The sequence below is a fragment of the Carya illinoinensis genome, chromosome 14 (genome assembly GCF_018687715.1).
Source record: "Carya illinoinensis cultivar Pawnee chromosome 14, C.illinoinensisPawnee_v1, whole genome shotgun sequence".
Taxonomy (NCBI): domain Eukaryota; kingdom Viridiplantae; phylum Streptophyta; class Magnoliopsida; order Fagales; family Juglandaceae; genus Carya; species Carya illinoinensis.
This window is the reverse complement of record NC_056765.1, coordinates 9,022,049-9,073,248: the sequence shown is the minus strand read 5'-3', so window position 1 is coordinate 9,073,248 and position 51,200 is coordinate 9,022,049. Positions and strand designations below refer to the sequence as shown.

The 51,200-nt window shown below is 35.0% G+C and overlaps 3 protein-coding genes and 1 pseudogene across 4 annotated transcripts; 2 read left to right on the top strand and 2 right to left on the bottom strand.

Annotated features, from left to right (window-relative positions):
* Nucleotides 1–7,283: 7,283 nt before the first annotated feature.
* LOC122294707 (selT-like protein) lies at nt 7,284–9,407 on the top strand. The gene is made up of 4 exons (XM_043103628.1): nt 7,284–7,562; nt 7,638–7,711; nt 8,230–8,548; nt 9,034–9,407. The coding sequence occupies exons 1-4, from the start codon at nt 7,380–7,382 to the stop codon at nt 9,142–9,144; spliced, it is 687 nt and encodes a 228-aa protein (XP_042959562.1). The 5' UTR covers nt 7,284–7,379; the 3' UTR covers nt 9,145–9,407.
* A 114-nt stretch (nt 9,408–9,521) lies between these two features.
* LOC122294706 (disease resistance protein RPV1-like) lies at nt 9,522–15,221 on the bottom strand. 2 transcript variants are annotated; one of them, XM_043103625.1, is made up of 5 exons: nt 15,071–15,221; nt 13,780–14,308; nt 12,616–13,245; nt 11,539–12,081; nt 9,522–10,429 (listed from the first exon to the last, which is right to left on the bottom strand). In XM_043103625.1, the coding sequence occupies exons 1-5, from the start codon at nt 15,156–15,158 to the stop codon at nt 9,667–9,669; spliced, it is 2,553 nt and encodes an 850-aa protein (XP_042959559.1). In that variant the 5' UTR covers nt 15,159–15,221; the 3' UTR covers nt 9,522–9,666. The 2 variants fall into 2 exon arrangements, with proteins under 2 accessions (XP_042959559.1, XP_042959560.1); XM_043103626.1 differs by having other exon boundaries at nt 13,780–14,327; nt 15,071–15,192.
* Nucleotides 15,222–25,217: 9,996 nt separating this feature from the next.
* On the top strand, nt 25,218–32,318 carry LOC122293539 (annotated as a pseudogene).
* A 7,331-nt stretch (nt 32,319–39,649) lies between these two features.
* LOC122293538 (probable disease resistance protein RPP1) lies at nt 39,650–40,201 on the bottom strand. The gene has a single exon (XM_043102099.1). The coding sequence runs from the start codon at nt 40,199–40,201 to the stop codon at nt 39,650–39,652; it is 552 nt and encodes a 183-aa protein (XP_042958033.1).
* Nucleotides 40,202–51,200: the final 10,999 nt, after the last annotated feature.

Below are 51,200 nucleotides of genomic sequence, written 5' to 3'. Positions count from 1 at the left end.
CTCATGCATGTTTTAGCATGTGAATACATTCATGTTGGTGGTTTAAATATGTTTTTATCTCTTTGGTTGTTTAGTTAGTTACTTACTGATACTCATAATCTCATGTGGTATTCTTCACTACAGTTCCGTTTTATGGAATCATTCATTTTGATGCAGAGGAAGATGTTGAACCTGCGGGATCGGCTCCCCCGGTGAAGTGACATGTGGTTACTTTTGGATCATGGGATTTGTTTCCCTTTTTGACTATGTAATTTTGGCTTTTATTTTATTTTTGCTGGATAACTGTATAATTTTCTAAAATGCTTTTATTTTGGTAGTCATGTATTTAAAATTCTGATACTTAGTTGATTTCTTTTATTTATCCGCTTTGACTTTTATTGTATACTTTTTACATGTATACATACTTAGCACTTGTTGTTTGGGATGCGTGGCTCGTATTGTCATTATCCCGATGTCACGATTTCTGCATTTCCGTACGTGGGAGTCAAAAGCGTCACAAAAGATGAGCGTGTCAGGAGGAAAATGTGATAGTATCAGGAGAAAGCAGGAAATGGAGAGGTGGTCAGACATACAAAGGGAGGGGTGGCCATGTCTCACCACTGTAGATAGGCACACGGAAAGAGAAATCATATAATTAAAAGGGACTTTGACTTCTTATTCAGCAACTTCTTCAACCTCACGAAGGGAGCTCCAACGAGAACATCTTCTCCAGCAAGTAGATCCCTAATTTCCATTGTATAGTAAGGATAAAAGATTATAAGAGACTGTAAAACAATCATATTATAGTGAGTTTGCCTTTCCTAAACGCCATGTGGACGTATGCAATATGCTGAACCACGTAAATTTGTGTGTCTCTTCCTATTTATTTTCTCTACATTTATTTTTCTTTTATTATCATGAATGTATGTACCGACACCATACAACCGCACCAGACCACTATCAAGGACTCCAAACCACATCAATCTAGGCTTGAATCGTCATAGCAGGCCAGAAATGACTCTTTTTTCTCTTCCATCCTGTTGTGCAATTTTAAGACATCTCAATAGTTGCATTTTGTTTTGTTAGAAGGGTGCTCCTACTTAGCTTCATGGAATTGCGGCAATTGCCTTCTCAATCTTATCACTAGTGCAAATTGCATTTTTCTTTATTTTGTTTTCATTTTATTTCAAACATCCTTAACCATCCTTAACCATTAAGAAGAAAATTAAAAAAATATATATACAAATTTACTAATAATCATTAGCTTAATCATTATTACAGGGGCGAAACCAGAAAATCTGGTTTGGGGGGGCAAGTTATAAAAAAATAATTTTGAGGGGGTCAAATACTAATTTTCATATAATTTACTTTATAAAAACACATTTAAAATTGTAATTTTCATATGATTTTAAAAAAATTTTAGTAGTTCCGCCCTAATCATTAAGTAAAAAGAATTTAAAAAAATATATAAATAGTCAAAATGAAATGATGAACTCATGAGATCATTTAGCATCTTTCTTCTTAGAATGGCCGGTAGAGACCCGTTTTCTCCTCAAGATCTGTAGTTAAGGAAACCAGTAACATTATAGAGTAAGTTGCTCTAAGTACCTAGGTCGAGTTGACGACAGTACTTGGATTTATGCGTCTGTAATTGGGCCGAGGATTGAGGTTCATGCGCTGAGGGTTGGCATGGGGTGGGTTGTACTGCTATACCTAGGTATGGTTTTATGCACAACATTATCGAATAGAATAACAGTCCGATTGTATTAGTGTTTTCTTTTTTATTTTGAATTTCAAATTTGAACTTTTAAAATTTTTATTATTTTCAATAGCTAACATATCAGCGCATATAATTATGTAAGTACAAATAGTATTTTTTCATATCTAATATATCTAAAGATGTCAATTCCTCTAATGTGGTGCTATGACGGAGACACATATTTTAATACACGAAGGCATGTGAAACCCAAGCGCGTTCTAGATAGGGCATGTGCCTCATGCACTGATCTTTTCAATAAATTCTATCTCATACTTAGGGGTGAGCATGGTCCAATCCGGTCCCGGGTTGGGTTGGGGGGGGAGGGAGTGGTGATGGACCGAAAATTTCAGTCCATCACTTTCTACAAACTGGACATTCCTAGGGATCGGAATGAATTGAATAAAAAAATTGATAGCTATCAGCTCGATCCAATCCATTTGGTCTAACCTTTTTAATTAAGTAATTTATTAAATGAAAATTACATAATAAATTGTACAATTATTAATATATACTAGTAGTATATATTATAGCCATATATTAAAGAATATAATAATACATTGATCTAAATATATATAGTTATAGACTTAGTAATAGATCAGGCATTTGCCTCGTTACAATGTTGACATTGGCTTCATCAAAATCATTTCTAAAATTTAGCTAAAAATACATATTTTTTATGAATCCAAAACCATTTAAGATATAACTCCACGTTGGATTAGTCAAAATAATAATATAATATTATTTTTTTAATAATAATATTTTAAATATTTTTTTTTTCATATTTTGCAACTACACTAACCATATGTTAATTAATAATTTAATTTTTACTAAAATTATTATTTTCCAACTAATTTTTTCATCAACCTAATTATCCAATAAACATATTTTGCCAAACCTTCCACCCCACAATCACATATAAAATTTATGAAACCAACAATCCTAGTAACCAATCACATATAGCAGGAATAAGGCTTCACTTAATAATGCATGTGTTTAAGCTGATCAAGTCGTAATAAGGATTACAACAAATATACAACCAATTGAATTTTATCCCAAACAGTTGATGAAAGTGAAGCATCCAACCAAAAAAGAAAACGTAGAAAAGACTCCAACATCAAACTAAAGTGTTAATTTTAATTTCTTGAGCCCATGATTAGAAGCTGAAGCAAAGTCCAGCCCACAAAAATCTAATAGCAATGTTCAACCAAAAATCAATTCCAGCTGCCATACATTGAAAGATTTACTACTAAAAATCAATTCCAGCTGCCGGCAACATGAGTTGAGTGGTCAATGCCCGGACGGTTACCTTGTGGCCACCGTGAATAGAAGCAACCCAATGGAAAATAGAAGCAATCCAGTGAAGGAATCTCAGGACCATGGCCAAACATAAAAACCTCTTTGGAGTAAAACATCAACAAGAGAAAACCCATTCTTGCTAGTTTAGTTTGTTGTTTCATAAAGGTTGTCAAAGTCTTAAGCTATAACCAACCACAGAATATTGATCCTAACTGAGAATGAAAACAAGCTTCAGATTCTAGCTAGACCCTCTGCAAGCTTCCGATTTCTCCAGGTCTTTGAAGTTGAGCAAATTGTTTCTCATAGCCTTTTCATTTGTAATAACTTTAGTGACACGAAGTTGGTGCCACAAAGTGCAGGAGTACCTGGCAAGAAACACACCAAATAAAAATATAAAAAGTAATGACAAGACAATCAACAATTTCCAAATCACTAGCCATTTTATAATCATTAATCTTAAAAAACTATACTAAATTTTGAAACAAAAACAAGAACTTTAAATCCCCAATTGAAATGGGTTACCAGGGATCATAAATGGTTCATATATATTCTCGATTGAGAGAACCCAAACCAAACTTGTATTTAAAACTACAATATTAGAACAAAATGGAAAATCCGCCAATCTCCAAATCAGAAAGGATTTCTTTGATAACTGAATCTTGAAGAAATTTTCATATGGGTTTTCAAGAGATGATCACCTAATCAAGCAGGGAAGTTGAACAAGACATAGTAAGAGGTTGTGTAACTAAAAGACTCTAAGGACATCAAACAAGTGACATGTTACCTTGATGCAGGGTTAGAGCACGAAACCAGGAAAAAAAAAAGAGTTTTGTTACATACAAACAAATTCGTGTACTAATCTGCGTATTAATACTGATTCTTTTATATTTAAAATTTAAATTAGTACTGTTTTTAATAAAATCTACTTTTTGACCAATTACAATAAATTGGTGCACATATTAGTGCACAAGTGTGCTTGCAACTAGACTTTTCTAAAAAAAATTAAAAACAAAAGAAAAAGAAAATTGAGAGAACACGGGGGAATGAAAATACCTCGTTGCATACCAAATATTAGGTCATCAGTGTTAGAAGGGGCTTTGGTTGCAATAGAGGAGGAGTTGGCGACAGTGAGGGATAGATGAATTAAGGGCAAAATCCCATAATATGATTTATAACTTCAACGTATCATAGACTACCTCAAAGGATGATTGCTGGATGGTGACTTAGGGTGAGTTTGGGTGTTGAGAAATATTGAGAAGAGTTGTGAATAGTAGTAAAAAGTAAGTGAAAAGTAATAATAAAATAATGAATAGTAATAAAAAATAGATAAAAAATAAGAAATAGTAGTAAAAGTAGGTGAAAAGTAATAATAAAGTAATAAACAGTAGTGAGAAGTGTTGAAGTATAAACACAGCCTTAATGAGCTAGCGATAGGGAGGGACAAAGTAGGAAGGGATTGAAAATGCCAGGGAAGGTTTGGGAGGAAGAAAAAAGAGAAATTTAGATAAGGGAGAGAGTGTTTGACCGTTGGAAGGAAAAAAGATAGAATAAAATAGTCATTTGGTCGATTTCCAGTACTCACCAAAGTTTGGATTTTCCTTCTGATTTACTGGAGCTCAAAGTCTCCTTGGAGCATTGGCAATGACCAATGCAAGTCTAAGATAAAATTAAAAATGAGAAAAATCATTTTTATTGGCCTAGTTAGACTTGTGAAGTTTGAGATTTACGTTACAGTAAATGTTAGCTCCTCTCCAAGTTTGGTCAGGTCCTGTTCCAAGATTAAAATATTATTTTATTCTTTTTCTTTCAACCGTTTCACCCTTTCCCTCATGTTTTACATTTTTCTTTTTTATCTGCATGTGCGTTTTGGTAGCAATTCGAGCTCTGAAGGAGGAGTTAATACAATGCACAACACAAAATAAGGCTCAACCATTGTTGGAGGAGTTCACACCACTGAAGAAAGATTGTGATTGAAGTGAAGGAACCAAGAAAGAAAAAGACTACAGGGATAAGAAGAATTGGATGAGCTCATTTCAACTCTGGAACACTGATGATCATCCCTCTATTGATTGCACGAAACATAACGCTAAATTAAAAACAAAGGTGTATAAAAAAAAAAAATCACTACTTTATGTTTTTGTAGACCATGGAAGTCCATGGGACTTCATCAAAATTTAATTGCCAATTACGAAACAATCTGATTGAAATACTCCGTGGGAATTGATGTTTTATGTGGTTATGGTAGGGAGCGAGTGAATTAGGAAGTGAGGACCCATTCCAATCTTGTAAAAAGAGGGTTGAAGGGATGGGATTTATGCCATTCAAGGCATATTTAGGTTATCCTGTTGCGAGCAAGGAAGAAATGTGACGCCGGACAGAATATCGATTATCCTGCAGGCTAGTTCCAACAGATGATTCACAGGAGAAAAATCGCTCAAAACCAGATAGAAAAGTCTCTAGGGTTTAACTGAATATTATCAAATCAAGCAATAATGAAAATCAGTCCACAAGCCGGAGTGTTATAGCCAAAAATCGTATTTATCCGAATTTTGTCAAAAATAGTGTTTATCCGAATTTTGCCAAAAATAGAAAAATTTCGAAAATACTCCAAATTGAAATTCGAAATAAAATAAGCAATCTGCAAAAAAATTCAACCCAAATTGGGTTTAAAATGACTTCCTAATTGACAAGCAAAATATTATCATAAATAGTAAAAAATAACTAAAACTAGTGATTCAGAGGAGAAAATAGCAGAATTTGAGGTCGAAAAAAGGCACATAGAGCTATGCTCAATGTAGATAGCTTGTGCGCCGAAAAGAGCTTTTCGAATTGGGGTCTTATGCGCAATTCCAACATCCGTAGCTAAAGTTATGGCCAAAAGACTGAAATGCACTCAAAACGGCCTCAATGAGAAACATATCACAATCAATTCTCGCTTTTATGCTGATCTTTCAACTCATGGTATCTCACCGCCATTAAGGTACAATCTGACAGCTCAGCATCATCTGTTTTGGATTCCCTTAATCAAAGTGGAAGAATATCTAGTTCATACGATTTTGCTTCTCCCTCCAAAGATTAAGATCCGAGGGAAAAAATATATAAAGTTATTAAATAATTAGGTTGAGGAAAAAAATAGTTAAAAAATAATAATTTTATTTTTTAATAAAGCTATTAATTTATATATGAAGTGTATTTGTAAAATATTAAAAAATATTTATCAAATATATTTAAAATAAATAATATTATATTTTTATTTAAATTGTAATATAGATAGTCCAATGTAGACTAATCTATTTAAAAGTTCATATTATGTCCAAAAGACTATATTGGAATTTCATTTTAGACTAGGCAATGGTTATTGCCAATGCTTTAAATGACTTTTGCTGTTCGAATTTAACTGATTTAAGTAAATCTTAGCTATATTTTAGGCTTTATTGGCAATTTGGCATTGGATTATGTAGCTAAAGTTTTAGGTAAATTTTGAATAATACTTCACATTTTACCTTTTTCCTATCCGTAATAATTTTATATCCCACATTGGATTAATCATATCACTAACTATAAAAATAAAATATTATTATTTTTTAATTTTTTTAATCTACACATTAATGTATATATTTTTTTTATATTTTTTGACCTAGTCTTTTATTGTACTTTTCATAATTTCTAATAACCTACACATCAAAATACTTAAAACCTATCAAGAGAGTTTGAGTGAGAGGAAAAGAGATGAGAGAGAAAACAACATAAATTAATCAATTAGAGGGTGAACAATAACAATACATATTTCGAGATTTACTATATCATTTAAGGCAAACCATTTGCCTCTTCTAATATAGACAATTTTAATTAGCTAAATTTTAGATTGCAAAGGCAAGAACTTCAAGACTAGACAGTGATGGATTGCACAATGAATGAAATTTAGCCAGTTTTGACTGATCATAGAAAATTAGAAATTATACAACATAAGAAAATGGAAAAATATAGTTGCAAGCACAATTGTGCACTAATCTGTGCATCAATGTGATGTAATTGATCAAAAAGTAAATTTTATTGAAAATAATGTTAATTTAAATTTTAAATATAAATAAATCAGTATTAATATATAGATTAATATATAATTGTGCTTGTATATAACAAAACTCTAAGAAAATAGTTAGATTCAAATAAATTCGGAAGGAGTTGGATATGATTTAAAAGGGTTTAAGATTAACCCAACTACGGCTTGGAGCCTAGCTGTCAATGAAACCAAACAGAACAGAGTCAATGCGATTGGTGTCAAGACCCACATCGCTACCCTGTCCCCCTCTCTCTGTGTCTCTCTGAGTATTGGTTGTGTTCGGCAATGGATCGGACCCATTTGCTTCTGCTAGGATTACCACTTTTCCTCCTCGTCTCTGACCTCTTAAATCTCTTCTCTCCTCCACCTCCGCCACCTAAACACTCCCACCACCATCACCACCACCACCACCACGACGGCCATGACCCACCTCCAGTTAACAAAGAAAACCTGGACTTTCCCTCTGAGGTTTTTTCTAATTGTTTTATATAGTAGGTTTAGTTTGGTTTCTCTACGATTCATTTCTTTGGATTTCTGTTGCAGAAGCCAACCGGTGTTGGAGGAATCGGTTTTGGCAACACAGTCAACATCAATTTCTGTGCTTCTTGCTCTTACAAGTAATATTAAATTTCCAACCTTTTTTTTTTTTTTCTAAGTTTTTCATTTTAATTTGGTAGTTTATTGATTAGCAGTAGTGGATATGTGCTTTTATCATAGGATTTAATTGAAGTGTTATTCTTTTATGTTGCCGATAAGAGAAAGGTGTAACTTGTAAGAACTAAAAGGAACTAGAATCTTGTGGTAAAAATGAAAAAATTACAAAGGGAATAAGGCAAACACCATGATTATCTGAAATCTAATTGTTGGCATCCGTGATTCCGATCTAAACACTTTAAACTATTATTTGGAGCTAGTTAATGTGAAGAAAGTAAAGATGTTTAGAGGAAAAAACATAGATGCATATCCATACATCCATCTATCACCAGCTGCTTTGTGAAACATGATTAGTGTTTTGAATTCTCTTAAGTTTTCGACTAGTAGCCTTGTGCTTGCATCAGGAAACTTTTAAACGTATTTCCTCCCATGTAAAAACCTCATCTATATTTCTAATATGCTGCTTTGTTTCACTCTGTAGAGGGAATGCGGTGACAATGACGAAGATGATGGAGATGGCTTTTCCTGGAATTGATGTTCTGCTTGCAAATTATCCACCGAGCTTGCCAAAGCGTCTACTGGGAAAAGTGGTTCCAGTTGTTCAGATAGGAGCTATTGCAATTGTAGTGGCCGGCGAACAGATTTTTCCAATGCTTGGATTTTTGACACCACCTCGTTGGTATTATACTTTGCGAGCAAATAAATTTGGGACCATTGCAACCTTCTGGCTTCTTGGCAATGCAGCCCAGTCTTTTCTGCAAAGCTCTGGGGCTTTCGAAGTTTACCTCAACAATGAATTGGTTAGTGACCTTTTCCCTTTGACACTCAATTTTCGTGCTGAAGCACTGGTCTATGCAAGTCCATATAGAGATTCTGGTAAATACATCATGCCTTTGATGCATTTCGAAATTTATACATAGTCCAGTCAACATTAGCATCCACCACATCCTGTACACCGAAAATCTAGGGTCTTTAACCATCCAGAATAAGCTGATTGGTCTTTACCAATTAGCTTTCTTTGAATTACTGAGCATTTTAAAACTCACATGCTATGTTATGTTTATATTCCATTTCAATCATGATGTTTTATCTTTGCTGCTTTGTGTTTGAATTTTGATCATGTTGGTCAAAACTTATGCATTTACTTTGTTCAGTTTACATTTGATATGATGTGCATACATGGGGTTTTGCCCGGATTATTGATTTCTTCTTTAGACGGCTACCTACGTTATTTTGCTCCAAGATTTTGAAGTATTCACCAATTAGGACTTTTTTGTGCATTTAGGTTTTCTCCAAACTGAAGGAAGGCAGGTTTCCAGGTGAAATTGAATTGAAAGATATCATCAGCAACAGGTTGGATAAGTCGGGAATTGTAGGTGACCTTGGAAATTTGTGATCCTAGTTCACAAGTCAGATTTAGAGGGTCAAAAATCAATTTGATTGAAGGTGCAAAATGTGTTCTGAGTCATTCGGACTTGTGATTTAGATTGTTTTTTGGCATTTTGCATAGGTCTAGATAGAATATGATGTAATAGATTGAGTTTTTACAAATCTTAGAATAGAGTTTTTCCTGTGTATTAAGATGTTATCTTGCATGTTTCTCTCATACAGAGCTTTTACTACTTAAATAATGTCTGCCTTTTGGAGCATGTTCATGAATCTTCATCTTCCGTATATGCAAGTCAAATTCTCTGGCTTCCCATTGCTCCTATAGGACATACTGTGGAATCATATGATTACACCATGACTCTGTTTGAACAAGATCTTCCCATATCTGGAATCAAAACTTGCATATATTTATCATCAACTCATCACAAGGGATCTCTCAATGAAAATATAGATACCACGTACGGAAAAGAAACCATAGAAATTCATCACTTGGATAGGATTTTTCTGTCCCCTGATACCCTAAGGGATTTCAAGTATTTTCTGGATCTCCTTGTGAAGACTCACTCTCTAAATATTCTAATACTCTTTTCCATACATCAATACTTCTTCCTTGTAGAAAAGAACCCAAAGCCTTAAGTGCTAATGGAACTCCACCAGCTTGCTCCACTGCACGAATCGAAAGCTCTAGGTAACCTTCTCTTGCATCAACCTTCCCAAAGGCATACCAATTGAAAACCTTAAAAGATTCCCAATAATTCAATTCTTCAACCTTAAATTTTCCATGCACACCGAGTCGAGTTAGCAATAGTTCATCTCTAGTTGTTGCAAGGATTCTACTTCCTGGACCAAGCCACTCAGAATTTCCAGCTAATGCATGTAGTTGTTTAATGTGATTCACGTTATCAAGAACAACAAGAACTTTTTTGCCTTGCAGACTTTCTTTAATCAAATCGATTCCTTCATGAATGCTGTCGATCTTGAAATTCTCCATTTTCAAGATATCACGAAGAAGATGTTTCTGTAAACGAACTAAACCATCAGGTTCTACTGAAATTTCTTCAATGTCCGAAAGAAAACTACTGCCTTCAAATCTATCACAGATTTGTTTATAGGTGATTTTTGCTAAGGTTGTTTTACCCATTCCAGCCTTCCCATAGATGCCCACAGCACGGACTTCGGCTGTTCCAAGCTTTAATAAATCTTTAATCTTTTTTGTGTAAGAATCTATTCCCACTAGGTTCACTTTACACAAAACATCTTCAACAACCCTCTCAATCAACTTTGCTTCGAACCTGATCATGTCAATTCAAATGAGAATTATAATAAAGAAATAAACAAAACAAAACAAAGGGGAAGAAAATGACTTATCATATCAATCATTTGTGACTGGTAGTATCTAGTCTATTAATTTTTTTTCTTATCATATCAATCATTTGTGACTGGTAGTATCTAGTCTATTAATTTTTTTTCTTCTTTAGGAAAAAAGGCATTAATTTGTTTTCACATCAAGCATTGTTTTTTTATCTTTTTTTGATCGGTACATCAAGCATTGTTATTCCTGGAAATAAAGAATAATGCTAAGTATGGCTTTTCATTTTGATTGCTCATACATTTAATTTTTGTTTTTTAAAAAAAATTTCTTTACTGATTAAAGAGGTGACTATTAGTGTATTGGTATTTTTTTATTTTTTAAAAATGTTTAAACATATTAAAAAAAATGTTTGAAATAAAAAGTAAAAAAGAAAAGAAAAGTGCAATTTGCACTAGGAGGCACACCACACCAAGTGGGCAAATTGAGGGGGCATGGTAGCACTACCCTAAAGTAAATTACATTCAATCTAAAAGACCATAGGTGAGGGCTAAGTTTTTACAAACTTAAGGACTAAGTAGAAGAGAGATAGATACATGAAGTGGGTTTTTCCAATTGGGATATATTTTCTTAAAATCTTTAACATATATAATTTTCAAAATAAGAATTTTGATCCTATTGAATCATGTCATCAATTCTTACATTAAATGAAAAAAATGTTTAGATATTTTTTTTTTTGTGAAACGTTTAATAACAAGTACAAAATAATTTGAAAAGTCATGTTAATAAATACCAAACAATCTGAAATTTTGTAATTATGGAACAATTTTATTTTCTGCAACATTTCCTTCGCTCTCATCAAGCCAACTCAGCATTTTCCTAACTACTTTAAATTTTTACAATTAGTCTTTCCTTAATTTTATTAATTTTAATTACATTGCCAACCTTTCTACTTCTCACCCATGTGGCAGCAATTTTTTCTTTCAGTCTGTTTTTGTTTCAGATTTACTTTTATATTTTGGTCTATTTTCGTCTAATATTTAAAGAAAATAATAAAGAAAAAAAAAAAAACACTAGACTTAGCATAAATACCCATTTGCATCACTTTCAAGATCCCAGCCCGAACAGTCTGCTGCTTTAGTAAGAGTTTCTCTCCACCTACGCACCCTCTCCGCATCCACTTGAGAATTGCTTTCATGCAAAACAAATGCTTTGTCAAATTCTTCAGTCTGGTATCGTACATGCGTGGGTTTCACTTTATGAAATATTGGAATAAGAGAGTGCCCTTTGGTGTTTGTACAATGCAGGATCTCCACCAGCTCGTCAAGGCACCACTCGGAATAAGCATAGCATTTGGAGAAAACTACAATGGAAATCCTTGATCTGCCAATAGCTTTGAGTAAACCGTCAGGGATGTTCTCACCTCTTTCGAGGTTTATGCTGTCTAGGAAGACACGAATTCCGGCTAGCTCCAAGGCAGATATGAGGTGACTGAGGAAGCTCTTGCGGATGTCTTCACCTCTAATCCTATCTTCACCTCTAAAACTCAAGAATACATCGTGATCCCAACTATTCGAATTAGATTTGGAGAATGATAGAGGGCTTTGACCGGTAGTGAAGTTTGATTCATGTGATCTGAGCATGTCAAAAGGAAAATAGAACAATAAAATAAGCACAGGGAAAGAAAAAGAAGAAAAACAGTTGAGAGTCTTTTACTCTTTGGCACCGAAAGGATCTTATCATCTTCATTTGAGACTATTTACAAATTGCTCACTACTATTTACAAACTATACGCTACTTTTTCACTGCCATACACAGATTATCTGCGATCACTTCAACATTCAAACTTAGCCTAATAGCTCATATCAAGCATATAAGTAATATCAAAATCATTATGAATATGGCTTAACTATCTTTCTGTATAATTTGATAACCTACACAGATGGCATGTTATTTTTATGTACTGGCGGAGTGGACATAGAATATAAATCCATCAACTTATTATTATTATTATTTATTTTCTTTTGATGGGTGGAATAGAAAACCATCAACTAATTCAACTCAAAAACTAGATTTTTTAAATCCATTTTAGATCAATTTTCACCTAAGATTTAAAAGAAAAAGAAACGACAAAAAAAATCATAAAGTGCATGAAAGTCGGCAAAATACCCAATCGCAACACTCTTGGTCAGATCCCAGCCAGAATGGTTTGCAGTTTCAGCAAGTGTTGCACCAATCATGAGCTCATGGTCATCTTCTATTCGAGGGGGAATATTGGAAGCATTCCGAACAAAATGTAGATAAGACTCCAAATCATCAACTCTATATTTTTCATTTACTTGCATTTGGCTTAGCAAATATCCATCTCTAGCAGTTGCAATGACTCTACTTCCAGGACCAAACCATTCAGAACTTCCAGCTAATACCTCCAGTTGTATCAAGTGATCCACATCATCAAGAATAACAAGAACCCTTTTATATTGAAGATTTTTCTTCATCAAAATGATTCCTTGATCAACATTAGGCACTTTTGAAATTTCTGTAATGTAGGATAAAATACTGCTCCCTTCAAATTCACCACGTACTTGGTTATAAACAGCTCTTGCTAAGGTTGTCTTGCATATGCCGGCCATTCCGTAGATGCCAACAATGTGAACATCACTTGTTCCAAGATTTAGTAAAGTTTTTATCTCTTCAGCATCAGAATCCTCTCTTCTTGGGTCCATGGCAACATTCAAGTCAATGGCCTTCAACCTGAGAACTTTAGAAACAACACTGTCGACGAGCATTGCGTCAAACCTGATCATTACATCAAAAGGAATGTAGAGAAACAACATAAGCAGAGAGAAAAAGATAGAACGACAAAAATATAAGTAATCCAGATTCCAGACCAAGACGGCAGCTTCATTTGATTTCAGTCATTTCAGACTAATATGTCATGGAAAGCAATTAAGTTGTGTTAAATTTATCAAGAATTATCATTTAGATATGTTGTTTAAATTAGTTTATTGTCCTATCCAATGGCATACAATGAAATGCCCTAATTAATTAGTTGTCTCACCAAAATTTGGTTTCAATATCATCCCCTAGATTGTATGACTTTTTATATAAAACAAGACGCCATCCTATACTTTATAATTCCAGAACCAATGTCTCTCTAAGCATTACGATCCTTGTATATATGTAGAATGGGCATGGAACAGAAAACGATCAACTATTCTAATTACTTGAAATGATATTCCGTCAATTCATTTAACTGAAAAGAAAAGGACAAAAAATAAAACTGAAAAATGCATGGAGACAAAAATAAGACCAGAGATGAAAGCATAATACCCATTTGCATTTCTGGCTTTCCAGCGAGAAAGACGTGTAACTTGTTGAAGAGCTTCCCTCCACCGCTGCACCAGTTTCGTGTCCCTCCCAAACCGATCTTCATGATTAGCAAATGCTTTAGCTAAAGGTCCAGTCTGCCATCTGACATCTGAGGGATTTATGTGATAAAATATTGGAAGAACAATGCAGCCTTTGGTTTTCTTACAGTGCAGGATCTCCACAAGCTCATCAAGGCACCACTTGGAAGAAGCATAGTTTTTGGAGAGAACCACAATGGAGATCCTTGATCCTTGAATAGCATTACGTAGTTGACTAGAGACACCCTCCCCCTTAAAAAGACCCACGTCATATAGAAAGGTGTCAATTCCGGCCCGTACCAAGGCATAGTAGATGTGATCAACGAAGGTCCTGCAGGTGTCTTCGCCCATAAAATGCAGGTATACATCGTAATCCTTATGAAATTCGGAAGATGATGGCAGGGTCGGGGCAATTGAAAAGGAGGCGCTTGTTGTCTTGGAGTTGGAATGGACTGAGAGTGGAGACAAATTCTGAGTTTTTATAGGAGGGAAAGAACCAGATAATGCACGAAATCAACATATTTCATGGAAAATGAAAAATGAACCCATTGTGAAATAATCACTAATCCCAAAAGTTTTAGTTGATGAGAAGAGGTAGACTTAATTATTTAATTTATATATTAACAATCTCACTCACATGTGAGCCAGAGTCCTCTTAAATGAGTGAGTCCAACACATGAAACATATAATTAATTGGAATAAAGTGTAAAGTTAAGATTCAAACTTAGGATCTCTACTCTAATACCATATAAAATCATCACTTATTCCAAAAACTGATGGGAAAAGGTAAATTTAATTATTTAATTTATATATTAACAACAACAAAGTTCAAAACGACACAACATGTCTGGTTGGAATGAAAATTATCCAAATTGAAGCATTTCGGTGCAGAACCCGCAACAGGATACGAACCTATATACCATACAACTCAGCCATCGGTGCCGCTCAAAGCACATATTTACTCAAAAATAAAATAGCATAAACTACGGAAATCACATTATAAATTCAAAACAAAATATCTATAAATCATCCATTTAACATAAAAGTCGAGCAATATCGAATCCAAAATTATTTAAAAAAAAAAAAAACAGCTAAGTAATTTCACTTTTATGGAGTGACCATTTTCCCGGCAAATGCGGCCACAACATAGCCAAAAATATAAATAAGCAAGATAAACCTTATCTACTTGAGGTGTGAGGACGGTGAAAGGGTACCTTCTTTGTGATCTAAGGGTGAATGGTCCCTTTTCCGCTTCCAGCTCCGTCTGGGAGTGGAGGTTTGGTCCTCTTCTCGGTGATCCATTGGGTGGGAGATTGCTCCGGTCGACAGGGACTGAGTGAGGATTTAACGAAAATTAATGGGTATTACGCTTAATAATAATAATAATAATAATATTTTATCTTTAGGAAAATGCTTGTGTCCTTAGTCATGTCCAAGTAACCGCTGGTTATAAATTTTTTTTTTAAATTTTTTTATTTAATGATTTAGGAAATGATTTTAAGTATATTGATATTTTTTTATTTTTTAAAAATATTTAAATATATTAAAAAATATGAAAAGAAAAAAAAAGTATGGTATGATCAAAATAAGCGGTGCTACTCATCTTTATATATCATCTTTATATATAAAGTGGTTATCAAATGAAAATATTGTTTTATTGTTTTCGGTTAACTTTATCAATTTTTTGTTAACTCCATTTGTCTTGTAATTATCTTGTTTGTTTTTAGAAATGAGGTAAAATAAAATAAAATTTTTTGAAATATATTAAAATGAGATGAGATTAGATGAAATATATGTTTACTTTAAAAAATGAGATGAGATTAATTTGACTTTATTATAGTTAATAATATGATAAGACTCACAAGTACTTATAGTACTTTTTATAATATTTTATTTGTTTATTTATTTACTAATAGTACAATTTCTTTTTTTAAACCATTTGGTCAATTTTTTTTGGCTGCTTCATCTGTTTATTTGTTTACAAATAGTGATTTTTTTTTAATTGAGAGAAACCACTTAGTTAATTTTTTTTTTTTGCTTCATTTGTTTATTTATTTACCAGCAATGCTTTTTTTGTTTTTTGCTAGTTACTCTTTTTTTTTTTTTACTAAGAGAAACGATTTGGTCAATTTTTTTTTTGTTGCTTCATTTATTTATTTATTTAACAATAGTGCAATTTTTTTTTGCTGCTTACTTTTTTATTTTTTTAATAAGAGAAACCATTTGGTCAATTCCTTTTTTATTTTTTGCTGCTTTATTTATTTATTTATTTATCAATTGTGCATTTTTTTTTTGTTGATTCCTTTATTGTTTTTAAAAACTATTTGGCTTTTTTTTTTTGCTGCTTCCTTTATTTATTTATTTACCAAAGGTTTAATTTTTTTTTTGCTGCTGCTTTTTTTTTTTTTTTGAGAGAAACCATTTGGTCAATTCTTTTTTTCTTTTCCTTCTTCCATTGTTTATTTATTTGCCAATAGTGCAATTTTTCTTTTTGCTGTTTTTTTTTTAAAACCATTTGGTTAATTTTTTTTCTGATTCCTTTGTTTATTTATTTACTAATGGTGTAATTTTTTTTTCTGCGTCCTTTTTTTTACTAGAGAAACTATTTGGTCAATTTGTTTTTTTGTTCTTTTTTTTTTATGCTTCCTTTGTTTATTTATTTACCAATAGTGCAATTTTTTTCCTTCTTCTCTTTTTTCTTTCTGCTTCATTTATTTATTTATTTTATGTGCAAATATTTTTTCTTTTCATCAAATATTTTGCCGCACAGTTGGTACAACTGTTACTTTTTTTACACTATATATTCATGTTAATATACTGTTTATTTACAATATGTTATTGGAGAGAGCAATATTAAAATAAGGTGAGATCTAAAAAGATGAAAACTTGAGAAGAAACTTGAGATCTTTTGAGATAAAAACTTATAAATCAAAATGTGTATTTGTTTTTGTTACTGTTTAGTAAGTGGGATGTGAATTTTAAATTTAAGATAAAATATTATATTTTAATATTATTATTATTTTAAGATATAAAAAAATTAAGAAAAAGTTGAATTATTTATTATATTTTATATAAAAATTTAAAAAAATTATAATAATAAGATGAGAATTTTAAATTTAAGATAACAAATTTTTATTACCAAACCATACCTAAAACTTTGAAAACTTTGTAAAACTTTGAAAACTTTGAGAAATTTTCAAATATTTTGATATTTGAGTGCCGTGTACTCATGTAGATGAGGTTTTATTTATCTTTTCCGTATCAACGTCGGAATATACAAGTCTTTGTAATCTCTCTATCTTTTTTTTTTTATATTCCAAGTGAGTACCGTGTAGTATCGTATGATGAGATTTTATTTGTCTTTTATGGGTCAAGAATGTCAAAAATCTCTCTACTCTCTCAATTTTTTTTTTTAACCTTTTATCTTTATTTAGTATCCATTTATATTTATAAAAGAAAGAAATAAATAAATAAATAAACATACTACAAAAAAAGATAAGAAGATAAAAACAATCCTAAGGTATGTAATATCTACATATATATAATATTATATATTTAATTTTAAATCAAAATATAATTTAACTACATATATACGTATATTAACTATTGTGACATTTGACTATAATATATCTATTAAAAATATTATATTTTATTAACTTATTTTTATCTAAAAATATTTTTTAAAATTATTTATTATGCATTAAATTATATATTAATTAATTATTTTTATAAAAAATGATATCCCCTTTTATTAAAAATTTTATGTCATTCAACTGGAAAATCGTACTTTCCACGTTACTATGCTAGTATTTAATTTATTTATAAGGTTGGTGAAGTGCGAGCCAGCTAAGCGTGCTTCGCTTTTCAGCCCTCTGTCTTGACGAGAGCTGCAGTTGACCTTGACCCAGATTGCCTCGAGTCATTTTTCAAATTACCTTCATGTTTGGTTTTGAATTTGAGATTAAAAATTATTTTCAAAGGTTTTTTTTTTAAGGAAAAGTGATAAAATTATAAAAAAAAATTTAAAAAAAATTTACAAATTAATATAATTTAACTTAAAACGTCACGATACTTCCGTTTAAAAATTTAATTTTATGAGATTTGTATGTAATGAAAGTATTTTCTTTTTTAAATAAAAATAATTTGTCTAATAAATTTATAAAAAAAATGATAAACCCACTTTTTTAGCAATCTTCAAATCCTTCAATTTGGTCATTAAAATTTTTTATCTCAAACATAAAATTTTTATCTCATCATTACAATTTTTTCAAATCTCTATACAAAATATAATAAACAATTTAACTTTTTCTAATTTCAAAATAATAATAATATAATAATATTTTAATATTTCATCTTAAAACTCAAAATTCTCCTATGAGAAATCTAAGTGACCAAGCAGAAAAGTTTCAATCTTTAAACTAATTCTTATTTATTAAAATAACAAGAGAAATCCTGGGGACCGGTCCGGCTGTTAAAACCAAAATAACAGCCCTCCAATAACCATGCGCCACGTAAGAGGTTTATTGGGCAAAATTTGCATTTGCAGACACCCGATCAGAGGACTCTTCCCTCTCTCACTCCTTATTCCCTTTCTCCCTTGCTCTTTCCACTCAATCCCTGAAGCTCTCGACCTCCTCATCCCGCACGGCATTGGACCCAGACGGTGGTAGAGCTCGATTCAGACGATGACGAAGACCCAGACAGTAATCTCTCTCAATAATCTTTTTCAGTGTTTGCTTTTTTAAATTTCTCTATCGGCTCTCTCTCGATAATCTTTCTCAGTTTTTGAGTTTTGAAATTTATCTCTAAGTTTTGTTAATGTCATGATTGTCTCTCGATGATTTTGTTATCTTCTCATTACCAATGATTTCTCTTCTTAATCTCATGTCTATGACTTCGATGTATCAATTTGAGGGATGGACATAAAGCCCTAATTAGAACGACAATGGAGTTTCTTACCGGATCAAAAGAAAAAAAAAAAAAAAAACAACAACTCTTGATCCTCATTCTAGCCTCTAGTCAGTAGGATAAGGGCAGTGGAAAATAACTGGGTGTTTGAGAATGGTTTGTTGTAAGAAATTTAGTAGTTCATTAGGGGTTTCTTTATTTGAAATTTCTTTGTCCGTGTGGGTCAGGTGGTCTGAAAAAATGGAGATGTCGACGTCGGACTGAGATGGTGGCGGTGAAACTAAGCTTTATTGGGCGGCAAGGATTGATGGTTGTGCAAAGCGATGCTGAGCTTGGAGCGAAGACGGAATGAACCTGAGAGAGAATGCAAATGCTAATTTCTGTGTGGTGCTTCTAGTGATCATGTGTGGTGAGGTGTAAAATATTTATGATGTTTTAACTTACGTGTCGCCTTGTGAATGGCAGGCTGCTTTTCAAGCTTTGACAGACGGACCGCTCCACAGCGCCTCGCAAATAACAAATTCTATAAATGGAGCCAATTCTTGAGTATATATCGTTTGGCAACTAAACTTGAATAATTATAATTATTCTTTTCCAAAATTTTTGAATTTTTCAATAAAAAAAGTCAATAAAAAATTAGTTTTTTATTTAAGAAAACATAAAAATTTAGAGAACAAATTTTAAAAGAAATCATTTGTATTCAATTCCATCAAAAAATTGAATAATTATAAAATGATATACTAAATATAATTTTCCATAATAAACAGCATCACAGATAGAAATGAAATAAGAATTCAATTTGACAATAGCAATTTTTTTATCAATACTTACAACAAATTTTATTATTAGTTAATATGTGACGCCCCCAAATCCCCACGCCCGAACACGGAGAAATCGAGAGGTCCGGATGGTGACAACCCGGGTCACCACCCTATCGTCGGGTGCCAAGTGTGTGCAAAGGCAACAAATGTGCACGAAAGAACACGCAGCGGATAACGAAAGTCATAACTAAGTACCAGAATTTTTCTTAACGTAATACAAGCTGTTTAAAACGTACATAGATAAAATATTACAAAACACAAATACAGTTTTAAACAAATATAAGACATAGCATCAGCAACCCGGCGGAGCCGCATCCTCGGGCTCAGCCTCCTCCTCTTCGTCCTCTAACTCTGCACCAAAAGCTACGGAACCAAAAATGGTACCGCAGGTAAGTAAAACCCAAACACTACCAGATAAAAACACATAAAACTCAAACAAGATGCATGAAACATGCCCAATGCACAAAGCCCATAAAACACCAGTTTTCCACACACGCCAAAAACCCATTTGGCCCAAAAACACACAACCTTTCTAACTAACACGCCAAAAGTCACATTTGGCCCAATATCTCCCCAAAAGTCCATTTGGCCCAATACCACGCCAAAAGTCCCATTTGGTCTCTCAAACCATTATCCAATTTTAACCGCGTGCACCATGACCTCCCCTAGGGGTCATCCGCACACCCTAGCTCCAATGCCACACCGCAGAGTACCACCGCGCGTGTGACACCTAACAAGCGATGCCCAGTTCCGCGCCCCGCGCGTGCATAGCCAAGCATCCTCTAGCCCTCACCAGCGAAGGGCCACGGAGTCGGTGCGTAGGACGATGCCCGGTTCTGCGCCCGGCGCGTTCGTAGCCAAGCAACCCCTAGCCCCCGCTCCCGTCGTCTAGCGACAACTCAGGGGACATCACTCAGTTTATTCCGCTCCCGAGTGACCAGAGGAGCTCCACCGGGATAATACCCCATCCCGGCTTGGGGTCGTGATACACACGCACCCGTAAACCACTCACGCCAATACACAGGCTTTTCACACAATTCCACGAACACACGTGCATGCACCATGCAATGCCATAACAATGCATAATAAAATAATCAAACAACATAAAACAATTAAACAGACAACTCCGTCCTCCATCCATCCGACCCCCGAAACTCCTCGGACTCAGTCCGGAATCAACAACCAACAACAATAAATAAATTGTATGAGCGATATATATTTAAATCTGAAAATAGGGTTTGGAAAATACTTACAGCGCTATATGGCAATTTTAGAAAACACGCGGCGTTGCAAACGGCGCCGGAAAAGTAACGTCACAATGAAAATTCACTGTGGCCGTGGGTTGTGAAAAACCCACTTTTGAACGGGGACAAACTAGGACACGAAATTGATAGGGAATGGTCTAGGGATGGTTGTGAAGCTATTGGAAGTGATGAACGGCCGTGGGTGGCGGCAGAATCGTCGGAAATGACCAGAAAGTGCAAATCGGAAACTAAGCTCGTAGGAGCTGTTCTGGTGGTCGTTGGAGGCCGGAAATGGGTGGGTTAGGACGGCAAGAGACCGGTGATGAAGTGGTGAAGAAATGGTGGCCGGAGGTGGAGCGACGGCGGCGGATCGGAGCAAAATCCGTGGAGGCTTTGGAGAGCTTTTCCGGCCAAACGGCCGGCCGGTTGGGGGTGGGCTTTGGAGGGGTGGTGCGCCGGAGGGAGGGGAAGAAAATGGGACCGGTGGCGAGCCGAGTGGTGGCCGGACGGCAGTGGGCCGGTAGAGAGAAGGTATCGGCGTGAGGGAGAGGGAGGAGAGAGAGAGAGAGCCGATCGGGGGGGTTCGGACGCGGGAGCAGGAAGGAAAAAGAAAAAGAAGAAAAAAAGAAAAAGAAAAGAAAAAGAAAAGAAGGGAAAAAGAAAAAAGAAAAAAGAGAAAAAGGAAAAAAAAGATGCAAAAAGAAATGAGGTCCAATCCTCACTCCGGGAAAACAGAACAAACCGCCGAAAATGGATTAAAAACCACAAAACAACTTAAAGAAATAAAACACAACATCAAATAAATTAAAAACCAATTTTAAAACCAAATAAATTAAAATAAATAACTGATATATTAATTAAAATAAAAACAATTATTTCAGCGAAAATACACTCAAAAGCGGGTCATCACAATATAGTTATTTAGAAATGTATAAAATATGATGATTTGATTCTTATAATCTTACGATTATTTTATAACCATTTTACAACTAACTAATAATTTTATAATAGTAAAATTTATGTTTAATAAAATGACGTGATTTTATTACTTACTTAAAAATAATTTATAAAATAATTATAAAATATGTCTGAGGAAGACAAAAGGAAGGGACGTCACACGTCCAGGAGTTTAGAAAAACGACATAATTAATTGAGCTTATTTTTCAGGAGCTTAGAAAAACGACATGTGCCGTCCAGTTATGATATTCTTATGTTGGGTAGAATTCCTGGATCTAGCAATGATTTAACATGATTTAACCATGATCAAGCCGTCCGAATTTGAGGATTTTAATTTAGAGGCCGATAGATATATTAAGTACGTTTTATATTATTATTATTTTTTTAATTTTATTATTTATACAAATAATAATAAATACTCTAAGATTCAATTAGGGATGGTGGTACATTTAACGAGAAAAATTTACCGATAAGCGTTATGTTTGTTTTTCTTATTTTAGTTTTTTTAAAACCATTTTTGGATGTATTTAAAAAAAATATATTAAAAAGTAAACACACAAATACTTTAAGAAAAGAGCAGTGGTGCTCTGCTAGTACACTTTTAATTTTTTTTTTATATTTTTAAAATATATTTAAGTATTTTAAAAAAATAAAAAATATATTAATATATTTAAAATAAATTTTTTAATCATTAAATAAAAAAATTATTTTGATAAGCGATCAATTAGAACGATAATAATGGAAAGTATAGTAGATTTATTCTTTAAAAAATATGATGACGGGTATATTTTATTGGCACACTTTCTTGGTAATCATTTTTGTTCGTTCGTTTAGTGTGTCTTTTTCTGACACAATTAAAGCCCTCAAGATTATACAAAATATTGAGGGAATTTTTTTTTTATTAATTTCGGATAAAAGTCCAAAAAGTTAAGGGTGCCCCCCTCCCGGCCTCCCCGCACCGAGGAGGGGGTTGTTTTCCCCTCAGCCCCCCGCCATCGGGATGTGGGGGCGAGGTGTAGGGTGGATATCTAATCCACTCAGTCTCATTTCTACTTTAAATATGGTTATATTTTATTATATTTAAAAATTATTTTTAGATTTAAAAGTGATTAAAAATATATTTTTAGATTCAAATTGTAAATTTAAATTTTGTAAATATGACTATAATTTAAAAAGATATAATTTTTAAATTTACTACTACATCTTTTATGTAAGTTATAGTGTAGTAATTTTTAAACTATATAATTTTTAAATTTGCTAGTGCATACTTTATGAACAAGTTTAACAAATTGTAATATATATTTATATTTACCTATATAAACATATATTTATGTTTTTGTATATATATAAATATTTATGTTTATATACCTATGTATATACCTCGCCCCGCCCCCACCCATGCCAGGCGGTGTTGCTTGCCCCGCCATGCGGGAGAGGAGCGAACGCTGTGTAGAGCGCCGCTGCCCACCCTTACAAAAAGTATTAACAGGGTTAAAAACTTAAAACCATATGGTTTAGCCTCTGTTTGGATGGTGGAGTATTTTCAGTATATTCTATTATTTTTTATTATTTTATCATTATTTTTTATTTATTTTTTATTAATATTCACTATCATTTAATATTTTATCATTATTTTTTTATTACTGTTTTTTTACTATTTACAGAATATCTGAGATCATCTCACTATTCAAACATAATCTTAAAGTAAGTGTGGGCAAAAGCTCTGACCACTCTAACTCCGTTCAAGTTTTGACGTCACTCTAACCCTGACAGAGTCGAAGTTTTCAAAAATCGGAGTTGGTGTCAGAGTTAGTTCAGCTCCTTTGCTTCAAGTTTGGAGTCGGAGTTGGGAGTCCACGTGGGCTCTGAATTCCGACTCCAAACTCCCAACACTACTTTAAAAAAAAATTGGTCTAACTAAAACGACACTGTTATGTTTTTGGAACGAAGTTATTTTATTTACAAAGGTCCAAAATGCAGGATCCCTACATTTCGTTCTCACTTAATTGAAGAGTTATTCTTTTATGTTGCCAATAAGAGAGACGCGTAACTTGTAAGAACTAAAACGAACTAGAATCTTGTGGTAATTATGAAGAAATTACAAAGCGAAAAAGGCAAACACCATGATTATCTGAAACATAATTGTCGGTGTAGATGCCAGATTTTGGCTAGAACTAGGTGACTTAGTTGATAAGTTTGGATATGACTAAGTGATTAAAATAATAAGGTTTATCCTATCATTGTATTTGTAATTTTGGATGAATGTAAAATAATTATTAACTTTATCTAGAAGTTTTAAAGGTTATTTAGATAAGTCATTTATGTAAAATTCGAGTCCATAAGGATCCGCACTTATTCAAAATAGAAGTTGAACAAAAATTAGTTACTGCAGAGTTAGCAATCCATTAGGAGACGTCTTCACGACAGATTCTATCCGTCAACAGAGTTCTACTAAAACTAGAACTCTTTCTAGATTGTTTATTTAAGGGATCCTATTGGTTATGATTGGCAGAGATTCAGATCTAGATATTTTCTAGAGTATTTTCTAGTGCATATTTTGGTGAAAAAATTCTTTCTCTCTCTCTTTAAGTGTGATTGTAGTCCAAATTTGGAGAATCGTTGATTAGATTTTAGCTACTGGAGTTCCAGAATGAAGGGCAATATTAGAAGATTGCTAGATGCTCTAGCTGCTACTGCGGTAGAAGATAAACGGGTCATTTGTATGGGCAAGTAAGAGAGTTAAGTTGCAAAGGTTTTGTAATTGATGATTACTTGTAATTGATTCTCAAATAATAAGATTGATTTTCTTGAGTTTGGTTGCCCCATAGAGTTTTACCTTTAAAAAGTTCTTTAAATGGTTTTCTTTCATAACCAATCGTAGTGTTATGCAAGTTTGTTTATTTACTTTAAGTATTTGATTTATTAATTAATCATAATATTGAGATCTAACCGATTTGTTCAAGTAAATTGGTAAACAATTTCGTGGATTCACAAGGGTATGTTGGGAATTTTAATTTGCATCAGAGTGTAGTTTACTCATCCGAGTGTGATCCGTGCCCTTATAGATTATATCGTCATCGTTATATGTCCCGCCACACTTTGATGGGGAAAACTATGCCTATTAGAAAGTTTGTATAAGGACTTTCTTCAAGTTTTTGGATGAATGTGTGTGACATGCAATTGAACGGGAATGGACTAAGCTCGAGACATCTCTTGATGCTTGGACTAGAGATGAGATCACTAATTGCAATTAGAATAGCAAAGAACTTAATGCTATTTTCATAGCGGCATCCCTTGAAAAATTTAAAAGAATATCCATATGTGAGATTGCTAAAGAAGATTGAGATATTTTGGAGGTTACACATGAAGGCATAAAAATAGTAAAAAATGTGAAATTGCAGATGCTAATATCAAAATTTGAAGATATTAAAATGCTTGAAGATGACTGTTTTAATGATTTTTATGCTAAACTGAATGATATTGTGAATTCCAAGTTTAATCTCAGCGAGAAGGTGGGGGGGGATTCAAAGGTCGTGAGAAAGATTCTTAGGTTTCTACCAGAAAGATTTCTCCCAAAAGTTATAGCCATTGAGGAAAGCAAAGATTTGGATGCAATAAAGGTTGAAGAGCTGATCGATTCTTTACAAACATATGAATTCTCGTTTCCTCAAACAAGAAAAGGTAAGTCTATTGCTTTAAAAATAGTAAAAGATGATTAAGATGATTTTTCTGATAAAAAAATTTGAACGATGAGGATATAGATCTCATTGCAAGGAAATTCAAAAAATTCTTGTTTACCAAGAAAGCTAATGGAAAGCAAAAAATAAGGTTAGGAATTTTTCGCAAAAAAAAACAAAAAGAAAAAAAGAAAATCTGAAAATTGAAATAAAGATAAATATGAGAAAAATAACAAAGTTAAGTGTCATAAATGTTCTGGTTATGATCATATAAGAATTGAATGTCCAAATTTCAATAAAAATAAAGAAAAAGTATCGAATGTCACATTTAGTGATAGTTCTGATTTTGAAAGTTCAAACTCATTTTTTGATAATGAAAAATATTTTATGGCTTTTTCTACTATTGTGAATGATTTTTCTAAGGTTGCACTAACAAAAGCTGAAAGTGAATGTGATTGTAGTGATTTGGGTGTAGCACTTGTTGAAACTGATCAGGAATTGAGTGTACAAGAAGCATATAATGATGTGTGTGAAGAAGTGGTCAAATTAAAGAAACTCAACAAGAAGTTATTCAATAGACTTACTACTGTGGAGAATAAGAAAAATAATCTCTCTAAGGCATTAAAAATTTCTAGTGTTGAAGTATCAAGATTAAATGATCAAAAGGCTCCATTAGAAAAAAGAATTTGAAAAGTTTCAGGAGTGCAAGCAAAAAACAGTAACACAGAAATTAGAAGAGATGTTGAGTTTTCATAAGATGAGTGGTGATACAATTGGCTTAGGATATACGACTTTCAAAGGGAAAGAAAAACTAGGCTCATCATCCGCTGCCATTACATCTAAATGTATTGTTTTTGTTAAAGGAAGTTAAGATAAAAATGTTCAAAATCATGCTTTATCTAAGCTGGTTTATTAAAAAAAAAAAATTGCATGGTAAATCAATCACAATAATGATGAAAAAAGGTAAATATGATGGTAAATTTATTTTTACTTGTCATAATTGTGGAGTTGTTGGTCATATAAGACCTTGTTGCTTGAACTTATATCAAGTGCATTGAAGGTGAAAGAAACTTAAAAAGGAAAATGAAGAGTTTAGAGAATCAAGTCGATGATGAGTCAACAAATCAATTTCATAAGTTTCAAATTTGGTGAACTGGCAGATTTTTGCTTTAAAAATAAAGAAAAAATTATTCAAAATGATGTTGATGAAAAGAATAGACTAAAATTTAAAACAAAGTGGATGGTTAAAGAAGATGCCATGTCACAATAATAGGACCACTTACACTTTCTTACATTTCTTATATTATTGCATTAGTCCAGGACATGCATTTTTGTTTTGTTTTATGTTTCTATTTTTTAGTTTAAAATGCACTATTTCTCTGGTTTGCTTCAAAGTGTTTTTAAAGGAAAGTGAATACTTGATATGTCAATGTTTGAGCATTTGTGCTCTCACATAGTAAATTATTGAACTTATAAATATCTCTATTTTGTGCAGTTTACTTTGTGTATACTAACCCTAGGGGTTATATTGGCAAAGTTCATTTACAAAACACTATGAAGAACTTATATGTATACATAGTGTAATCAAGCTTATATTGGTTATTGAGATGCTCAACATAGATAGAGTCCATGCCTCGAATTGACTAATACTCGTTGACCCTATTACAATAATAAAGAGATCTCTTCTTGCCAAACACAAATATTTGATCCATATAGAAGAAATCAGTGTTAAATTATTGTGGAAAAAGATAAACATCCTACATGAATCTATCCCTTAAGTCCTTATAGAAAGAATCGCTGTTCTAATAATTGTGGAAAAAGTTGAGCAACAAAAATGGACAAATAAAAAGGTTGTGCAAACAAGTGTTTGCAGGAGATACTCATGTATTTAGGCCCTAGCATATACTCATGAATATCTCTTGGGTGTATCTACAAAGAATATACTCATGAATATATTGAAAGAGAGAAAGAAAGAAAAAGTTATTGCTCTATAAAAGTTTGCTCACTCACACACTTACATGAACTTTAAAATTGATGATTTTATAAGGAGTGAACATTTATAGTGATTGTTGCAAACAAGAGGATATACTCTATTGAAATTATTTTATGAGTGACACTATGTTTGAACTAAGATGCTTCTAGGCATGTTACTTGCCTCGCTGTTTATATATAAAAGAAAAAGATTATTTTTATTTTTTTCTATTTTTTTAAATTTTTTTTCCTTTACTTATCAATTTTATGCAAAATAAATAAAATGATAAAATAGGTTTTTCAGAGTGTTGGGTATTAGTCTAAGTCTGGTACTTGGTTTATGATATATTGATATAAGTCCCAGTTGGACTCTGTGGCTCAAGGCACACGCATGGTCCGTAGTCACTTAAGTGACTTAAGTCACAACATACAGACCCAACCCCCCTTCCTGATATTATTTCCCATTATCTTGTGATAACACAGCCTACGACACCCTCTCATCCCTTTATCCTTGAGTCCTACTTGCATTGCTCAATCGATTACGTCTTTCTTGTGATAAAGCAACAATTCTGAGTATCTTGATTCACTAATCCGTCATGGTAAGGCTTAAATTTTATTTGAATCCCTCTCTCTCTCTCTCTCTCTCTCTCTCTCTCTCTCTCTCTCTCTCTTTCAAGTTCTAGGGTTCAGCGCATGCATATATGGAGATTGGGATTTTGGTTGTTGTTTTGTGATGTTGGGGCTTAAATATATTGGATACTTGAATATTTGTTCATATGAGATTTTTTTATGCATGTATTGAGGATGAGTTTTGGTGTGTTATGTGATTATACATTTCAGTTCTAACCCAGTTTACACCAAGTGTTTGTGTTTATTTCTCAACCAAGTCATACTACTTATTTGTGCATATTTGTTGTGGTTATCTTACCCATATATCTAGAACATAAGTGTGATTGGTCCATGTAGAAAGACTATTCCGAATGGTTCATCATGTCATGCATTTCATTGGAAATTCACGTATGACAACTATCATTGGAAATACAACAAGTGTTTGTTTTTATGTCTCAATCAAACTACTTCATTCATTTTGTCATGACTTTACTTGCATTCATGCTCATACATTAGGTGCATTTAATTCATAAAAAGTTGAGACACATGAGAGTTGTTCATCATGTCTTTCTTAGTGTCTTCATCTCGGCACACATAAGTAATATTTATTCTTTTATGAGTTTTGTTAGATTAGTGACAAAAATGAGGAGTAGTGAGAGAAGATAACTTTGATTTATTTTGGTATTGTGAAATTTAGGAGCAGTTTGTGTTAGTGTGTTTTTTAGAGGGAGTTTAATGAATTTGCTTGAGGGGAGTGATTGAGCTGAAATATTACATATTTTTATACATTTAGAATCAATATATTTTAATTCTTTCATTACATTATTATTGATTTTAGATGAAAAAATAATTAAGATGTATAAATCTGTTTTGTGATTTAAATTGATAAATAGCATGATTTTTGCTTAATATTATAATTTGTGATTTAATTGGACAATGTTCCTTTACATGCATAATATATTTTTAATATTCTATTCTTTATTTTTATTTTATTTTATTTCTAATTTTTATTTTTACATAGGCTAAGAAATGGAGAGCTTTTTACTTATAAAAAGGAATGCACTTTTGGTATTAATGAATTGATCATACTTTTTCTGTAGGACTTTTGACTTGGGGATTTTAATTGCCTTTTGACTTGGGAACTTGAAGACCTATAGGGAACACTTAATTTCTCTAGACTTGGAAAGCCACACGCAACTATATATATGGACTTTTGACTTATGACACACCTTTTCTCTTTTTTTTTTGAGATAAAACACACCTTTTCTCTAGATTGAAGAGTACCGCACGGAAGGATTTGGAGATTGAGACTTTGACTTGGCAACACATTTTATTTTCCCATTAGACAATTTCACTCCACATGACCTGGGATGGAATACAATATTCTTCTCCTGGGGTTTTATTGCCGCACGACAAACAATTTTTCTCTAGGAGCATTTTATTCATTTCAGCGCCGCAAACCTTTTTCCAGTTTCATTCAGCCGCAGATAATTTTATTTGATTGAGCATTTGAGCGCCGTGTACACAATTTCTCTCTTGGGCACTCACTCACACTGCAACAGCGCCGTTGAAGAACTCATTGAGGGGTCCAATTGCTGCTACAGTCTAGCCTCCTCCACTGCTTTCAATTTCTATCTCCATTTATTTGGCTTGATCTTTTTATTTCTTACTTTTTATTTAATTGCAATTTGAAACTTATAGTATATTCTTGATATTTTTGACTTAAAAGTCGGGCATTTTATTTGCTGTTTATTTTATTTTATGTCAATTATTTTTTTTATTTTTTTAAACTTCTATGAAATATGCATTATAATTACATTTTAGATTAATTTCAGTTTATTATTTAATTTTTAGATTAATAAAAATTGTTTAGCGTAGTTGAATCTTTAATTGTTAATTTCAATTTGTTAGTCTTTTATGTTCCATTTCGACATTAAAAAAAATTCAAAATTATGAATTAGTCTATGATTAGTGCACTTTTTATTTTCATTACACTCTTCCATTTATTGTACATATCACCACTTTTGTTTGTGAAACTTTTTACCATTTTATACGAGTTTAGATTTAAACAACTTTTTCCGAGGAGACTATCTAGGAATTTTTATTCCTAATTATTACACGACATCCTCCTGTACTTGGGATAGCCTTTGTGCTACTCATTTTTTAGTGAGTCAGGGAGTTGAATGAATTTGCTGCTGAAATGAATTTATTGAGGGGGAGAAAATTTACTTTTGCTGGACATAAATTTGATGTTAGATTAGAACACGCTTAGACTTTGAATTAGATTTTAAATCTTGTGAGTTTTGATAGTACTAATCTTAGTCATTGTTCTATATCATTATTTTTTATTCTTGATTATATTGCTTGGAATTTCTACTCGATTTCCTAGTCTGCTGGTTTTATTTTGACAGGTTTATATTACATTCATCAAAGTTGATTTCGTCACAAATTCTCCAAAGGGGGAGATTGTAATGCAAGATTTTGGCTAGGACTGGATGACTAAAATGATAAGTTTTATCCTATCAGTGTGTTTGTAATTTTAGATGAATGTAAAATAATTATTGACTTTATCTAGAACAATATTGAGTTTATTTAGAAGTTTCAGAGGTTGTTTAGATAAGACATTTATATGAAATTCGAGTCCATGAGGATCTGCACTTATCCAGACAGAAGCTGAATAGAAATTAGTTACTACATAAAAGAGTTATCTCGAAATTTCAGCAATCTATCATGAGACATTTTCACGACAGATTCCATCCGTCAGCAAAGTCCTACTGAAACTAAAACTCTTTCCAGATTGTTTATTTAAGGGATCCTACTAGTTAGGATCGGCAGAGATTCGGATCTAGATATTTTCTAGAGCACTATCTAGTGCATATTTTGGTGAAAAAAATTCCTTAACAGATTTTCATATTTTTTTTTTATTTCTATTCAATTAACAAATTCCTTAACAAATTCCTTAATCAATTAAAATCACAACTTTGATTTATCCTTATTAATCATTTTTTCATTTAAAACCAATAATAATGTCATGATGAATTTAAAATACATTGGTTTTAAATAGCTAAAATATGCAATATCTCAGCTCAATCAGCTAGTTAATGTGAAAAAAGTAAAGATGTTTAGAGGAAAAACATAGATGCATATCCATAGCATCCATCTATCACCAACTGTTTTGGGAAACATGATTAGTCTTTTGAATGCTTTTGAAGTTTTCGACTAGTAGCCTTGTGCTTGCATCAGGAAACTTTTAATGTATTTCCTCCCATGTAAAAACCCCATCTGTATTTCTAATATGCTGCTTTGTTTCACTCTGTAGAGGGAATGCGATGATAATGAAGAAGATGATGGAAATGGCTTTTCTTGGAATTGATGTTCTACTTGCAAATTATCCACCAAGCTTGCCAAAGCGTCTACTGGGAAAAATGGTTCCCGTTGTTCATATAGGAGCTATTGTAATTGTAGTGGCCGGCGAACAGATTTTTCCAATGCTTGGATTTGTGACACCACCTCGTTGGTATTATACTTTGCGAGCAAATAAATTTGGGACCATTGCAACCTTCTAGCTTCTTGGCAATGCAGCCCAATCTTTTCTGCAAAGCTCTGGGGTTTTTGAAGTTTACCTCAACAATGAATTGGTTAATGACCTTTTCTCTTTGACATTCAATTTTCGTGCCAAAGCACTGGTCTATGCAAGTCCATATAGAGATTATGGTAAATACATCATGCCTTTGATGCATTTTGAAATGTATACATAGTTCAGTCAACAGTAGCATCCACCATATCCTGTACACCAGAAATCTAGGGTCTTTAACCATCCAGAACAAGCTAATTGGTCTTTACAATTAGCTCTCTTTGAATTACTGAGCATTTTAAAACTCACAAGCTGGGTTATGTTTATACTCCATTTCAGTCATGATGTTTTATCTTTGCTACTTTGTGTTTGAATTTTGATCATGTTGGTCAAAATTTATGCATTTACTTTGTTCAGTTTACATGTGATAGGATGTGCATACATGGGGGTTTGCCCCAATTATTGATTTCTTCTTTAGACGGCTACCTACATTATTGGGCTCCAAGATTTTGAAGTGCTCACCAATTAGGACTTTTTTGTGCATTTAGGTTTTCTCCAAACTGAAGGAAGGCAGGTTTCCAGGTGAAATTGAATTGAAAGATATCATCAGCAACAGGATGGATAAGTCGGGAATTGTAGGTGGCCTCGAAAATTCATGGTCCTAGTTCACAAGCCAGATTTAGAGGGTAAAAAATCAATATGATTGATGGTGCAAAATGTGTTATGAGTCATCGGACTTGTGATTTAGATTGTTTTTTGCATAGGTCTGGATAGCATATGAAGTAATAGATTGGGTTTGTACAAATCTTAGAATAGAGTTTTTCCTGTGTATTAAGATGTTATCTTGCATGTTTCTCTCATACATAGCTTTTACTACTTAAATAATGTTGGCCTTTTGGAGAATGTTCATAAATCTTCATCTTCAATGTATGCAAGTGAAATTATCTGGCTTCCCATTGCTCCTAGAGGACATACTGTGGAATCATGATTACACCATGACTTTGTTTGAACAAGCTCTTCCCATGTCTGGAATCAAAACTTTAATATATTTATTATCAAATCATCACAAGGGATCTCTCAATGAAAATACAAATACCACCTACGGAAAAGAAACCACAGAGATTCATCACTTGGATAAGATTTTTCTTTGTCCTCTAATCTTTAAAAAACACCTGCAATATTAAAGAATATGTTCTTTGACTGATACCCCAAGGGATTTCAAGTATTTTTTGGATCTCTTTATGACAAATTTTTCCCTAAATATTCTAATACACTTTTCCATTCATCAATACTTTTTTTTTTCCTCTAATTAAGCTTGTATAATAGTAAAGAGAGTTTTGTAGAAATTAAGGATGATCTTTCCCACTATTAATATACAGAATACTACTAGGAATGATTTCTAATGGAATGCTAGCAAACATTAAGTTTGTAGCGGCCCACTGCGCCACTGAGTGCGCAAATCAATTTTGGGATCTATCGATTTTTTTGAAATTCCTATCTTTGTGGGATTTCAATGAGCTTGATATGTCTTCTGTTATCGTTGTGATTTGCCAAACATTTTCTTCTCTAGAAATGGATGAAATGACTAACTATGAGTGTCCCTCTAGGAGGATGATTGGATATAGAAGATGTTCCGCCATTTTGAGCACCAGCTTTGCTGCTAAAGCTTCTGCAATCACCGGGGTTGTAGTAGGATTTTCTTCAGTTCATATTTCTATAATCTCCCCTTTTGTATTTTTGCTTACTGTTGAGATGACAGAGGATGATATTCTGATAGCTACGTCAAAGGAGATACATAATTGGTTTTTGATGTGGTTTCTCCCAAGGTTTCTCAACTAAAGCATTTTGCTTTTCTTGCCAAGCATGAAGATTTTCTTGATATGAGTAGTTCAATTGTTGAGATGCTTTTTGAGGGGAGGGAGTTGTGTTATTATGAACTGTGTCATTTAGAATCTGTTAGATGAAATCTAGGATTAGTATTGCAAAAATTCTGAAGGGCTGTTCATCTTGTGACTTGAGTCCTAATTTTTTACTGGGTTTTAGAATGAAGAGGAACCAATCTTCCATGGAGTTTATTGCCAATGAGGAGATGTTCAGGCCACTTACTTTGGCTCTAAAGGATTCTGGTAATGGGGCATTGGATAAAGAGATGCAGAAGAGTTTCTTCATTCCCACTACAAAGTAGACAGTTGATGGATGGAATGGAGGGGATAAAACTTTTTAATCTTTCTCTTGTTGGCAGAATATTTCAAAGGATCTTCCATAAAAGGAGCTTGAGGCGATCATGAATTTTGAATGTCCATATCTCTTTCCAATAGATATTTGGGATGGCCATTTGGATTGTGTTTGTTAGGTTGGATACAAGATGGTGGGCTGATTTGACTGGGAATTTTCCATTTTGGGTTTTTGACCATATGGGACTATTCGGTCTTTGTATTGTTCTGGGCAAAGGAATTTTTTGAATTTCTAAGACACTGTTATGTTGTAATAGGGATTGTATTTTTTGAAGATCCCATTAACTATTAGTCATATTGATCAAATCTGAAACCATGAGGTTTGGTGAAAGATCGACTAAAGGGTCGAGTGGGACAGGTTTGAAGTTTTCCAGCGTCGGAATCCAGGGATCAAACCAAGCTCTCACCAATAAACCATTTGTTGTTTTGAAGCACGTATCTTTTTCTAGCAATGGTCTTGTTTTCAGAATTTCTTTCCAGAGACTTGAGTTAGTGAGCTTGGAAGCTACGTTCACAAAGGCATTTGACTTTAGATATTCTTTTTTAGAGTAGCTTGTGCTATATTCCATCATTTGGTTAACTCATTTCCCATCATGTCTTTGCTAGTAAAGCTATATTCATGTTTTCCATCTGTCGTAATCCCAAGCCTCCGTCTTTTCTTGGTTGGCATATAGACTTCCATGATTTTAGACAGAGTTTATGCTTTTGATCTTTTGTGGTTCCCCACCAAAAGTTTTTGAAGCTTTTGTTTAAAGACTTACAGATGGACTTTGGTAGCAAGTGCATTGACATTTGATAAGTGGGGATGGTGCTTGCTACTGATCTGATGAGCATCGTTCTTCCTACTTGAGATAGCATTTTTGAATTCCAACCCTCTAATCTTCTATTAATGTTCTTCATCATTTCTTTGTAGTCCTTTTTTTTTGAACGGCTCAAAGTTGTTTGGATTCCTAGATATTTCATTTTTTATGACGATTCTTTGTATGGCAGATCCTCCAATATTTTTCTTCTCGCTGCATGGCTGGTATTTTGAGTAATGTAGATTGAATATTTGCTTTGGTTGATACAGTGACCTGACCATTGTTGATATTTTTCTAAGGCATTTACTATGGTCTTTGTCGATCTTTCTTTTGCTTTCCCAAAGATGATTATGTCATCTGCAAAGAGGAGATGAGAAATAAGGGGGCTGTCTCTACTGATTTTAATACCTTCCAATTGCCTTGTATTTTCGGATCTTACTAGGAGTCTTGAGAGAACCTCCGTGCATAGAATGAAGAGGAATGTCGAGATGGGGTCACCTTGTCAGAGGCCTCTTTGAGCTTTGAAGAAACCTCCAAGGGATCCATTGATGAGGATGGAGAAAGATGTTGTTGTAATGCATTCCTTTATGAGGTTTATCCAAGTTGAGTTGAAACCTAACACTCTTAAGACAGCAAAGAGAAATTTCCATTCGACAAAATCAAAAGCTTTTTCCATATCTATTTTTAAAGCCACCTGACCCTTCTTCCCCTTGTGATTTTTTAGATGATGAAACATCTCGTGGGCAATTATGAAATTTTCTTTAATATTTCAGCTTGGTACAAAGGTTGTTTGGAAATGGGAGATGATACTTGGTAGAGTTCTTTTTAGACAATTAGCCAGAATCTTTGTGATGATTTTGTAGATAACATTTGTCAGGCTAATTGGACGTTAATGATATGGGGAGCTTGAGTTTGCTATTTTATGAATAAGAGCAATGTGGGTATGATTTATTTGCTTCAGTAGCTTCCCACTTCTAAAAAAATTTTGCACAGCTGCGATTACATCTCTCTTGATAATATGCCAGTAATGCTTATAAAAAATGGTAGTCATTCCGTCCGGACTAAGTACTTAATGGTTCGGGATTTGTTTAAGAGCTCCGTGGATTTTAGCTTCTAAGGGCAAAGCAATTAGGAATTCATTTTCGTCCCTAGAGATATGGTTTTCAAATAGATTTTCAAGATTTTCTGGGAAATTTGGTTCTGTGGATGTGTATATGGATTTGAAATATTCTATGAAATTTGATTCAATCACTTCTTGGTTCATAGTCCATATACTTGGATTTAGCTTGATGGAGTCTATGCCATTCCTTCATCGATAAATAGTTGTTGACAGATGATAGAATTTTGTATTTAGATCTGTTGTAGTGAGCCAATTTATTCGTGACTTTTGCCTCCAATGGGTTCCTTCATGCTTTTGCTGTTCTTGAAGATTGTGAAGAAGAAGACTTTCTTGTCGTAGACTTCATGGATTCGGCATGGTATTCTGTAGCTGGTTATCTCCATTTCAATTTGCTGTATATTTGACTGGATTCTCCCAAAGTGGACTTTATTGCATAGCTTTAGCAATTTGTTTTGTTTCTTTTATCTTGCTACAAAGGATGAAGGTGGGATTACCATTGAAGTGATGGCTCCATTCTTCTTGGACAATGACGTTGCTGAGTGGTTCATGAGCTAGAATTCCTCAAATTAAAAGAGGATGCATTTTTCCTTATCTTCATTGTGTTTAGCAGGAGAGGCTTGTGATTAGAGGATGAAGATATTAAGTGTTGGATGGAAGCATTAGGGAATAGTGTGCGCCATTGTGGATTGGCTATTCCACGGTCCAACCGTTCTCTAATCATTGCATTTCCTTTGCGGTTATTTGTCTAGGTGAAAGTTGGTCCCGAAAAGCCTATATCGATTAATCCATCAGAGTCCATTAGACTTTTTAATCTGCCTATAGAAGTAGATGTGACTAGCCGACCTCCCACTTTATCTGTTTGACTAGTTAGATCATTGAAATCTCCAATACAACACTAAGGGCCTGGGAAATATTGATGTGTTGAATCCAGTAGTGACCAGAAATTTGCCTTGTGTATCCATTGAGTTGGGGCATATACAAAGGTAGACAACCACGAATAATTTGGTGGATCAGAGTAAACCAAAATAGAAATAGCATTTTCATTAATATGCACCGGTTCTATATCCACCCACGGTCGCCATAATAGCAAAAGGCTTCTATTTTTTTTTCGAGGTAGGGGAATTTACAAAAAGGTCGAAACCTAGTCTATTTACAATAAATGAGGTGTTTTCACTAGACACCATAGTTTCTAACAAAAATATAATATCCGGACTATACTTAGCTATATGGGCCCTTATATTTCTGATTGCATTTGGGCGGGCTAGACCCGTGCAATTCCATATCAATGTCCATATGGAATTTTTGGAGTTATGGTTGAGCCTGCCTTGTCAGCTTCATTGGCTTTTCCAGTTGAAGATACCTTCTGAGAAGACCTGTTGTAAGGTTTCTTCCTTGCTGTTCCTTTGTGTTTTTTCTCTTTCCTTGAAATTTTTTTGTTGATGGATAGTAACAAACATGCTACCTCTTCCTCTTCCTTACCTCTTGCAAGATTTTTTTTTTCCAGATTCCTTTGATAATTTTTGAATTTTTTTGTTTCGGTAGTAGGTTATCTTCAGTCTCCATGGAGGTCATTCTTTTTGACGAGGCTTCAGTTTCTGAGAGGGGAACCAATGTGACTGAGCTCTTTGGAGAATTGAGTTGAATTGGCTTATAAGATATCATGGGGACGTAGTTTCTGGTCTTCAGCTTTTGTTGAGTTGGATTGTATGCATTGAATGGTGGGCCATGTTTTCACTTGCTACCCCGTTGCAGTTTAAAGCGAGACTTACCTTCTTCTATATTTGGGCTAGAAATTGTCTCATACAAAAAGATTTCTTCTGAACTGGGTTGCTTCTCAAGTGGTCCTTGTGTTGATTTTTCCATGGCATGTTGACTTTCCTGTGGGCCTTGGGGAGATTCGGTCAATAATGATTCAAAAGGGTCTGATGCCTTTATCCATGGACATTGTATTGTTTGCCACGAGTGACTATCCTGTGGGCCCATTATAACATTAGTCGAAAGTGTTGATTTGATTTCATGTTGACTATCCCCGTGGGCCCATGAAAGACTTAGGTGTAAGAGTTGGTTCAACCAAATTTGTTATTAAAGAGGACTTGATACCCGAAGAAGCTGAAGAATCTTCTTGTAGCTGCGTCAAGCGATAAGGCCAAGTCTCTGCATTCAATATTGAGTAAGGTGGCAGGTCCTTCATGGGCGACTCCTTTGCATTGCTACAGAGTTCCCTGTTTCCCATCAGAAGAGTAGAAATATCTTCTTGAGTGATTGGTTGGAAAGGGTTTGGTGGGGGAAAGTAATTTCTCATCTTCAATGGGTTCGAAGCATTTAAAGCTTAAGCAATACTGTATGCTATAGTAGTTGAAGTCTTCTCATCCTGTGGATCAATCGGTACTTCACTTCCTTTTCCACCGTCCACCAGCTCTTGAATAGTGATCGGAGAAGAACCCAACTGTAGTTGGTCCGTGATGTTACCGATTTGGAGTGGTAAGACTTTTTCTAACTTTCCTTTTTGCGCTTGTTCTTCTTTCTGAAAAAATAATTCACAGTCGAGAGAGATTGGACTGGAAAATAGTTCTTGAGGAAACCGAACCTGAATTGGTTGTTTCTTGAATTGTTTTTCTTCCGAATAGTAAGTTGAATCCTCTTGCATCAGTAGAGAATTTTCTAGACTAGCTAAAGAAACTTCTTTTGGGATAGCTAAACCTCTTCCTTTGTCCATAAAAGAAGGGCCTTCAATCTCATAATTAAGGGAGGTATTATCAAAAGCTTCTTCCTTTATCATGTTGTCCAAAGCTAGTCTAGTAATTCCAGCTTGACTATCTTGTGCTTGAATCGGTTTGAACATTGGAGAGTCTGCACATAGCCAAGGTCCATAGGGCAAGAGATCTAGAGTGATGTTTAGGAAGGAGCAAAAACTATGAGAGTGCCCAATTCTGCCACAAGCGTAACATAAATCAGAGAGTCGTTCATATTTAAATGATACTCATGCTGCTCTAGCTTCTCTAGGTTCCCAGATTCCTTGTTGCAGTGGTTTGTTGATATCTAGCTCCACTCTTATTCGCATAAAGTTTTTGCTAGCCAAGCCAAACAAAGGGTCCACATCCACTCCTAAGTATTTCCCAAGTGCCATCCCGATTTTAGAAGCCATTTTTTCTAGTAAGACCATCAATTTGGATAAAGACGGTGGATGTGCATAGGCTAATATCTTGCAATGCAGAACCCTTTGGGCATCGTTTTAGAATGAGAAGGTGCCCTTTGAAATTCCAAGGAGTCTGGTTCATTATTCTCTAGATATCACTAGCATTTTGGAACGTAAAAAGAAATAGATTAAAATCTAAATCATCAATGTAAAACTTACTAGCAAAGTTCCAGGCTGCCCTAAAAGAGTCATGGAGTGATGCCTTGTTGAGGGGTCGTGTAGCCACAATTCTTCCAATGAGTGCTAAATCTTTTTTTTTTTGTTTTTTGTGCAAGCTCATTTTCTGGCGATAGGCATAAATCCTCCCATGAGAGTGCTTCTGTTTGGGTGATTAGGTTTTCCAAATCCATGATGAAAGGAAGTTGAAGGTTGTAGTGGAGGAAGGGAGAAGGATTTAAGTAAAGAAGGGATTTTAAGTTAAGTAAATGTGAAACTCACCTGGTCACCAGAGAGCTAGCTATCGCCAATTAGAGAGCTTTTTCGAAGGTTCACAATATAGTACCTCTAGTCATATGATTTCATCTCATTCATCAATACTTCTTCCTCATAGAGTAGAACCCAAAACCTTAAGTGCTAATAGAACTCCACCAACGTGCTCCATCGCACAAATTGAAAGCTCTAGGTAACCTTCTCTTATATCAACCGTCCTGAAGGCAAACCCATTGAAAACCTTAAAAGATTCCTAGTAATTCAATTCTTCAACCTTAAATTTTCCTTGCACGCCGAGTCGAATTAGCAATAGTTCATCTCTAGTTGTTGCAAGGATTCTACTTCCTGGACCAAGCCACTCAGAATTTCCAGCTAAGGCATGTAGTTGTTTCATGTGATTCACCTTATCAAGAACAACAAGAACTTTTTTGCCTTGCAGACTTTCCTTAATCAAATCAATTCCTTCATGAATGTTGTCGATCTTTAAATTCTCCATTTTCAAGATATCACGAAGAAGACGTTTCTGTAAACGAACTGAACCATCAGGCTGTTTTGAAATTTCTTTAATGTTTGTAAGAAAACTACTGCCATCAAATCTATCACATATTTGTTTATAGATGAATTTTGGTAAGGTTCTTTTACCCATTCCACCCTTCCCATAGATTCCCACGGTATGAACTTCGGTTGTTCCAAGCTTCAATAAATCTTTAATCTCTTTTGTGGAAGAATATTTTCCCACTACGTTCACTTTACACAAAATATCTTCAAGAACCTTTGCAATCAACTCTGCTTCGTTCCTAATCATGTCAACTCAAATGAGAAAGATAGTTAAGAAAATAAACAAAACACAACAAAAGAGAAGAAAATCTCGAGTAATTGTAAGACTCAAATTAACAAGGATAACCTCTCTTCGAGGGGAGGTGCCTCCAAAAAGTAAGAGAGAAGGAAATAGAATTTTTATTGAGTTTTTGCATAAAGGAAATTGATAGACGTATTCCCTATTTCAAGGATTTATGTAACTAACTTGGGACTTGTCTATCGTGACCCAATGTCACATTATTACAACTCACAACCAATAGTAATTGTTTTATTTAAACGGAAATACAACAAACATAAAAGCAAATAAAGTCTTCTAGAACCCCTTCATTCCATGCATTGGCCTAATCCCAAGCATCCACTTCATCAACGATCAGGAACTGGTCAGTCCATCTTATTCCTTGATTTGTCTCATCAAGCCAATTAAGCCTCAAACCTTTTTAGACATGTTACAGAGCCTTCATTTTCAAAACACCTTACCCACAAGATGTGGGTAGGCATTTTTCATCTTGTTAAATCCTCCCAACTGGCATCCTCCTTCTCTTGACCGTACCACTGCACCAGTACCTCCACCAGCAGTAAATTTCCCTTCTTACGGACCCTTCTCTCTAACGCAGCTACCGGCTTAGGTTTCACCACTCCCAGCGATAGTTGAGGAAGACGGTGTATTTCCTTTTTAGACATGTTACAGAGCCTTCATTTTCAAAACACCTTACCCACAAGATGTGGGTAGGCATTTTTCATCTTGTTAAACCCTCCCAAGTGGCATCCTCATTCTCTTGACCGTACCACTGCACCAGTACCTCCACCAGCAGTAAATTCCCATTCTTACAGACCCTTCTCTCTAACACAGCTACCGGCTTAGGTTTCACCACTCCCAACGATAGTTGAGGAAGATAGTGTATTTCCTTTTTAGACATGTTATAGAGCCTTCATTTTCAAAACACCTTACCCACAAGATGTGGGTAGGCATTTTTCATCTTGTTAAACCCTCCCAAGTGGCATCCTCCTTCTCTTGACCGTACCACTGCACTAGTACCTCCACCAGCAGTAAATTCCCATTCTTATGGACCCTTCTCTCTAACACAGCTATCGGCTTAGATTTCACCACTCCCAGCGATAGTTGAGGAAGAGGGTGTATTTCCTTTATCAGCTTTTTTTTTTTTCAGCAAACTTACATGAAAAACGGGGTGGATTTCGGTGGATTCAGGGAGTTTAACTCTATATGCCATAGATCTGACGCGGTGGCTCACTTGGAACGGGCCATAGAAACGGGGAGAGAGCTTCGCATTCCTCCTTTACGCCACCGATTGCTGACGGTAAGGTTGCAAACTCCCAAAGACCCAGTCTCCAATCTCCAAAGTCCCCTCCTTTCTTTTTAAATCCGCATACTTTCTCATCCTTTCTTGTGTTGTTTTTAGGTTTTGCTTCAATAACGGCTTTATCTGTTCTCTAGAATGTAGCATAGAATCCATTGCTTCCCCTTGAGTAGATCCAATTTGGTAGCTTAGGAGTTTCGGGTGGGGTTACCCATAGAGGGCCTCGAAGGGTGTGATCTGGGTGGAGGCATGTTGGGTGGTGTTGTACCACTATTCTATTATAGGGATCTATGATGCCCAGTCACAGGGTCGATCTCTAATGAAACAGCAAAGGTAATTTTCCAAAACCTTATTGACGGCTTCAGATTAGCTGTTGGTTTAGGGGTGGTAGGCTGTGCTGAAAGTCTATTGTACCCTCTGTAACTTGAAAAGCTCTCTTCAGAACTTGCTAGTGAAGGTCTTGTCCTTGTCCGGAATGATCTGATTAGGCATCCTATGTAGTCTAAGCACATGCTTCATAAATTGTTGGGCTAACATAGATGCTATGTATGGGTGAGACAAAGGAACAAAGTGACTAAATTTAGTTAGCCGATCCACAATAACCCACAAATAGTCAAAACCTTGAGAGGTTGATAGCCCTTCAATAAAGTCCATTGAGATACTATTTCATGGCCTCGAAGGAATTGCCAGGGGATGTAAAAGCCCCTTGGTAGAGACTATTTTGGTTTCACACACTGGCGCACATCACAATTATGAATTTAATCCTTCACTTCAGTCTTCAAACATGGCCAGTAAAATTCTCTTATGATCCTATGCGTCGTTTTCTCATAGCCCGAGTGTCCCCCACTAGGGCTATTATGAAACAACTCCAAAAACTTCCATCGAAAGGCCATATCATTGGCCACATATAATCTGTTTTTTTAGTATAACAAATTATCCCTGCATGAGTAGTTAGGTTGAATTTCCCTTCCCTCCCTTACTTTAATTAGTCTTGTAACTTAGCATTTGTAGAGTACAACTTTCAAGTGTCAAATTAGGAACTAACACCATAGCAAGAGTCATCACTGCTCTTTCCCATTCTTCTCTTCCCTCCTTTGTGATAGGGCATCTGCCACCCTATTTTCCCTCCCTTGCTTATATTCAACCAAAAACTCATATCCCAACAGTTTAGACACCCATCATTGCTGGATAAGTGTTCCCACCTTCTGATCCAGGAGGAAATTTAACCTTTTATGATCTATTTTCATAGTAAACTTAGCAACTTAGCCCCCAAGAGATAAGGCCACCACCTCTGGACTACTGAAACAAGCGCCGACAGTTCCTTCTCATAGGTTGACATCATTAGGGCACTTCCCTTCAAAGCTTGACTATAGTATGCTATAGGATGCCCCCCTTGTAGCAAGACAACCCCTACTGCCCTGCTTGAAGCATTACATTCAATGTTGAAGGGCTTGGTAAAATCTGGAAGGGCTAACACAGGAGGTTTCATCACAGCCTCCTTCAATCTTCCAAAGGCCTTCTCAGCCTCCTCATTCTAGCGAAACCCATCTTTTTTTAGAAGTTTTGTCAAGGGTGCTGCTATACGCCTATACCCCTTGATGAACCTTCTATAATATCCTGTTAATCCCAAGAATCCTCTAAGGGATTTGAGGGGAGATGGAATTGGCCACTTACCTATGGCTCTCAATTTCTCGGGATTTGCCTTGACTCCTAAGCAAGATATGAAATACTCCAAATCTGCCACTTCACTACTTCCAAGTTTGCACTTGCTCATCTTGGCAAAAAGTTGATGTTGCCTCAAGGTGGTCAAAGTGATTTGCAAATGTTGCACATACTATTTTTCATTCCTGTTGTACACCAAAATATTGTAAAAAAACACAAGGATGAATTTTCTCAAATAAGGCTTAAAAATAGAATTCATTAAGCTTAGGAAATTAGTAGATGAAGCATTGGTCACGCCAAATGGCATGACCAAAAACTCATAGTGCCCTTCATGGGTGCAAAAGGCCGTCTTAGGCACATCTTCTGGTTTGACTTGGATCAGTGGTATCTGGACCTCAAGTCTAACTTTGAGAAAATGGTTGCCCCACACAATTCATCTAGGAGTTATTCCACCACTAGTATTGGGTATTTGTTCTTGACAGTGACACTGTTGAGGGCTCTATAATCAACTCATGAGTGCCAAGAACCATCAGTCTTACAAACCAGTAGGGCAGGGAAAGAATAAGTATTGTGGCTGTGTTGAATCACCCCTGTGGATAAGAGTTCTTTGACTATTTTTTCAATTTCATTTTTTTGAAAGAATGGATAACAGTAGGGTCGAACAGAAATATGTTTGGTTCCGGGGTGTAAAATTATGGAATGGTCACAGGCTCTATGTGGGGGTAGTGTTTTTGGTTCTGAAAATATATCTTAGAACTATAGTAAGAGCTAATAAATAGCCTCGAGAACTTGCTGGGTTTGGTTTCTAACAGTGTCACTAGCCTCCAACATTTGCTATAAAATACCCTTGTTTTCTAAGCTGTTGCAGCCAGGTAAGCCTCATTCTTCAATTAATTTAGAGTTTTGCAACCCTTGTAACACAACCTAACCTATTGTCCTTCATGCACAAACTACATTGTTTGATTTTTAAAATCTCAAATGATGGTCCCTAGGTTTTGGAGCCATGCCACACCTAGGACCATATTGTCAAACATGCAGAAAATCAAGAATACGAGAATGTTTTTGGTGAAAAACTATTTTGTCCCTTTTTAGCCTCCTTTCATTATCAACGTAAATCAATCTCCCTACAAGGAAAGTAGGTCAAAGATGCTCTACACCAGAGCGTAACTAATCTCCTATTATCTAGCCTATATACATGGTAAGATAATATATACATCTAATAATAATAGAGTAACTTTGTATATGGTAACATCCCCCCTCAAATTGATGCTGATAAGTCAACCAGCAACAATTTGCCAACAAGAAATTGATGCCGCTGTCGAGTCATAGCTTTGGAGATCAGAAGAGATGTGAGGAGGAGATATCACCTGACTTTCCAAGTTGTCTAGAAGAGAATGACAATCAACTTCAATGTGTTTAGTGCGTTCATGGAAAACGGGATTCGTGGCAATCTGAATAGCACTAGTGTTATCAACATGAAGAGGGGTAGAAGTAGTCTGAGGAAACCCAAGCTCCTCAAGAAGACCGCGTAGCCATACAATTTCAGAACAAGCAGTAGACATGGCACGATACTCAGCCTCAGTAAAGGATTTAGAAACACGATCTTGTTTCTTACATCTCCAAGAAATTAAGGCATCACTTAAAAACATACACCAACTTGTAGTAGATCGACGTGTATCCAGACACCCAGCCCAATCAGCATCACTATAGGCAACAAGTTGAAGAGAGGAGCTGGTAGGAAAGAACAACCCACGAGTAGGTGAACCTCAAAGATAGCGAATGATGCGACGAACTGCAGCAAGATGGAGATGTCGAGGAGAAGACATAAATTGACTGACCTGATGAACAGTATAGGAGATATCAGGTCGAGTAGTAGTCAAGTAGATAAGACTCCCAACCAGGCGCCGATAGAGAGTAGGATCATCCAGAAGGTCCCCTTCATCTTTCCTATATTTGACATTTACCTCCATAGAAGTATCAACAGAAGAAGTGTTCTCCAAACTAGCCAAAGTGATAAGATCTTGAATATACTTATGTTGGTTCACGAAAATACTACTGGCCCGATGATGAACTTCCAATCTTAGAAGTATGTGAGCTGGCCAAGATCTTTCATATGAAAAGTTGCATGTAACCACTGCTGAAGCTTAGTAATCAAACCACAGTTAGTGCCAATAATGATAATATCATCCACATAAACCAAGAGAAGGACTATACCCAATGCAGACGTGTGGAAGAAAAGAGAAGAATCATATTGACTGAAAGAAAGAATTGTACTGCGAAACTTCTCAAACCAAGCCCAGGGCACCTGCTTGAGCCCATACAAAGAACACCTTAGCTTACAGACATCATGAGAAGAAGAATTAGTCATACCAGAGGGAAGCTTCATGTAACTCTTTTCCTGGAGATCACCATGAAGAAAGGCATTTTTCACATCCATCTGATACAATTGCCACGACTGTGAAGCGGCAATAGCTAAGATGGTTCGAACCGTGGTCATTTTGGCAACAGGAGCAAATGTCTCCTCATAATTAACCCCATATTCCTGCTTGTTACCCAAAGTTACGAGGCGAGTTTTGTACCGGTCCAAAGAGCCATAAGAAGGAAGTTTTACAGAGAAAACCCATTTACTCTCAATAGGTTTGACCGTAGGAGGACAAGGAACAATATCCCAAGTGTGATTCTCCTCAAGTGCTTGAAGTTCTACTTGCATTGCATTTTGCCAACACTCATGTTCCATGGCCTGTTTGTAGCAAGAGGGAATGGAAATAGTGGATAAAGTAGCGACAAGAGAGACAGGAGATAAGAAACCATACCAATCAGGGGGTAGAAGAACGAGTAGACCGACCAAGAGTTGTGGAAGCAGGAGCAGGATCAAGATCAAGTGTCGGGTCAAGATCGGGAGGGGGCACAATGGAAGTGAAACCAGACTCATGTTGACTATGTCTTTCATATACAAAACCAGGTTTGAACCTTTCCACAATTGTTGGAAAATTAGAAAAACTAGGTAGAAGACATAAAGATGCAGATGACAGCTCAACATGAGATGGAAAGAAATATTGATTTTCAAAGAAAATCACATTCCTAGAAATCCGTATACAACGAGCATGGGGATCATAACAAACATAACCCTTTTGAGGGATAGCATAACCAAGAAAAACACACTTAACAGACTAAGCAGTAAGTTTGTGTTGTTCTTGAGAAGGGAGATGCAAAAAAAAAAAAAAAATACAACCAAATGTACGAAGATCAAAATATGAAGGAGAATGACCAAACAACTTAAAGAAAGAAGAAACGTGATTTAACATAGGAGAGGGTAAGCGATTGATCAAATGAACTGAAGTAGAAAATGCTTCACACTAAAAACGAGGAGGAACAGATGATTCAAGTAAAAGAGTTCTGACCATATCAAGAAGGTGGTGATTTCTCTCAGCAACACCGTTTTGCTGTGGTGTCGAAGGACAAGAACGCTAAGAGATGATCCCTTTGCTTTGAAGAAAGTCCTAAAAATCATTAGACATGTATTAGCCGCCAGAATCAGAGCGCAAGACCTTGATGCTAGCAGAGAATTGAGTCTCAATAAGTGCAAGAAAGCGCTTAAAGACTGAAAAAACTTCGGCCTTAGCCCGGAGGAAGTAAACCCAAGTAAAGTGACTAAAGTCATCAATGAAAGTAAAAAAGTACTTGTCATGCGCATGAGAAACAATAGGTGCAATCCCACAAACATTACTATGAATAATATTGAAACATTGTGAGGCACGAGATGAATGATGAGGAAAAGGTAGAACTTTACTTTTGCCAAGTTTGCATGATGTACAATCAAAAGAAAGATCAAGAGAAGAACATGTTTTATCTCACAATAATCCAGAATTAAACAAAGTACGAAGTACATTATAGTTTGGGTGGCCTAGACGTCTATGCCACATCTTATTTCTAGAACCATCAACATTACATGCAAAGGAAAGTAAAGGAAAATTAGGAATAATAGTGGAAGGAGAAACATGAAGAGGAAAGAGTCGTCCCACTTTAGGCCCCTTCGCGATCATCTTTCTTGACACTTGATCCTGCACAACACAACCAGAACGAGAGAAATTGACATTACAATTATTATCAACCAATTGATTAACAGAAATAAGATTTGTGGAGAGGTTAGGAGACACAAAAACATCAGTTAAGGAAGAAGAAAGATCACCAACAGCATTGATAAGCAGAGAACTGCCATCAACGGTGTTAATTTTCAGATTTCCATCATAATTTCTGACATTGGAAAGAGGAACAACATTATTGGTCATATGGTTAGAGGCTCCAGAGTTAAAATACCATGGCTTAGAAGAAACTTTATGATTATATGAGAGCCCAAAAGCAGAAAAAGCAGAAATAATCATCTATTGTACCATTTCAGGAGTGAGTGTGTTCGGGTTTGTTAAGGCTGTAGGAGCAGGAATAGGAACAACCGACGAGGCAGCAGGCAATGCAGTAGAACTAGAGGCACCAGTGGAGGCATGATAAGCAGTACCCTGCTTCCTTTCAGGTTGAATGGGACAAGCAGAGATGATATGACCCTGTTTCTTGCAGTATTTACAGATCTTCTTGGGACAATCTAGAGCAATATGACCAAAAGTTTTACAACTAAAGTACTGGACAGCATGCATGTCTCTACCCTTATTCCTCCCATGCTGCATAAGCCACAGCAACAGGTGCACTAACATTGGCCCGATGTTCCATGCCAGCCTGAGTTACTATACGCTACTCCTCACGAAGAAGTTCATTGAAACAAGCATCTAGAGATGGGACAGGATGACGATTCATCAGATTAGAACGTGCAATTTCGAAGTCGGAATGGAGCTTCATCAAGAAGTGATCTCTCTTGCTTGTTTCATGCACTGCTTGAACAGCAGATAGAGCTGCAACAGGAACATTAGCATAAACAATGTCTGAATAGTCAGCCTAAAGATTTTGAAAACCAGAAAAATATTTCTCAATGGAGAGACTTCCCTGTGTGAAATTAACCATTTCATACTCCAATTGAAAACGCCTGTGTTGTCTTGATTGTAAACCTTGTGTAGATAATTCCACATGGCAGCAGCAGTTTTATAAGGCCTCAAATTGAGAACAAGGTGAGGCTCAACAGAGCTAAGAATCCATGTCATAACCTGAGCATCCTTGATTTCCCATTTAGACAAAGTATCGCCATCTTTAGGTGTGGGATCACTCCCATTAATATGACTCCACAATTCTTTCCCTTTGACAAATAATTGAAATTGAAACTCCCAAGCAGAATAATTTTTGCCAGTAAAACGAATAGGGAACGAGTCTAGTTTATCAGATGACATGATGGACTGAAAAGAAAATAAAATCCAACTAGAAGTTTGGGCACCAGAATAGAAAGTGCCGAAAAACAATAAACCAAACCAGTAAATACTGCAGTCAGTGCCGAAATCCAGAAGAACCCGAGAAAAAAAACTCATGGAGAATGCAGAAAGTCACATGGAAAGCACTGAAATTGCACAACAATCCAAAATCCACAACAAGCCAAAGAATGCACGCCGAAACCCACGCCAAAATCCACAATAATCCACAAACTCGCGCCGATGACACTGAAATCCATAAAGAACTCCAAACTTCAACTCTGATGGCTCCGATTATGCAAGAAAGATAAAAAAAAATAAAAATAAAAAAAATTCAAAACTATGAACCTTGCTCTTGATACCATGTCAAACATGCAGAAAATCAAGAATATGAGAATGTTTTTGGTGAAAAACTGTTCTGTCCCTTTTCAGCCTCCTTTCATTATCAACGTAAAACAATCTCCCTACAAGGAAAGTAGGTCAAAGATGCTCTACACCAGAGCGTAACTAATCTCCTATTATCTAGCCTATATACATGGTAAGATAATATATACATCTAATAATAATAGAGTAACTTTGTATACGGTAACACATATCACAACCAGCTAAGCCAAGGATATAAGCATCTGTCCTGAAGGTAGATCCTTGTATTGTTAAGGGAACTTGCTCCACATTTCCTTCACTTTCCACTGATACTCCGTTAGCCACCTTTACTTACACCTTAGTGGCTTTATCCATCCGTAATTTAATTTTTTGCAACACCCCGAGATCTAGAAAGTTGTGTGCATTTCCTATGTCAATGAGAACCACAATTTTTACAGCACCAACTTTTTCAACAACCCTCATAGTTTTGAGGTTGGGGGGCCCCAACATCGCATGCAATGAGATTTTAGGACTGTCTCTAAGAGTCCTCAGGTCAAGTTCTAGAGCCTCTTGGTTTGGCTTCACCTCACCAACTTCCATTTCTTTCTTCTGTTCAGTCTATACATCCACAGTCTCAAATATTTCTTCTATTATGTATAGCTTGGGCTTTTGACACTTGTGACCCGAGCTCCACTTGGTTTCACAAAAATAACAAAGGCCTTTTTCTCGCATTTCTTTCATTTGGCTTTGGTTTACTTTTCGGATGGGTATTAGGTTCTTTGTGGGAGTTTTGGGCTGGTTTGGGGGTTTCCAAGGTGATTTTAAGATTGTAGGTTTTGGGTTGGGGTTAGATGGCCACTTAGTCTTTTTTTTATAAAAAGCCACATGCTCTTCTTGGATTTTAGCCAAGCTTAATACTGTCAATAGGTTGTGTGGATTAAACATTTGCACCGAAAGTCTAATTTCATCTCTCAAGCTGCTAAGGAAGCAACTGAGTTTGTAATGCTCAGATAGGCCTTTAAGCCTATTAGATAAGGCCTTGAACTGGGTCTTGTAGTCTTCTACAGATCCAACCTGTTTTAGCCTGGCGAGGGCCTCCATAGGATCTTCATAACAACTCGACCCAAACCTCACAACCAAAGCCTTAACAAAGGCATCCCAATCACCTAAGGTACCGACTCTTCCATGCCTTGGAACTAGGTGAGGGCCTTGCCCTCTGTATGGAATGAGATCAAGCATAATCTGTGTTGTGGTAAGGTATTATGAATGAGATCAAGCGTAATCTACCTTGGCCTCCCTAACTCTTCAGACATGTCATAGTAATAGGGTCCAAAATGCTAGATACAGTCGTGGAGTGCGCAAGCACCACACAATCCTTTTGAAAAAAAAGTAAAATTTACTATGAAAATTTTAATTTTTTTCACGTAGATCCTGTATTTGCTCACTTTTTTTCAAAAGGATTACGCAATGCTTGTACACTCTACGACTGCAAATATCATTTCTCAACTTTCTAATAGTTAATCTCATTCTTTTTCAAAGCAATTGTATGGCGCTTGCGTACTCCACGATTGTATACAACATTACTTTTTACTTAAACTTGAGGGCTCAAGTTTTTAACTAAAGTATTTTTGTTTTTTGAGCAGTTTAATCTAAAGTACTTAAAAATTCAAGTAGAAGAGAAATAGACATATCAAGTGAAATATTCTAATTGGTAGGTATTTTCTAAAATTTATAACATGTATAATTTTCAAAACAATTGTTTTGATCCTATTGAATCAAGTCATCAACTCCTACAATATTAAATGATTAAAAAGTTTAAAATAATTTTTTTATAAGAGAGAAGTTTAATAACAAGTTCAAAATAATTTGTAGAGTCATGTTAATAAATACAACAGTTTGAGATTTTGCAATTATGGAAAAATTTGTCCTTCTTTTTTTTTTTTTTTTTCTTTTTTCTTTTAATAACACTCGGTCTTCTTTACTATCCATTACGTATATAATTTCTGTAACATTCCCTTCGCTCTCATCAAGCCACCTTAGCATGCATTTTCTTAACTACCTTAAATTCTTTACTAATTTCTTCGTTCCCTAAGTTTTATTACTTTTAATTACAATACGAGCCTTTCCACTTCACCTATGTGGCAGCAATTTGTTGTTGCTGCTGTACGTGGCATTTTGATTGATTTCTAACAATATATTAATGATGAAAAGATTGACTTGATGAGTGAGTTTTATGGAGTCCATTTAAGATGAGTTTAGATGTGTTTGAATGTTAAAATTAGTTTAGATGTTTTTATGA

Coding starts and splice junctions, on each gene's coding strand:
- LOC122294707 (XM_043103628.1), top strand. CDS start 7,380: ATGGATCGGACCCATTTGCTTCTGCTAGGATTACCACTTTTCCTCCTC. Junction 7,712..8,229: donor TGTGCTTCTTGCTCTTACAA/GTAATATTAAAT, acceptor TTCACTCTGTAG/AGGGAATGCGGTGACAATGA. Junction 8,549..9,033: donor TTTACCTCAACAATGAATTG/GTTAGTGACCTT, acceptor TTGTGCATTTAG/GTTTTCTCCAAACTGAAGGA.
- LOC122294706 (XM_043103625.1), bottom strand. CDS start 15,158: ATGGATCACCGAGAAGAGGACCAAACCTCCACTCCCAGACGGAGCTGG. Junction 13,246..13,779: donor AAAGCCAGAAATGCAAATGG/GTATTATGCTTT, acceptor TGTAATGATCAG/GTTTGACGCAATGCTCGTCG. Junction 12,082..12,615: donor ACCAAGAGTGTTGCGATTGG/GTATTTTGCCGA, acceptor TGACATGCTCAG/ATCACATGAATCAAACTTCA.
- LOC122293538 (XM_043102099.1), bottom strand. CDS start 40,201: ATGATTAGGAACGAAGCAGAGTTGATTGCAAAGGTTCTTGAAGATATT.